The sequence below is a fragment of the Euprymna scolopes genome, chromosome 7 (genome assembly GCF_053919585.1).
Source record: "Euprymna scolopes isolate OS-2025 chromosome 7, ASM5391958v1, whole genome shotgun sequence".
NCBI lineage: Eukaryota > Metazoa > Mollusca > Cephalopoda > Sepiida > Sepiolidae > Euprymna > Euprymna scolopes.
Genome location: NC_136488.1, coordinates 141,932,678 through 142,004,766, shown reverse-complemented (window position 1 = coordinate 142,004,766; position 72,089 = coordinate 141,932,678). Strand labels below are relative to the sequence as shown.

General features: G+C 39.9%; 1 protein-coding gene across 1 annotated transcript; it reads left to right on the top strand.

Annotated features, from left to right (window-relative positions):
• Positions 1-31,339: 31,339 nt before the first annotated feature.
• Positions 31,340-51,825, top strand: LOC145280362 (uncharacterized). Its single transcript, XM_080132133.1, has 2 exons — positions 31,340-35,606; positions 49,680-51,825. The coding sequence occupies exons 1-2, from the start codon at positions 31,340-31,342 to the stop codon at positions 50,288-50,290; spliced, it is 4,878 nt and encodes a 1,625-aa protein (XP_079988259.1). The 3' UTR covers positions 50,291-51,825.
• Positions 51,826-72,089: the final 20,264 nt, after the last annotated feature.

Sequence of the window (72,089 nt, the reverse complement as noted above, 5' to 3'; positions counted from 1 at the left end):
TACATTGACCAATAACTGATTGCCACAAGGGCAATGGTCTTATATGTGGGGGAAACCCCACATATAGTCTTTGAGATTCATACCCAGCCCCGCAGGGACCGGGCGAAACTCCTCCTCGACAGATGCTGGCTGTGCTCAGTTCTAAGCAGTAAATCATCCCAGGTATTACTTTGTTTAGGAATGGGCTGGTGTATTGCTGGTCGCCTGGGGCGCCTGTACTGAAGAGTACCAACAAATCTCTTAATGAATACTCTTGTGAAACTGAAGTCATCGAGTGGGCTGGCGTTTTCTTTCTCCACCTTCCAACCTTATACCATACTTTTCTACGATGAAGCTTCATAACTACTCGCTACTCACTGTAGCATTAAACAAGAAATTCGATTTAGGGGTGTATTCCCTAAAAATGCAATGAACGAGAAAAATATTTACCGTGATTTAATCCTTCGACCCCCCCCTCCGATAGGGGCATCCAAGGTGACCAACTATAAATCAATACCCCATCCAGAAGAAAGTAATACCTGCGCGGATAATTTCATAAAAAAAACAGCACAATCATTCGGATCCATAGATTAAACACTCGGCAAATCTGAAACAGATACTACACTTTTATAATTAAAATGAGCACCGAGTAATTCGCATGCAAAGGTCGCTTGTAGTTTGTAAACTGCTTTTTTTTATGGAAATAGCTATAGACAACGCATGAATCTACTTGATGTAAGGAGCTGAAAAATACTACTTCAAGGTCAAAAACTTGCCAACGATAAGCGTTCTCACATGGAAAACAGCAATTATTCCCTCTTTGCCAGAAACATGTCTTATGAAATCTGGACTAAGGGGCAAAATAGTACATTTTAACCTTTGCCAAACTCGGAGTGCATTTCTTGAGTAACCTCGTAATTACAAAACTTTAATTGCAAAAAAAAAAAAGACACAAATTCCATTCGTTCTTAGTATTTATAGCAACAAACTAATTCGCTGCCTCTTTAAGAAAGCGTTATTATAATCCTATTAGCAGTAGTCAGAGCTTGACTGATTATTGCCTCCCCCCTTTCCACTCTGTTTATGGCCATAACGGAATTAATACTAAACATATTTGTATTTCTCCATTTTAATGCGTGAAAAAAAAAAATTCTATAAGTGTACCTTGATTCGAGTAACCTTTCGATTTGTTTAACAATATCACGTTCAATACCGTATGCCCCCCCCCCTCTGAAGAAATTTTTAAAACTTTATTCTTGATCATACCTACATGGCTTTCACCTGTTCATAATCTACCAATATACAGAAATGACACTTTAACTTCTCACGAAAGAAATGCAACCTAGATTCTTTCTGCATTTCTTTTTACAAAATTCTGGCATCAGAAAAAAATACCCTGACGCAATTGGTTTAAAGGACAAAATCAATACCATCTTCATGTTAAGAATGGGTTTCTAAATTATGTAACATGAGCAGGATATCTTAACTTTCTCCTCCATAAAACCAATCAACTTTAATGAGACTTTATTTTATTTTGCCAAAGGTAAAATTGTAACGTTTTCTCTAACGGACCCAAACGTATGTAAAGGGTCGCAATTGAAATTAGAACTTCAACACAATCTTCCAAAATACAAGAAAGTTCTTTTTAGTTAGGAGGGTGGACCTGTAAATTCACCCTTGTCCATTTGTCTGTACTTTTCTCAATAACTACGCCTTGGAATCTTGAAATTTTGCACAAACATTAAACATGATAGGAGTAAAAGTAACAGAACAGATTTTCCGGGAAAACTCCGGTTGCCCCCCCCCCTCCCCCGGTTGCCATTCGGGTTAAAATGGCTAAAATTGACACTTTTATGCTTATTAAAAAAAAAAAAAAAAAAAAAAAAAAAAATTGATGCCTTGGATTTTTATAAAACTTTCTAAAAAGTAACTGATTTCTATATAATTTTGTTTGTCTATACTTCGCGATAACTCTTGGGTGTGCCCCAGGGGCTCGTTTAGGGCAAATAAACTTTTTCTTTCTTTTTTAGACTATTTTACCATACTTGTCCAATTTTATGTCTATTTAGCAGTTTTACATGGTGCTGAACTCAATATGTTAAGGCCTTGGGGCGCTAAATAGAGGGGAGGGGGGTTAATGCTAAATTTAGTAATTTTTTTTATGCCTCGTTCACTGTGCACTCACAGGAGACCATGCATGCTTCACTTGTTCCCAAAGCAATTGCCGACACGTATTTGAACCTAGCATGTTCTTTCTGACCACCACATCGGCTAGCGGTCAATACACGGCACCATGCATAGCTGGTTCTCAATCGAGGAGGTAAAGGAAGAGCCGTCGCATGCTTGCGAACCTACCTTCCTATTCGCCACGCATCTTTTTCGTTTTCCTTCCGGTCTCTATACCTATATATGCATTCCGCTCCATGACGTCACGGCTTAAAATGTTGACTCGGAATGTGAGTCGTCACTTAATGGCGGAACCTGACTGTTACACAAATAACCTTGACGAATAAGCTAGTGGACAACCCGGTGCACATGAGAAAAAGACGGAACATTAATATCAGTCTCTCGCCGAATAGGCTCAGCGTTGTCTAAGTTTCAGCCCTTGTCTTCTCGCCGCAATATTGTATCCATGCGTTTGTTTTGCAAGTACTTCACAGAATGTGCTCTGAACTGGTTGCATTTGTACCTGACTCATCGTAAATACTATAGGCCAACGGCAAAATCATACTACTCATTGGAGAGGTCCCAGGCGTGAAAAAAAATGCTGCTCTAATAGCTTCTTTCAGCTTGCCTTTAGAATTCCCCCTTGCTCCCGGTTTCCCTCAACTGTACAAACATGCAAAATTATTAATGTAATGCGAACAAAGATCTTGCTACACAACTTCCTACTTAGAATGTCTCATAGTCCTATAAATTTGCCTATTAATCATAGTAGCGTCAAACGTCTCAGTAAAATTCTTTGTTAGAGGGGAATAAAGGTGAAATTTAACGAAGTGTGTAAAAAAAATAAATAAATAAATAAAATAAAATAAAAAAATAAAGTCGTTCGCTAAAATCTGATTGGCAGCTTTAGAATTATACTAGATGGCTGCCAAACGTTGCCCGGTCGTAAGATACGCTTAACTATATTTTAATGTATACAGATTTTATTTTATTACAACCAATTCCTTATTGGTTATATTGTACCCAATAAATAGTAGTCCCCTCCCCTTCCGACGTGATCGGGTCGTAAGATACATTTAAAATCATGCAGATTCCGTATTATAGAGCCAATACTTCATTGATTATAATATTGTACTCAATATACAGTAGTGATTTCAAGTTTAAAAAAAAAAAAAAAAAAAAACTCCTGTGCCATCAGCTAGAATCGAAACCAAAACATATAGCATGCCAGCCTTAGTCGTTAGTTTGAAAAGTTTGCTAGAAATTACGCCATGACGTTAAACTTTGAGACGACGATATTAATTCAGACTTTCAGTGTATAATAGAAGATAGCTACATAATTTTTAAAGCCCTTCTAAAACCAAAAAACATGAAGACCCCTCCAAAAATCAAATACTTCGCTTAGTTTTAGAATTCAAACATGACCCGAATTAGTTTCAAAGCAATCTGGTTCAATTAATAATTTAAAAACCATAATAGTTATTGCAGTAGATATTTAGTTTTCTCCCACTGCACTCCAACACCAGGGTCGGAAAGTGGGATTGAAAAGTCAGCTCCCCAGTGGAGGGGCACTCTGACTTACAAAAGTGCCTGGGCAACCCCGTCGACATTCTCTGGTGAGGGGGGGGGGCGCAGATCATAACAAGAATGATCTAATCTGTTGATTTTGGGGCCCGGGATAACTAATTCGATTAAGATGTTTTCATGGCAGCTAGTTTAAAGCTAAAATCTTCAATGTTATCAATCCTGCAATTTTAATGAAATGGTCAGCATTAAAGCGAATGCACACTTCGCATGGGTTATTTTTATTTATTTATTTTATTTATTTATTTATTTTTTTTTTTTTTGTAAGCTCCATACCCTCTTCAGGTGTGTAAACTATAACCGTTTCTCGTATTTTTATTTATACTTTTCTATAAGTCACGTGATCTTAAATACCCAATATATTGTATAACGAAAAAAAAATACAAAAGCCCGAAATTGTAAAAGATGAATAAAATTAAAGATTTAACATTAAAATTAAATATTGTTCATTCAGCAGTCACTTTTTTTTCTTTTTAACGTAAACACATTACATAGTTAATCTAACTTCAAAATATTGCAAATCTTTTTAAAATGGAAAATATTGCATTAATAAGAAAAAAAAATAAATAAAAAAAATAAAACGGATACTATCATTGGAAGACGAAACCTTGATCTTTAATCTGACGTCCTACGAACCGAGATATTTGGCTTAATACTAGCTGCATATACCCGGCGTTGCCCGGTCGAAACCTTGCGTGGCGAAGGGATAAGTCGCATACTATTTAAGACACTGAATATTTTAACTTGTTACGAAAAGCGACCATGTTGGATTTAGATTTAGAGAAGCATAAATGCGCATCCATCTTGATTTATGAAAATAAAACGCGAAGTAACTTTCATAGTTTAAACGAAATAACTATGCTTAAATGAGCTTAGTTCCGGTTTTAAACGCAATTATTGTCGACTATTAATAATTGGAACTAAATTAAATATTTTAACGATTTCCGTAAGTTAAAAAAAAAAAAAAAAAAATCGTAGCTGCAGTCCAAAATCCAATGCAAATCAACTAGATGACAAGCACCAATAATCATTACGGATTCTTGTGCCCCCCCCCCACACACACACACCTTCTCAACGCGAGCTGCTTTTATACAGCCCAGGTACCCCCTCATTTGCATGCGAGACCATGTTATAAAAACTACGGGCGCTATCTTTGATTCTTTTCATTTCTCAGTTCGAACACGCGCGGCGGCGCACACACACATGGGACACTTAAGCGGTAAGCCTTCTGTTTTTCCTCACAACCCCCTCTTACTTTAGACATTAAATTTTGAATATTTCTAAAACAATTTAAACAAGTCTAAACAAACAATAAAATAGAGCTAATTATTAAAATACTTTAATGTAATATGCAAATGAAGGTATTCAGTGTGTGTGTGTAACTTTAGTTTTAAACAAGATATCTGGAGTCATGTCGAGTTTGGAAACAAATAAAAAATCGGGGGGGGGGCAAATAGACGTTGATAAAAACGATTTAAGAATAAATTAACGATTAAAATAAAAACTAGAATATAAACTCAATCAGTCTTTCGACTGATACATTATCAAGAGAAAAGACATCGAATAGGATTAAAGAAAAAAAAAAAAGCTAAATATTACTATCGTTTAGAATTTTTACTTGCGATGGAAAAATAGAAAAATGTCGCCAATGTTAGGGTATTAAAGAAACAAACAGGCATAATATCGACAGATGTAGGCAGATAATTCACACACACACGCACATACATAAATACACAAAATCAATACAAGTATATTAAAAATGTATATTAGAGCTCTTTAAATAACTCCAATTTGTGGGAGAGCTCTTACTGCCTACAAAGCAAGGGTTTACGCATCGTAACAACTTAAGACCTCCAAGTAGACGTTTGAAGCGGGCCTTGTGTACGATACGAAAGCAACTGTCCGAATAGGCATCTTCGCACAATTTATTGCTCAGCAGATGCTGTCTGATTACCGACTCGTGGATCTGTGAGTGCTTGGAAGTGCTCAGTAAACGCCTGGGTGTATTCCTTAAACGCCCGGATGCGCTCGTCGATATATTCCAGTTGGAGATATGCGACTTTCGCATTCGTGCAGGTACAAGTTTAGCCAGTCTGACCCTCTGACACAGTCAGCCCCACACTGACATTTGAATTTATAAATAACAAAACTTATGTGGGTTAGAACATCTTTCTGAAATGCCGGGAAAGCCGTCCTGGTACCAAATAACACACGAGATTGCACCGCATAGTAACAGCGGGGCACTACAGATCTAATCCTATCAGATACCGATAGAACCAATAAAGGGAAGCTTTAAACAGACCGGACATTTAGGTAGACCAAAGAAAATGTCGGTATTCGATGTTGCAAGTTTTTTTTTATTAATGAATAAACTTAGAAATGATACCTTTTTTTTTTTAATTTTTTTAATTTTTTTTTTTTTATTTTAGTGATCACCACTTATCAAGGCCCGGAAGCCACTTAAGTATAACAGTCATCTTTAGTTCAGCTTCTAATTTGCTGACAGTCCAAATCATAAGGGCACGGTAAACTAAAATTTTAACCAAACTAATTTTCCTAATAATGGAGCAAAGGAATCCCAACTAATATACAGGCCCGTGAAAGTCGGTTTCTTGTATCATGTGGTAGAGAAATTGTCCCCGTCCTTTCTACCAAAACATCCAAGAAGGGAAGAATGTGCCCATTTCCAATGGGAAGTGCCTGGCGGATCATCAGAAATGCCTTCCTGATATCCGCCAGGACATACTTATTAGTCCTGAAACGTAATGTCAGATTTAACATTTTCCGTCAAATTAACTCCAGGGTAGGCCGCATCATTGAGCAAAACAAAATTCTTAGTTTTGAAGGAACAGTTGAACACAGGTCGGATTTTGGTTGTGTTGGTATCCTCGTTCTAAAACACTGGTCTATGAGGAACCCATACATAGTCCTTATACTTCTCAGATGGGCATTCTAGGGGCTCGATTATTCCCGCTTTCTCCTGGTCCTCGAACACTTTTACATATGCCTGGTAGAGGTTTTTCTTCTAAATTTTGGACCACCCTGTCGAGAACCTTAAGGGCTACATGATTATTCGAGTGGACACGCCACATTCTATCTTCATCACTAGGTAATGACCATCCTGGCATTCAATGCTTTTTGATGATCATAATCTGAGATAGTTTCTGCCTCCGGGAGGCCCAGAGACTCCAGGCTGAACATCCATTCTAGTCCCCTATCTACTGAACTCTTCAAATATATCAGCAAAAGGATCCGAATAGGAAGATGCAGGATACATAATGCTGTGTACAAGGGAATCTGGGCAAGAAGGACCCTTGACATCTAATCATAATTCTGAATGTTGGTAATAAGTCTCCTGTGTTATGAATAAGTTGCTGGAATCCATATTAAATAGAGAAGTAGTCAACCACCTCAGCAGAAAAAAAAACCTTAGTGACATGCAATATGGTTTCCGTTCTGCAAGATCTACAGCAGATGTGCTAACGGTTATATCTCATAGGATTAGTGAATCTCTTGACAAAGGCTTCCTCTCTAGGGCAATTGTTCTTGACATATCAAAGGCCTTCGATAAGATATGGCATAAAGGCCTACTTCACAAGATTTCCAGCTATGGTATAACTGGAAATGTTTTCTCAATCATTAAATCATTTCTGATAGTCTCATAAGAGTAGTGGTTGATGGACAAAAATCAGAGGCCCGCAGTATTATTGCTGGAGTCCCTCAGGGGTCTATACTGGTCTCAACTCTCTTCCTGATCTACACCAATGATCTCCCAAAACACATGCTTAAATCATTCGTTGGCATCTATGCTGATGACACAACGATCTACGGCAACCCATCAAAGCCTGTAAATGACAGTTTTCTCTAATTCTCTCTCCTCTGATCTCAAGTGCGTGGTACAGTGGGGTGAGAGGTGGCTGGTTAACTTTAATGCATCTAAAACCAAACTCCTATCTTTACATCATCAACGCTCTGATCCCCATCTGGTATCAATCGAAATGGATGGCTCTCGTCTAGGGAAGGCCCCATGTTTGACAAGCTTCTGGGCTTGACCTTTACTCCTGATCTGAAATGGAACATGTACATCAAGTCAGTTGCCAAGGTTGCTGGAAAAATGGTGGGATCCTTCTACCGCTCCAGAAGATATCTCACTACTGATGCAATTCTCTATCTATATAAAAGCCAAGTACGTCCAAGGATGGAATACTGCTGCCACATTTGGGCAGGAGCTGCTAAAAACAGCCTATCCTGCCTTGACAAGTACAAAATAGACTTCGTGGTTTAGTGAGGGATGCCCTTTTCTCTTCACTGCAACCTCTTTCCCACAGAAGACATTGCGAGCCTATGTTTGTTTTATCGTTATTTCCATGGCAGGTGCTCGTCTGAACTCCAATCTCTGGTCCCCCCCTCTCTAATCTTTCACGGTAAACACCCGTCTAGCTGAATCCACTGTCAAAAATATTCCCCACTCTTTATCTGTACCTAAATCAAAATGTAGATTCCATGGAACTCTCTACCGCTTACCTGTTTCCCTCCTGACTTCAACCTGGATGTTTTCAAGTCCAACATAAACAAATTCCTGATGAACTGCCCCCCCTAAGTAATGACACTTTATCAAATCTCCAATACTAATAAATACTGCAACACTATCCCATTGATTACTGTACACAAAATAACCCTTACCCCCGAGTGGCTTCTGGGCCTTGATAAGTGGTGACCTTCATGTAAAAAAAAAAAAAAAAAAAAAAAAAGTTTCTGAGATCTGCAAAACTTGCATGGATATCTAAATCCTTTGACACCTGGACAGTATTTAACATCATTGCCCGCAACTGTACAAAATTCACATATCCCAAGCTGTCCACAACACATCAAGCACTCCTCATAGGATGGATAAATCTTGCAGTTGAGAATGTCATGTCCATTCCTTGTGCAGAAATTGCAATAATGTACATTGTCTGCAATGTTAATATCTGCATGAAAACTTTCCAAGGCAGATCTCTTGGCTGTGTCTTTTGTCAAAGTCGGAACTTTACTTTTTACTCGTCAACTGGAGTCTGTTCGAGGAGTCAAAGTTGGTTGAACCCAGATTAGTGCTCTTATAACCTCCTTACTATTTTTACAGTATGCAATTCTGGACTGTTTGACCCCCTAATAAGTTCAGCCCTGATCTCCTCTGGGATCCTATCAAATAAAATGTGCTTCCAGAATTCTCGACCAGGAAATCATACCTGTAATCTGTATTTAATTCCCCCCCCCCCCGTTCATAATGAACCTGGGCAAGATATTTTATTTGCTGGTAAGACTTATCGATTTTTGGTGTGAAATTTAATATTTTCTTAAAGATTTCTTCTCGAATTACTTCTGTCCCAATACTTCTCCTTCAGTATGTTAACAGCCATGTGGTAGTTTCGGTCGTTTTCTGACAGATGATGGATCAAGTGGAAAGGCCGACCCACAACATAGACCTTGAGGCATATCAATCGTTCCTTGTCTGTGCTCATTCCAGCTGTACAAAATTCAAACTGCGTCAAAAAGTCACGGAAGGCAAATTTGTTGGCCTTATCAAGTCCATTAAAAGTGGAACATGTTATTTTCTGTTTAGCCAACTCAATCCCAGGCCATGGTGATGATGGTAAAGCAGGAGATGGAGTTGACGTCATCACAGGAGCGGGAATATCAAGACTAGGCAACGAGGTATCCAGTTCTGATAAAGCCTTATTTATATTGGTTTTATATGAAAAGCTGTCTAAGTGTTCTCACTTCTGGTTATAGCCTTATCCAGTTGCGAAAGCTCTTGTAACCACTGGAGAATGTCACATTTGTGGAGCTCAAACACATTTCTTTCAAGGGGGTGAAGAGAACTGAGATTCTCAAGTGTCAGATCTACCAGAGTTCTCGTTACTCTCTGTTCATCAAGTAGTGACGAACGTTGTGTGGACTCCATCTGGTAAAGTGAAGTTATTCACTAACCAAGAAGGTTTACAAATATATTGTAATTGATAATCTGTTGCAAAGTCTGCCAATTTCCAACAGGAAGCATCGGCACAAGAGGGAGGGGATAACCTTAGCAAGGAAAATTAAATGGAGTGATTTCACCTAACAACGGCAACCGACGGAGAAGAGAAAATAAGAGAAATACCTTACCTTAATTTTCTTGCAACAGGTTGCCAATGTTGCGACCTCGTGTAATAAACTCCTGTACCAAGATCCGGTAATTTTCAGGGAAATAATAGCTCCAAAAGGATCTTGATAGGGAAAACATCCTAGAAGGGAAGAAAGTCATTATGCTTCTCCTCCATGGTGAATTGTAGTGCTGGGTGGATATTATTCAAGTGCAAGAAAAATTTACTCTCTTCATAGCAGGATTTAAATGACGAGTGTTATCAACGTATCTCCAATAAAAAAAAGTCTAGTTATTAGAGTGAATAAAAGATTCCTGGAAACCTAGAAAGTATTCGTTAAGATATCACCTAGAGGACTGCTCATTGCAACCAACCCCATCAACTTGCTGATACATTTCATTGTTGAAGCTGAAACTTAGTAGCCAGTTCCATGAGTTCCAGAAAAATATTTTCTAAAAAAAGCAGGAGGGGGTAGCGTGCTACGATACAGCATATCAGCGCATATTTGTCTGGTTTCGTCGAGAGGAACGTTCGTAAATAGGCTAGTGATATCCAACAAACGTTAGTTTGCGGACTATATTCTAGGTCACGAATGGGGGCGTAAGTCCGTAATACAATTGCTTGATAATTTGTTCAGCACAGGGTCCAGGATCTCGGCCAGCCATGGATAAAATAGGCCTTAAGGGGGATACTATCCTTATGGATCTTTGGTAGCCCGTACATTCATGGTCGCTGCGAGCTCACGGGCTGGATCCTATCATAGATATCCTTGCTGATAAATTTATTTCTGTGTATCTGAAGGAAACGTTTTTGAAGTTTTTGCTTCAGTATTCAGTGTTGTCCTTTGCCATCTAGCTTTTTTTTTTTTTTTTAATTTTTTTATTACATAAGTATCACCACTTACCAAGGCCAAGAAGCCACTCGAGGATAAGAGTTAGAGTGTACAGTAGAAATTGGACAATATAGTAATCGTTAGTAATGGAAATTAAAGTAAATTTGTTAACTTATATGAAACGGCTCATCTATTAAAACTTGTTTACGTTAGACTTGAAGACAACTATATTGTAGTCAGCTGGAAAACGGAAGACAATTCCATAGGCGTGCAGTTCTAAGAAAGAAGCTTTGTTCATGGAATCTACGTTTTAGTTTAGGCACAGATAAAGAGTGGGGAGAATTCTTAAACTTAGTAAGATTGTTCAGATTATGTAGCATTTTACTATTAAGAATGACCACACCGGCACCCTTATCCGGTTTAGTAACATGAATATCATTTGTCTTTAAAAGTTTGGCAGCCTGATAGTAGTGGATCTTGTTCCATGCAAATTCTTGTGTGTTAATAGTTTAAAATGCTATTCTAGAAAAATAATTATAACTTTGGCGTGAAGTCTTAGATTTGATTGATGCCATATTTCAAAACATGAATTCAAATATAAGCTGTGGGGAAAAAAGAATGTAAATATCAAAAGCGTTGGAAAAAATTTGTCACATTATATGCGCCTGGGGGAGGGGGGATATGGAGATATTTACTGGTATCAAATAGAAAATCCACTGTTTAGTAAGCCCTGTTTATATTAGATTCAAAAGTTGACGGTGTAAAAAGACCGGACAAGTGGATTTTCTATATTTTGACAAACGCTTTACACTGTAAAACGTTGTGCTTTAACATCTGAAGACGTACCAAGCCTGATCATTACTATGACTGGTAAGAAAAATAAAAAACTGGATTTTCCTGACGAAAATTCTGTTATGAACCGAAAATTTGAACTTAATTTTAATACATTTATTTGTCAGCATGTTTTTGTTTGTTTTTCAAATACCTTTATACAAAAAAAAAAAAAAAAATGCACACTTTAGTAAGCATGCATTTAAATTAGACGTTTGATAGTTTAGATCTTATAAAATTTTAACGTTTTGCCAGATTTGAGAATCGTATGAAATATTCAGTTTTCTTTTAGTCGCCATTAGTAACTCAATAAGTCCCGGACCTGACATATAAATGGCACAATTAATAAAACAAAATATTCATGTATAGAGTACTAACCTTCAAATGTGTCAATTTTAGCCCACTTCGATTATTAGTTTTCAAATAAGTGAGACTACTATTGCAATTGTTCAAAACAATGGTAGAATCTGATTTCGTTTGTTACATTTTGTATTGCTTTCTGATGGAAAAACTACTGTTCAAGCAAAGTAATAATTTTTCGTTGTTCAGATTTTACTCCATCGCAAAAGCAGTCAATACTTTAAACACGGTCGTATAGACAAATGATTCAGAACACTGTTTCTCCAAATTCTGCAGTTGTCCTAGAAAAAATATAAGCATAAAATATGAATAAAATCCCTTCATTGAAAAAGGGCATTCTGGAGGTATTTTAACACCTAAAATAAATAGGGGTAGGACGTGACTCCTTCTCACAACTAATGGACTGCTCTTTTGGACTTTGCTTAAGGACCTATAGTCATGCGTGTCCTACTTAGGCAGAGAACACGTTACTTTGTTTTGAATAAATATGAATAAACTAGTGGTGTGAATCTGCCTACATTTGAAAACCGCAGGAGTCAACCTCCTATTACATCTAATTTTGATTTTAAGCTGATGTTAAAGATATAAAATCAGATCTTAATGAGAAAGCGGCAACCCCTCCCACACTCTCAATGCGTGCAACCCATACTATGAGTCTAGCTATGCTTGAACTCTCTAGGAATACCATTCATTCCTCCATGTTGTAGGCAACCGATTCCAAATTCGGAGATGATGCGAGCCGTTACCCCCCCCCACCGACATACGTCCAGAATTTACATAGCTTGGAACAGTTGAGGAAAGTGTGTTCAACTGTTTCTATTTAATCTTCCAAACACCGTGCGCAAAAAAGGTTGTCATCGAGACCAATCCTGAAGTGCATTCTATTGAGGCATTGCGAACTAATTGCCAAGTCCGAGAATACTATGATGGTTAAGATAATTCTAGCCTGACGCTCAATTCTGCTGAGAGCAGGTCTCCTCCTTTGAAAATGGCAGCTGCTCAGCAAGTAGATCTAAAGCAGTCTCCACCACTGAATCCTAACAAAGTGCCTTAGACTGAGCAAGGCCATAAAACCCTGGCTGTACTCAAAGCACAAGTAGACATTTATTAAAGAACTGTGGTTGATCCCTTCGTTTACATTGACATTTGGTCAAATGATCAGGGATGAGGTTGGGAAAGGCGTTCACAACCACAAGGGCCACACACAGACTCCCCCTATCAGTTCTACCCAGGCATGCTAATCTCTTGGTATGCCTAACTCCCATCAATAGATGTTGTTTGCAGACCAGTCTATGAAAAAGCAATTTCCTTTCGTTCCACAATGGTGAGAAAAGGGATGTGCTAATGCTGTTTTCAAGTAAGGAAATACAGCCAATCAGAAAAGTTAGAAAGATGTATGTAGCGCACACCTCTGCTATCCTTTTTTAAGAGATAGCTCCCTTCAAAGCCAAATCCTTACAGATATTTCAACCTTTGTCTGTACTTCTGACCAATTCTTGTCCAACTGGAGCCCTGATCTGACCCACACACCCTGGATCCAAACCAGGCCATCAGTCCAGTTGAAATGGCCTGGTAGTGCAGTCATACCCTTTCAGGCAGCCAATCTTAGACTGTTGTAACCTCTGTTGTTAGACTGTTGAGTGCTTTTTATGATAGTAAAAATGTCTTTAAGGTGCAAGAGGTACACTGTTACATCAGCATACATAGCAACTCTGGCACACGACCTACCAGGAAGAGCAATTCTGCACAGGGTTCGTCCAGTCATCCCAGTACACAATTTGTGCCAGAAGAATGGAAATGAATGTGTGACAGCCTGAGGTACAATTCGTGAGGCAGACCATCGAGTCTTGTTGTCGCAAACTTTCTATAGCACAGCAACTACCTCGCTCTACACACCGACCATCACAATTGGCTGCGAAGTCTGGGCAGCAAGGTGAAACGTTCAGCAAGATGCTTCCAAAACCCCTTGCAGATTTCCCGAACCAATACCAGATTGTGTCCGTCCAGGTTCTGAACTTTCAAAATGTAGTTATCCGACTGGTGCCGAAGTGAAGATCTATGCACTGAGGCGTCAACATTCACAACTTCATTAGACACTAGCTCACGTAGCCCTAACTACCTGACCCTTATACCACTCGTTAGCCATGCGTTTTATGTCCCTCTTGGCTAGTTCTATCTCTAGGGAGTTCCTCCAGCTACTGCGCAGACCAACTTCTAAACGTTTTTCTGCCTTAGCCTTATTGAAGGCAAGGTGCTGGCTGTATTGGACAGAAAAGTGCCTAATACTAGACTTTGTTAACTTTCCCATAAACTCCCTGTAACCGCCCCCACTAAGCCCTTTACAATATGTTCTAGCTTTTACTAGAAGTCTGATAACTCCAGTAATGAAGCATTTAATTTCCAGTCCCCAGCAAGGCTAGTGTTCCTCTCTAACTCTAATCTGGCCATGAGTAAAATGCCTTAGCCAGTGGAATGTTGAACATATGTAATCAACGTTGCCCCTTCATTTGGTCCAAGTAAGATCTTGTACTGAATACCATAGAGGTCCACGTCAATATCTCCTGCTCAGGATAATCAATGCAAAATCTGTTGAGCAGATCTCACAAGGCCATCAGTTCAGACAGACTGCTTTCACACCATTTCAACCCACTAGCACCGTCACCTATTTGAGTATCAAGGACGGCATTCCAGTCCCAAACTAAGATTAACCACTCCAAACCACCGAGAAACAACCTCCAACGGCCAAAAAAAAAAAAAGTGAACTCTGAAAAAAATTAGGCGCATGAATCACGACGATTCAAAACCGATTGTTTGCAGCAACATCAGCCATGATCAGCATCAGTACAACGTTCACAATTGCAAACAGGGTGCATCTTATTAACAGAAATAGAAACCGACTTGAAAAAAACATTCTATTAAAAAATTTTTCTTCAAACTTGGCACTACTGGACGTAATACTCACGACTAAACTTTAAGTACTACTCGGTGTAGTACCTCTTTCCCACCATCGAAACTACCAAGCAGGGAAGGCTATGAAGCGTGGCGTTTCCAGTTGCATCTTTCAGGGCGAATGCCACTTGGGAATGGAGGAAATACTGAATTGACCAAACATAAAGCCCACACTGACCCACTGATTCGGAAACCGAGGAGACTTTCACTGTTTTATGGATACGTCGGTCTCCCAGGCACCTACCAGCTGTTTAAGTCAGGTGGGTTTCTTGAATGTTGAAACAATAGTTAGCAGCCTCAACAGGAGACGAAAAATATTAACAAAATGAGAAAATAGAAAAGATCTGATCAGCAAAAGAGAAAAGGAAGAAAATTTCCCCGAAGGGTTGGGCTATTCTCAAATAAGGTTTTGACCTAGCGCAAGAGACTAGCTAGTCTTTGGTGTTTTTTGGGCCAAGGAAAAAAAAAAAATTTAGACTGAAAACTATCTTTTCGATTTATTTTTTTTTATTTATTGCTAGATCAATACATTTTAAAATTTTGTATAAAGAATCAAGGGAGCCCACATAAAACAATGTGGAAAGAAGCCAAAAGGGAATGGGAGGGGAAAATGGGTTTCGGCGGCCATCCACTTTCTCTTCCCTAAGCTAGTTTTTCACTCGCCATAATACCTTATTTACTGTGGGCCTAAGCTATTTAAAATATCCCAATATGATTGTCTTTCAAAATTTTATTTACAGATCGGAACAAAACATTTTTATTTACAAACAAAAAATATAGTTTCTTTGGTTTTTATTAAACCTGGTACAAAAAAAAATCTCTAAAATACTCCAAAATAACAAGAAAAACTAACTATATTATGTTGGTGAGGGCCCTCCTAAAGTTTTCCGGCTGTTGTCAAAAACAAGGCAGTTCCTAAGAGGGGAAAGGACAATTTAGAGCAGAAAGGTGGGAGAGGTCCTTGGGGCATGCGGTGACCTCCAGAGTATGTACTATCGGGGTTGACTAAGGAATGAAAATTTCTTTATCAGGGAAGAGCATTCTAACACCTAAAATAAATTTGAAGATGTGACTCCTTCTCACAAATAAGAGGCTGCTGTTTGAGTTTGCTTTAGGACCTAATGTCGGTGTGTGCCATGCTTAGGCAGAGGGACATATACTGAACCTCATATCACATCTGATTTTGATTTAAGCTGATTTAAAATACAGAATCAAATTGTAATGAAAAAAAGTGGCGACCTTCCACGCCTTATCTACTAGTCTAGCTATGCCTAAAATTGCATTCGTTCTTCCCAAATCCATGTTATAAACCACTAACACCAAACTCAAGCATGTTACCGGCTCGGATGATGCGAGCCATTACTCCATTGACATGTCCAGAATTCACATAGCCTAGAGCCGTAGAAGAAAGCAACCCCCCCCTCGTCGAAGTGAAATCCTTACACACACTTCAACCTTAGCTTGTAGTTCTGACCAATCCTTGTTCAACTGGAGACCCAGTCCGAACCACACACCAAGGATCTGAAATGGGCTGTCAGACCAGTTGAAACAGCCTGGTAGTACAATTGTGCCCCTCCAGGCAACTAACCATAAGCCGTTGGATTTACCAGGGTCGACTATAACCCTTGTAACCTCTTGTACTGTTTGAATGCTTTTATGATGGTGCAAATGTCTCTAAGACTCGAGATGCACATCACATCATTGGCATAAGCGGAAGCCTTGGCACATGCACAACCAGGAAGAGCAATTCTGCAGAAGGTCTATCCAGTTGAGAATAGAAAGCAGAGGGAACAGCAGACAGTTGATGTACCGACTGAGATAGTGAAAACATTTTGAACACATCCCGTTTACAACTGCAGTCGGCCAAGTTATACAAAATGGAGATCCATCTGTGGAAGCTCAGGTCAAAACAAGCAGAATCTAGAACAGATCTTACGAGGCCATGATCGACCCTATTGAAATCTTTGGACTGATCTAAATTGATCAGCACGGCTTTGGTGTAATCTTTTATTCCTCAATAACCATGTGAACCAGATGCAAATTGTTTGGAATTGATCTCTTCAAAGCATGATTCTGATTGGGTTTGACCAAGTCGGTGATAACAACCTGCAACCGGTTTGCAAGAACGCATGCCAAAATCTATAACGCTGTGCTTAGCAGAGTTATGGGCCTAAAATAGTCTAGTTCCCCAACATATAATCCTCCTTCAGAAGTGGTCCTGGATATGACCTTAAATTATATCTGATGGTGAGGCCCCAGCTTGCGGGCTCTGGGGAGTGTGGAGCCACCCTTTAATTGCCATTGCTCCCAGGTCCACTCTGACCCGGAGTGGTAGTACCTATTAGGGTCCCAACTATGGGTTAAATAGAAACTGACTTGCAAAAAACAAATATATTCTATTAAAAATTTTTACTTCAAAATCTTTGGATTTGGCATTAAATAACCTGAAAAGGGTAGATATGCCGTAAAACAACCAACCAACCAACCAACCAATCCTCCAGAAGTGTGACCACTTCTGTAACCTGACCTGGGATGGAACCAGGGTCAAACCAGTGGAACAAATATGTGCAACAGCCTAGAGTACAATTTGTAAGGCACACGATAGTCCTGGAGACTTGTTGTAGCTGACCTGCTTTAGCACAGCAACTACCTCATACTCTGTAATCCAGTCCCGTTTCTGGCTGAGTTTTCATAGGGCTGCTAATGTTACACCTTGTAATTTTCCAGAAGCTTTTGTTGTAGCCCCTGAAGCTGTGGCAGCAGGGAACTTTTGAGGATTCCTCTTAGCACAATCCTTCACCATGTCACCTTGTTGCTAGCAGTGACAAGTGAGGTTTACAGCCCTCAACAATGATGCTCATCATTCTTATATTCGAAATCTGCCAACTAGATTGAATGAGGTCATCAGGTCACAAACTGCTTTCATACCCTCCCGATCCACTAGCCTCACCATCCCTATCTATTTGGGGGTAAAGGACAGCATTCCAGTCCCTAACTAAGAGTACCTGCTCCAAACAACCAAGAAACACTTCCAACTGCTGAAAATAAAAAAAAAAGGATCCTCTTCTGAGTTAAATTGGGTGCATAAACCACAATTCAAAGCTCCCTATTGTTCAAGGCAACATCGGCCACAACCAATCTGCCATCCGCATCGGTGTGCACAATGTTCACCATTGCAGGCAGGGTGCATCTTACTAACAGAAAACCCCTAGCATGCCGATCACCAAATGCTGAGAAATGTCCCGAGAGTAATCAATAGTGAGCTTCGTGTAATGCAGCCACATTTATGACTAAGGACATAACGTCTCTTAGCATGCAAGCAGCCTTGTTTTGGAACCTCATGCCCACCGTATTTAAACAACACGAGTTCAAGTTTGTGACCATTACATCTAATCAATGTCAACCACCGACTGAAATCCCTAGAGGTCAGGATGGCACAGAATTGGCTGAGACTGCCAGTAAGCAGTTTGGACCAAACTCATGCGTTTCTCCACCTTCAACATCTAGAAGAAATGTTAGTTTTAGGGATCTATAAAATGAAAGGTAGATGTATGAGACCCTTCCCTTGCAATAGGGATGTAGCTAAGTCAGGAAATTGTCTCTCTTCCAATCTCAGGCCTGGGATCGCCACCCTGGAAGCCTCTATCCTTTTCCATAAGGCCTTTGTATGACCCTCCTTTTATGTACTTAATTAAGGTAATTAAACAGACGTTGGCAAAGTTCTTAGGGTGAGTAATATCCAAACCTCGGGCCTGAGTAAGGAGCTGCAACGACTTGATGATTCCTCTTTGTCTGGCCATAATGTCTGCTGTGGATCCACTTCAGATTCTGCCCCCTGGTAGGAAGAGGAGCTTATGAGTTTTCACTGTCCTTATTTCTTCAGGGGACGGAGAAGCAGGTTTGGAGCTTTCTTGCTCCTCAGTTCCAATGAAGGTGTTCTGCTCATGAGTAGGAGTAAAGGGTTCAGGTTTGGGGATGGTCTTGTACTGACCGAATAGGAAGTGTCACGTCTCATGGCTTTTTCTCAGTGACATCGTTTGGGGTGGATGTCGCTAGGGAAGGAGGCATCCCCCCTAAACTGACCAAGCGGTGGTTCCTCCCCAGAGCATCTTTCTGGACAGATGCTTTCCGGGACATCTGTAGTCTTCACAGCCAATACTGACCTGCTGATTCAGAGATCAAGGAGACTTCACTGTTTTATGGGTGTGCTGGTCTTTAAGGTACTTACCAGCTGCTAAAGTCGGATAGGTTCCTTGAGCACTGAAAAAAGGAAGGTGTGAGTACAATTAGTGGCCTCAACAGGAGGCAATGGGACAACAATAGCAAAAATGGAAGAAAAATGAGCAGATCGAGAAAAAAGGGAAGGGAGAATTGTTCCCAGATAAGGCTTTAACCCAGCACAAAATGCTGGGTAACCGGTCTTTGTCATAAAGGAACCAAAGCTTGAAATAGAAAAAAAATATCGGAAACTATCTTTTCGGTTTAAAAATTATGAAAATGAACTTTTTAATATACTCAGTCATGGACATGTGAACAACTACATGAAAATTAATTTGCATATTCCTTTGAAAAACGAGCATTAATTACTTATTCATTTTTTTTTTCTTATTAGATGATTGGTTTCATTTCACTATTACTATGAATTCTATTTATGCATAGTTTCTACATTCTGCATAATCGTGTAGAATTTAAAAACACATTGGAATGTAACCCTCTTCATAACCTTCGATAACTTGCTAGTGCGTGCGAAAAGTCTTTACCAAACTTCTCTTTGAATATTTGATCTGCAGTGTTGAAACTTAATATATAGGACATTTGAACTTGTAGCACACTTTTTATTTGATTCTTAGCCAGCAAAATTGCTAAGAGGTCAAAATTGACAAAAACAGTTGATCTTGGCAGAAGAAATCAAAAACATCTGTTTCTTTTGTGCATGCTCAAAATTAAACATTCATGGCTCAAAGTTGCTTAATTTTTAACCTTTCATATCTTTCTGTTTGTAGCTCAGATGCTAATGACACTGGGGAGATAAATGATTAAGTTTGGAGTACTAAACGCTCTGGTTTTCATTCTAGCAGATGGTACCCAAGTAATTTTTTTTATAGCTTTTGAAATCATTACAGTTAAATCTCACTATTATGCCACGCATTGGGACAAAACAAAAAGTGGCATAGTAAGGAAGGTTTTTTTTTAAAAAACGACTATTTTCCAAAGTTATCCATCAGTTCAGTCTATAGCTCTCAAATTGTCAGTTACATCTCGTCTAACTATTCTGTTACTCTGCATGAACTTCTGGATAGTTCTCCATGTGTGCTGGGCTTCCTTGAACGAAATGATTTTCTCCTTAAGTTATCTCATCGTGTTTGTTTTCCATGGGCCCCTTTTGACTCAGCATCTCCTTTGCTATCTCCTCCAGCATAAGACTCTCCAGTCGCAAGGTGCTCATCAGCTTTGAGAAAATCTGAAAACTATCTTATTCTTGTGAATCTTTTCCTTGGCAGGCCGAGCTTCCCAGATCAAATAGCTTAGAATTCTCTGGCTCCGTCTTGATCTCTTTGACAATCTTGGCCTTCGTTAACTCGCCAATCTATTCCCAAGCCTGCCAGGCAATGTAAACTCTTTTCCCTCGTCCATAGCCTCAAGCCAGCAACACAGCGGTAGCTTCTTGTCATGGAACTTAAGGTTCTTTGATTCCCTAATTCATTAATTATGAATTGGTCAGTGTTGGGTCCAGTTGTTGTCCAGCTGAAGTTCAGGAAAGTGGGCAGAGAAGTTGAGAGAAAACTCTTCATCCCTGCTGGCTGAGTCCTCCATCCCATACACATTCCCTCAAAGCTCCGTGTGCTCAGGATTTCCTTGTTCATGAAGTCTCTTGGAAAAGCTGATAACCAGAAGAGAGAACTGACCAGAAGAATGATCCTTTGTTTACTTTTTGTTTGGAAGTAGCTGCCAGGAGAGTTTAGTCTTGTCCAGATTGAAGACGTCATCTCTTCAGAGAATTGGTCAAGCAAGGGCTGGAGAACCTGTTGTGCGACTTAAGGATTGTGAATTCACTCCAGCTTATTAGTTTGACTAATGTCCAGGTAACATACATCTAAAATTTCACGTGTTTAGACCCAAAATTGGCGGAGGAGTTTGGTAGAGTCTGCAAAGGTCAACTTTCAATTTTGATCTCTTGACAGCAAAACTTTCACGCAAAAACTGATTAAATAATAATAATGTAAAATTTCAAATGTTTAAACCCAAAATTGGCAGAAGAGTTTGGTAGTTTTCAAAGGTCAAATCGTTGAACTTTGACCCCTTGACATCCAAATTTTTGGCCGAAAACCGATTAAAGATTTTCCCAAATCTCAATACCCCTTATGTGAAAACTCTAGTCTGTAGACTGAAAATTGAGTTTTGGTAGGTAAATGTACACACAGACAATTTCACTTTTATATATTGGGTCCAATATATAAAGTAATGATTTAAAGTAAAAACAAAAACTCATGCCCCATCGAAGATTGAAACCAAAACATTTAGCTTACGATTTCCTTTATGCATATTTGTAATGCTGTCTTCATTTCTTTAATTTTCACTTTTGCACCGATTTTCCCGGCTAAAACCCGAACATAAAGTTTCACACGAGTTTGAATACCCTATATATTAAGTTTCATGTCTGTAGACCAAAAACTGTCAGGAGTTTGGTAAGCAAAATTTTTGTGTGTGTGTGTATATATATATATATATATATATATATATGTGTGTGTGGTTTGTGTTTACTATAAACTTTTTACACAAATATTATGCAAGCATAAACCGAATAATTACACGTAATAGTTAACTAAAGATGATCTCATAAAAAAAACGAAGCAAATAAGGAATTAATTAAAAAGAATATGCAAATTAGCTAGATCTTTTGCAGATGAATACAATTCCACGACGCATATATAACAAAGTTGTATTTTCTTAAATAAAAAAAGGAGGGGGGTTAATATGAATATCAAAAGAACAAATTTATAGGAGTATAGATTTAGCAATTTTAATTTTCATTTTCGTTATGAAAAAAAAGTGTGGAATTAAGTCCACAAGTTTGAAGAGTTCACACATGTGAAACGTACACTGTTGTTAAGGTCTGGATCCGGTGGTAACCATGGATTATATCTCCCTGTCGAACTCTGCTTGGAAGTTGTCGGTACTGGCTTAATCCTTTTTATCAACTGCTTATGCTCAACTCGGTTTATTTTTGCTGAGGTGGTTGACACCTGTTTATCACAGATTCTAGCAACTTATGATGCACGGGACTGATTCGTCTGTACTGAGAGGGAGATTGGTCATCTCCCTTTCAGGTGACATCATGCGTCCTTGAAGTTACTATTATCCGTCGAGGTGATATAACTCCTCTCTCTCATATATATATATATATTGCTTTGAAAAGTATGAATGGAGTCATTATGGGTGGGGGAAAAAAAGAGAGAAACGTGAAATTGTATAGAGACAGATCGACTAAAAAGAATTATAGGTAAAAAAAAACATCGAATAAAAAAAGATCCATGCGAAATTTCGTGTAAAAAAAAAAAAAAAAAAAAAAAAAAAAAAAAAAAAGGGATCTAGAAGTTAACCTTTCGACCGACCCTTTTCAATAGATCTCGTCGGTAAGTTGCATTAAATTAACAAATGAGAATGGAAAAAATGGGAGATGAAGTCGAGAAAAAAAAAAAATATATATATATATATAATTAAGAAAATCCGTTGTCTACAAGTAAGTATAGACAAAACAGAAAAACCAGCGTACATGTAGACTTTTTGAGTTCTTTAAATAACTCTAATTTATGTGAAAGTTCTTTTTGTCTACATAAAGCTGGTTTGCGCATCAGCACACTGACGGCCTCCAAGATGTTGAGGTGCTGTTTGTTCCGGGCTTTATGTAAAATGCGGAAGCATTCATCAGAATATGCTTGGCCACAAGTTTTATTTTCGTACAAATGAACACCAATTGACGATTCGAGAATTAGTGGTCGTCCGGATATATTCCGTAAAGGCCCGGATGTATTCCTTAAAGACCCAGATGATATAAAAAGCTTGCGTAAATACCCAGGAATGTGTTGTGCCATTCTGACCCCTAAACGTTGAAAAGTTCGACCCACGTAGTCAGCATCGCACCGACATCTAAACTCATATATTATTAAACTATTTTGTAGCGTGGGAAGTACATCTTTTTTAAACGCTGGGAAGGCAGTTTTGGTACACAGCACTATTCGGGGTTGCACCGCGTAAAAACAGTGGGAAACAACCGAAGTGATCTTGCTAACAAAACCCCTACTAATTGAACCTATGTAGGGGAGCTTCAAATAAACTGGACATTTAGCCGGACCGAAAAGAGGCTTAGTGTTAAAACTAGTAAGTTTTTGGCGAATATGCTTAGAAATTATACCACCAGGGAAACCGTTTTTAATAAGCATGTCCGTTATTTTCTTAAGTTCCTCCTCAAGTTTGCTTGGCGAGCATATCATGAGTGCACGGTGGACCAAGGTCTTAATTAAACTTATTTTCCTGTTCATAGGGGCAAAGGAATCCCAACTAATATACAACCCTGTGAAGGTAGGTTTCCTGTATATAGTTGTACTAAACCGATTCCCTATCCTTTCTACAAGGACGTCCAAAAAGGGTAAAGAGTAATTCTGCTCTTCCTCCATAGTAAACTTAAGTGCCGGGTGGAGACTGTTTAATTTCAGAAAAATATATGATTATTAAATACCTGCAGACACTAGTGTTTCAGCCTTTCGGGAATCTTCAGTGCAGAGTCATGATTAACACCAGTCGACGGATTCGAACCCGGTGACTGAAGCCATCTCTGGTTTCATTATCAAGGACCATATCCATTCGGCCACTGTTAACCGCAAGAAATGCTGTTGAATTTTATACATTTATTTCGTTAAATGTTTTTAACGTCAGTCAGTGATCTAATCAATATATGATATATAATATATATACGTTGGGACCTTGACACTTTTTCATATCTATCGACAAAGAACTCTGCAGGCCGGTTAGATCCATGCACATACTTCGTGTATGAAGATAGAAACGGAGAGGGGAGGGTGATCTTCTGCTTCCTCAAAGATAGTTTCATAATTTGCTGTCTAAGTCAGGTGTTCATGTTGGACCTTTTGTACAGGTTCTTCTTGGGACTTCATCAGCCACCTTTTCATTTGATGGTAAGAAAGCTATATATCTACTATGTGACATGGGACGTCATTAAATGCTACCTTATTCTTAGTACCTCAGTTACTGTTCCTCTTCCTCAGTGAGTTGTACAGCAAACATTGAGCGATTTCACCCACACCTTCTCGCTTGTAGTGATTGTCTGCTCCTCTTCAACTTCTTCCGTTAGAGCCAGTGAATGTCACCATTTATACTTGAAAAGATGTTCCCTCACTTCAGCGCCATGTTATATTAAGTCTGCTTCTTAGGGCTTCTTTTTGCTTCCATGACTTTTATATAGTGCCTCTCTGATTCCATTTAGACAATATTTTAGATCTTCATACTGCCTAACACCCCTATTTCTCACATCTTTCTAAAAACTACTGATCCCCTCTCCATAAATTCCTCCACAACTCTCTTTACCTCTTTTGTTCTAATTTTTTACAATCTGTCACCGTTTAAATATGTTTAATGGTGGTAATGTGTTTTCATTAGCCTCCAATTTTCTGTTACATGCAGCTTTTTTTTTCCATGCTTGGACGTTGGATCTCCTGAATATCTTCCATTGATGTTTAAATTTACTTTCCTCGCCAGATACAAGGTCATTTTTCGTCTTCATGCTGCATAAATCCAGGTACACTTCTTGCATTTCCTTTCCTTCCATATTTGAGTGGCAGAAAGATCACACCCTAGGTTTCTTTACAGTAAGGCTATTTGTGACATTACTACTACACTATCGTGCAACAGAACTGCTTTATTCTTCCCTGAAGTGAAAGGCAATTCTTACTAATCTGCTCAACTTAGCCGTACTGAAACAGATAATGTTCAGCCTTAGTTCTCCCACATCAGATGGCCCTGTCGGTGGGGCATTAGAATACACCGACTGCCCCCCCCCCCTGCAGAGGGTAAAAGTCCCTCAATGGAGGTCCTGGATATGACCTTAAACTATATCCAGTGGTGAGGCCCCAGCTTGTGGGCTTTGGGGAGTGTGGAGCCACCCTTTAATTACCATTGCTCCCAGGTCCATTCTGACCCAGAGTGGTAGTACCTGTTAGGGTCCCAACTATGGGTTAAATAGAAACCGACTTGAAAACAACAAATATATTCTATTAAAAAAATTTTTGTTCAAAATCTTTGGATTCGGCATTAAATAACCCGAAAAGGGTTGATATGCCGTAAAACAACCAACCAACCCACATCAGATGGAGCTCCCAACATCTGAAGCATTTTCTAATTTTCCGGCTTTGTCTCCTCACTGTCTAGTTTGTTGGGATGTTTCACCTCTATCTCCATGGTTTGAATCTCCGTTAATTGTTGCAGTGCCATAAAGTACTCATGAGAAGTGATTGAAGTCTCCTGAAAAAACTTTGCCAGTTGTCTTATTTCTGCTACATAACACATCTGATTCTTCTGAACTTATCTTCTTGCAATACTCTCGGCATTGATCTGGTCCGCCTCTCTCTTTTCCAGATAGATTGCAAGTGCTCCAAATATATCGGATCAATGTTTCTATATCCTTAGTCTTTTGCAGCTTCACAACCAGCTTCAGCTTAGTCACATGACCACCTCGCATTCTGCATTGATTCGCCCATTTCCTCTGTTTCTCCGAAAGAACGTGGTTTTGGTTTTTTGAGCTTACAATCGTCATAACTTTGTATTATACTTACACAAACCCTAGACTCCCAAGTATCTTCTCTTAAAATAGAATTTTATCCAAGACGGCATCATCTAATTTGCATATGAGTAATGAGATTTTTTCTGCTGCTATTTTGCTCTTCATTTTTACCTGTAACACGATATCATATGCTATACAAACTTAATCAGAAATTTAAGGTGTCCTTTCAGCACACTTGTTACTTGCTACAAGTGGCGACAAGGCAAGGCATTTCCTCGCATATTAGAATTTGTAAGAAATTTAACTTAATTTTCATAATGTAGAGTGTTTCTAAAATCCAGTTACTTTGGCAGTATACATAAAGTAAGACTGTTTAAGTCTTTAACCAAACATTTCATTTTTTAAGTTTGGCTACAACAAACTATAGTCAAATGAAATGAGACAAAAAATTATAGAAAATACGGACCATATAAATACAAATTATTCTAGTAAAATATAATGTGAAGATCTGACACCTTTTCTGTTAGGATGTTGTCAAAGGTGTCCGAGTACCAAATAAGGGAAATTGTTTTTTGTTTTTCATCTTACCTACCCCATACGAGGCATATTGCCATTTGGACATGTGGAGCCATGCATATAGGTATACTATGTAAAGTGCTGAGCAGATGTCTCTTTACATTACATTTAAATTTCCGCACATTAGTATAATTAGGGAAGCAGAAACGGTGGGGAAAAATTCGAAAGTCTGGCCACTTGAAAGAAGAAACTATTAGATGCCAGAAAGCTTTCTACTCTAAGGACCTACAGTGGAGGGGTAAGATTTTGCTTGTAAGGCTAGTTGAGGGTATTTACGTCAGGGAGGTACAAGTGCTAAGAGTTTGTCAGAGCAAATTCCATTATAAAATGTTAATCCATCATTATCGGATACCATAAACATCACTGATGTTGTGACTTGCATATGAATGTTTTTTATATAGCAGGAGTTGCGCAATCTCCAATCAAACTTCTGGAGTTGGTGCTGTTTTTATTAGTGGCAAGTAGAAATCCAGGACAATTGGAAACAATGTTAAGTGAAAAGCACATACAACACCTGCTATTCCCAGATCCATCTGCTCCTCTTTGCTTAACTTTGGTGATCTGACGAGAACAGGTGTGTCAACATGATTATGCCGTGTATAAAGTACTTGTAAAATGTGGCTGCATCAATGGAACAAGAGTTGGAGTTTGGTTAATGAACCTATTAGACTTAATCCGAGATTTGTGTCTATTTTATTAAGAAGCATAACTCTGTCATAGAAAAATTCTCCCAAAGGGAGATAACTCAATACTTTGTACTTGGACAGACTCTCAAACTTGAAACAAATTCTTAAACTTTCAAATATCATAATTAGCTTTCTTAATTTCATTACATTCATCTCGAGTGGTGTTTATGCCAAAGTTGGCTTAATTCTCCCTGATAGTTTGAGAACCTTTTTGAGTGTTTATAAGTATTCACATTTTAATTTTATTCTTAATCTATGATACACAAAAGGCTCCTGGTCCTACCAGATCAGGCTGTCTAAAGACATTGGCTTTCTGAGATGAAATGCAACCAACATTGATGCTTTTTTTTTTCTACTTTCTTTTACAAAACTTATGTTCTGCAAAATCAAAGGCATAAACAGCAATCCACCGTTTTCCTTTTTTTCCTTCTTCCCATTTCCCTTTTCTCTTTCTATCTCTCACTTCTTGACTGGTTTCCTAATTTAAAAGTTACCAAACATTATTACTGTAACCATTTTCCCTCTCATGTTCTGCAGGGCAGGAAACAAAAACGATAAAATCCACTATAAAACAACCAAACCAAACACTACAATTGAATAGCGATTGAAGATACAAAGAACTTGAAGAATAAAAACCTAATTGAATGCAATATGAATACTGTTTCCAAAATAACTGGATTCGGCATTAAATAACCCGAAAAAGGTTGATTATGCTATAAAACAAAACAGCCAAACTAAAAGTTCCATGAAATTTTGGTAGGGACAAAAAATTGGGTAAATATCTACTAGTTGGCCAGTTGTGTACAAATCCCAAGAGCGATAGGAGCCTTCTATCATGTCTTAAAGTAACACCATGTTCAACGAGCGAGATCAGAAATGCAATGCTGTACAACTCCTACTCTCTTCTGATCCAAGTTATGACAACGGGACCATTGCCAGCACCCTCAAAATGCAAATCCGGATAATACATGCCTAGGGTGATGAAAACAAGGTTTCCGGCCACAAATATGGTACTTTGGGTGTGGTTCCAAGTGAGGGCCACATCATGCCATCTCACATTTTCGGAGTCGGTTTGAAACTCAACATCAAAGTGTACCTGGATGTGCTGAAGAGTGTGGTGATCTCCTGGTACAATCAGATGGCCGCTGGCAGACCTGGAGTATGGATGCGGCACAGGCCCACAAGTCAAAGAGACCCAGGCTTGGTTTCAGGAGTGCTATGACTTTGTATCCTTCTCTCGCTGCCCCCCCCCTCTGATCTGAACCCGCTGAACTACTTTGTTTGTTCATATGTTGAACATCACCAACATGACCTCCAACAACACAAAAGCCAGTCTGATTGCTGCCATTCACCGAGTATTTGCTGAGCTCTCGCTAGTGCTTGTGGAAAAGGCTTGCTCCCAGTTCCAAACCCATACTGATGTGATTGAGGCTGAAAGCAACTACATTGAATAGATGTCAGCTCTACTAGATAGTCAAGTTACCTGAATTGATTTTTTTTTTTTTCCGATAAGTTTTAAAATAAAGCTGTAGTGGTATTTTAGATGCACAATTTTATCATTCCGCCATATTTGACAACTTTATTCGGCATTAAATAACTCGCAAATGGTTGATATGCCGTCATTTTTTTATCAGTAATCTTGGAGATGCCAAGTGTTTACTAGCAACAGTAACAGTATGCATGGTGGATGCTCCGAACTACAAGGCCTTGTGCCCCCTTGATGTAAATACCCCCAACAAACCTGACAAGCAACAAAATCCCACCCCTACACAGGATGTAAGCTTTGGAATTCCCTTCCAAGTTCCTACTTGCCTTACTGTACTGACATGCAAAAGTTCAAGTATAATGTGAAGACCTCTTGCTGCTCAACTCCCTGCATAGTACCCCTACAAATTATGTCGGCATTATTTTTGCACCAACCTAATACATTGTTAAAATTCAAATCTTTCATTCCAAATTTTAATTTAGTTTTCAAGAGATGTACCATAATTTTTATTTCTATGTATAAAATTCAATCCTAAATAAATTAACCGATCATTAGGAATTTTGGAACCAAGCTGTTTGACGTAAGAATGCGTAATGTGGGTTATATTTAATTTTATGCAGGGAGGGGGAGCCCTTCATAAAAATTCAGATACCTTTTGAAATTTTAATGAATTATTAGACATGAATTAATAAATATTCCAAATTTTAATTTCTTTAGAATATTATAGTTTTTGGGTCGTATACGGACATAATCATGTTGACACACTGGTTTCCGTTAGATCATTGAAGTTTTTTTTCTTTTTTTTTTTTTTTCAAATTGTAACTCTTCCAAGACAGGAGATTATAGAGAGGTACAGTCTGCTCAAATGATTGCATCTTTTGTAGACCCTTTTTTTATGGGCCTTTTTAACCGGTTAAAATAGTTGCTAAGGGGTCAAAATTAAAATAAATTAGAACTTGTCAAATGTAAGTCGACTTAAACTACTCCTATGTATGTGCAAATATATATTGCTTCCCAACACCCTGGAAAATCTCACTGGTATGCCCTGTATTTAAGAATTCAAGTGATCGGTCATTTCGCTCTCAATACAGACCTATAAGTCTCCTGTGCGTCATGAGTAAGTTAAATCTGTTAAATAGAGAAGTAATCAACCACCTCAGCAAAAATAAACTTAGTGACATGTAATATGGTTTCCGTTCTGCTAGATCTACAGAGGATATACTTACAATTATTTCTCATAGGATTAGCGGAAATCTCGAAGGCTTCCTTTCTAGGCAATTGCTCTTGACATATCAAAGGCCTTTGATATGATATGGCATAAAGGTCTACTTCATAAGATCTCCAGCTATGGTATAGCTGGAAATGTCTTTTCAATTATTAAATCAGTTCTCTGATATGTTCATAAGAGCAGTGGTTGATGGGCAGAAATCAGCTGATAGTATTAATGCTGGAGCCCCTCAAGGGTCTATCCTGGGTCCAACTCTCTTCCCGATCTATATTAATGATCTTCTAATCACATCCTTAGATAATTCGTAGATTTTTGCTGACGACACTACCATCTATGGCAGTACATCAAAGGCTGTAAACGACCAAGTTTTCTCTGATTCTCTCTCCTGATCTTGAGCATGTGGTTCAATGAGGGGGGAAAAAGGGGGCTGGTTACTTTTAATGCATCTAAAACCAAGCTTCTATCTTTGCATCATCAACGTTCTAATCCCCATCTGGCATCAATTGAAATGAATGGCTCTGGTCTTGAGGAGGTTCCATGTTTTGACAAACTTCTGGGCTTGACCTTTACTCCTGATCTAAAAAGGAATACGTACATCAAATCCGTTGCCAAGGTCGCTGGAAAAATGATGAGATCCTGCTATCGATCCAATAGATATCTACCTACTGATGCAATTCTCTACCTCTATAAGAGCCAGGTACGTCCAAGGATGGAGTATTGCTGTCACATTTGGGCAGGAGCTGATGGGAAGATCTTACCCTACCTTGACAGTTTTCAGAATAAACTTCGTAATCTAGTGGAAGATGCCGTTTTCTCTTCCCTGCAACCTCTTTCTCACAGAAGAAACGTTGCGAGTCTGTCTGTTTTTATTATTTTCATGACAAGTGCTAGTCTGAGCTCCAATCTATGCCCCCTCTTGCCAAACATTCACGAAAAACACTTGTTTGGCTGTAAACACTATCAATTTCCACAACTCTTTATCTGTGCCTAAATGTAAACGTAGATTCCATGAACAAAGTTTTTTTTTGTTTTTTTTTCTAAGACCTGCACACCTGTGGAACTCTTCCGTTTCTCTGCTTTCCAGCTGACTACAATATGGCCGTCTTCAAGTCCAATGTGAACAAGTTCTTGATGAGCCGTTCCCCTTAAATATTCCAATTTACCAAATTTACACTTCTAACGATTACTATGTCATTTCGACCACTGTACACTCTTTAATTCTTATCCTCGAGTGGCCTCTGGGCCTTGATAAGTGGTGATTCCTTTGTAAAAAAAAAAAAAAAAAAAAAAAAAAAAATATATATATATATATTTGTACGTTAATTTTAGTTTATTTTTAGTTATTTATAAGTTATATATTTTTACTTTTAAAATCATGTGTATGTATTGGGTACAATGTATGAAATAATCCATCGAACATTGACTATAATAATCATATATAATTGTCTTTAATTTTTTTTTTTTTTTTTTTTTTTTTTTTTTTTTTTTTTGCAGGTAGATAATGAATTTGAGAGTCGGTACAAAGCAGAATATTGATTTCTAGTTTCCATGACACCAGTTGGAATTAACATATCTTTTCGACAAGAAATAATCTCTACGTTATCTCTTCTGGTTGAATATGAATTCGCTATTAAATAACTCTGAAAGTGAATTGATATTTGGTTAAACAAAGTAAAAGAGAAAGGAATTAAGTTCGGATCCTTGAATTCTTAATCAGTTATTTGCAGTGGAGAAGTCAGAAAATAATGTCTGAATCTTCGAACCTTTCTTTTGAACCGGAATCCATATCTAGTTCTTGTGTAACTTCACTTGACCATTTTCATTCTTTTCAACCGTCGGCATCGATTTCCTTGAATGATACAGTTTTCCAGAACACGGTTAATAACTATTATACTGGACTAGAAATGTGCCATGACCGACAAAACCCTGCGTCCGATTGTTTTAATAATGAAAACCATTTTAACTTCACACCGAGATTTGACGCAGAGAACTGTTTATATAAAGATGGCCTCTTTAATGAATGTAGTTTACCATATGAACATGACTCCCATAATTCCATTGTGAATTCTGGACCAGAATTCAACCAATCTTGTGACGCAAACAATTTTAGTACTTCCTGTAAGAATCCTGTGAGAACACCGCATAATATCAGACCAACTTTGATCGTTGAAGACTCAAATTTACTTGGAATAAACGAATTAAAATTTAATACTTGCCCATCAGTAAACACTGATCAAGACAAAAACCTGCCTTTTAGTTATTCTGGTTTAGGAATGGGTAAAATGAAAATAGAATACTGGGATATAATGGTGTTCAGTCGGAACCATTCGGTTTACGTAAATCCTGAACTGATGGCCAGAAGTATTGGTCTTACAAAACCTTTGGTCAGAAAGCTGATAGAAACGAAGCCAGTATTACAAAAGATGACTCAACTTGAAGTATCTATCCTCAAGTACATTGGATACTTATCGACTACAACCCATAATACTAGCCTCATTCCCCTCACCTATTTTCTCGACACCTTACATACTAAGCTAGACAAAAACAAGCCATACCAAGCCTATGTTAAAAATACAATAAAAACTTTTACCGACAAACTAAACAATGGATTTGTTCCCAACATTTCCAATTTACCTTATGATTTGTCTCCCTTTTTTAATGCCAATCAGTCTTACGAACACTCTAATGAGGATGAATCAAAAAAATCTTTGCAACGTTTCGAAATTGTGTCTCACTTGAGTTTAGAAAACAAGTCTTTCTCTTTGATTGAACACAATGGAGATTTCTATATGCATCTTGGGGAGCTGGTATCTAATGGCTTGTTTCCGAGTGTCAATTTGGTTCGGAGAAAAATTCGTAAAATGCATATTTCAACAAAATGGTTGGATCCAATTGACAGCCAATATCTTAACTTATCTGCAGATCAAGAACTCGTCAAGTTCAGTGATCTGAGAATTTTATGTGGCTTGATCTTCTATTTGAACCCAAATGAGCGCACGGATCTTCTCCAAATGTTTAGTGCTATGGATTTATCTGATTTTATTTCTACTGTGAATCCAGTTAACCCACATTATCATTCAAATGATGTCCCAGTGGAAGATGATGCCAAAAATGAATTCCAAAATCAAACTGCACAATCACGCAATCGCCCATTATTGGCGAAAAAAAAGGAATTGCTTTTGACTGAGTCTTCAATAATTTCTTCAAAGATTCTGGTGAATCCACAAAGGAAAGTGCTTTCTGCTCATGACACTGAAAATCAATTTGATTTTAATGTCCAAATAGAAAAGCCGAACAAGAATTGTTATCTCGAAAGTGGAAATATAAATAATGACAGTCTTTGTGTAATGCAGGAAAGCAGTGTACCTTCATCTTCAGAAAAAGGAAACCCCACTTTACCAGAAGTAAGAGTTAAGCAATGTAAAAATGTGGCATCGCAGGGACAAAATTTTATGTATCCTGCTACAAATGGTGAAGTAGAAGCTGATGTCCTTAGTCTTTCTTTTGAAGAACTATTAGATGGAAATCTTAATATCTACCGGCCACCATCTGATGAACCAACTAATGATAACATTTGCACGACTTGTGATAAGAATCAAGGTATGTGCTGTTTTGAGAATCTAAACAAAAGCACTGACTGTTGTCTTCCATCTGCACCAGAATTCCCAGCAAACCTTCAATTAACAGAAGGAAGTGATAGATTTAATTATGAAAACCCAAACTACAGTACCAAGCAACCTTTAAAAAATAAGGCTGCTTTTCAAATTTCAGACGTATTTCAAGCATCGGCTCCGAATAATGATACATTCAATAAAGAACATCAGATTCTGCCACGTCAATTCATCGATTTGACTGCAACTAATCTGATGAAAAATTGTTTTTCAACATCAAACAATAATTTCGGCATCTATCCTCTGGCAAATTTATCTGAAGATGAAAGCTTTGCAGGATCTGTTAGTTCCACTAACACAAGCCTTGAGAAAAGATTAATAGATCCTCAGAAATTTTTTAAGCCTGACAATTACGTAACTTTAAATGAATCAAACACCGACCAATCTGCTACGATTAAGTCTTGCACTTTTGACGACAAAAATCAATCGAATCTACTTCAGTTCAATCGCAATGTAAATCTTCATTCCGGTCTTCTTCCTCCCTTGGCAAATGAAGATGCATCTGAAATACCTGTACTTCCAATGATCTCTTCCGGTGAAGTATGTAATAAAATCAGGATTTCTTCATTGAAAACACCTACATTTGCTAATGAAGAACAGCTGCTATCGATATCGCCACAAATAGCTTTGCCAACAATAAATAATATACAAAAGAACAGATCGTTTCAAGAGAGGAAAAAGGATTCAATTTTAACTCGAAATGAATATTCCTTATCCAAACCAAACAAAATGCAACACTTTTCTTCCAACTCTACACAAAGCAAAAACCAAGGAAACGATGCTTTCCAAGTTGATGACAATTTGCCTTCAATAAGACCTTATACTATTGACAATATGCTTCCACAAAACGGAGACTCTGCAAATGGTAACTTGCTGCCAGTTGATGCTGGCCAAATTTTAACAAGTAATACTACGTTTCAAAGACATGAAATAGATTCTTCTCCAATGCAGGAATCGTTTGACAACCACCAGAATGTTTCTTATAAGTCTTGTATTCTTTCTGATAATACTTCCCTCCTTGACAATACGCCTATACCATCCAGTTGTGTTTCTTTTCAAAATGAAACCTCTTGCTGCGATGACAATGAGGTAACTCCTTCTCCTGCTAAATCTAAATTAACGCTCCAAAATTCCGTAAAAGTTGGAAAGATTCCAATAGGGAAAAATGCAGTGCTTAAAAAGACGTCATTTTCTGCTGAACCTTTACTTCCGGTGAAAAATAAAAAAAATAATTTCACCATTTTGTCTCCAGTCGTTGCATTAAATCGATTTGATCGAATCGACATTTTTCAGAAAAACGAATCAAATACAAGTCTAACAAAAAATTTGAACCAATCTTTGCCAAATGGAAACTTGACAGAAATTGAAAAGGTTACGAATTGTAAAATTCTGAGACCGGAGATATCACTTCAAAATTGTGAGATGCATAAAAATGAAACCATTTCTCAAGAACATGTGGGCACAAAATCTTGTATAAAGGAATTGCAAGAAAAACCATTGAATATGAAACCACAAACAGAATCTGATTCGACTGCTCCAAAAGTACATGAATTAGAAATTGCCAGCATGGAAGCTATCGACACTCTTGCTATCGAAATAAATCAGAATAAATTATCTAATTGTGCATTGCAACATGTGAAAGCTAAAAACTGCAGCTTAATATTACCCCATTTTGAAACGACAGACATGCGCAGCAAATCAAACAACCCTCTTATTAAAGATACTTCTGAAGTTGAAATGAAAGACTCCGAAGATACGTCCACTAGTTCATCTGTAATAATCGATGCAGAGAAGAAAGAAGTGATTAAAGAGTTGAGCAATTTCAATCAATTGCTAACAAATAACCAATTTCCTAAAGAGACCTCGCACACAATGGATTTGAATAGCCTGAATTCTATTACCAACGACAAAAAGAAAAATCTATTTGAGGTAACCTCATCTTGCACCGAGAGCATGGAAAACGATAGCCAATCGGTTAAATGTAATTTGATAAGGAATAATAAACTTCAATGTCAGAAAATCATTATTCAAAACGAAAGCCATTATCCAGTTTCATCGTATTCCAAGTCAATGGGAGAAACTCATAAGAACGAGTTCAACATGAAATCTATTGTAATAAAAGATACAAAACAATTGAATTCTCACTCAAGTATGATGTCTGTCGGCGCAGGTTCAAGTGAATGGATCAAGACTACAACCATTGAACCCGAGTCGGTTCCTCAAACAAGATCAAAGCAGATATCTATTACTGATATGGTTGATATAGTCAAGTTATATACGACCAAAAACAGACTTCATCTGGATGTGGCCATTACAGAGCAAGCAAGAATGATATTTGAAGGTAAGTTTAATAACATTTGGCAAAAGTTCAAGTATCTTTAAACAAAATATTTCAACTCCTCATATTTTATCTTGATTTTTATTAATTTCATATAGTAAAATACTCTTCAAAAAGTGTTTCAAAAATAATTTTTTAGCGTTCTTTTTATCGTACTTACAAATGTCCTGGCCTTCTTTAAACGGTGTAAAGTATTTTTGGAAAATCTTTAGTTTTAACTGAAATTACTTCAACCTCACTATTCATATTCTTTCCATTCCAAAACTTAGTCCAATGGGATGCGTTTGCAAGTCGGGTATGTGCAGTGTGTGTATATATGCACACGTCGTATGTAGGCTGGATTTGATTTTTAGATTAAACAGCCAAATCAAAATTGTTTATGAAATTGAAAATTTATAATTTTTAAATGAGTTTGGTAGATTAGGTTAGTGCAAAAAAGTTTTTTTACATTCAACTAATATATATATATATATATATATATATATATATATATATATATATATATATATTCAGGCAAACATTATTAAAAACAGACCTTGCTTAATGATTCTTTTTTTCATTTTTTCGATCTTTCGTAAGATGTTTTTAACTTCAAGATGGAAGGTAGTAATTGTCTGTATTTTTGAGATGAGGTGTTTTCATTGATTGAGATTGTCGGACTGACTTCCTCATCTTGGTTGTTATCGTCACGTTTCGGCCGTTTTGCCCTCTGTTTTGTATCGAACTGGGGAACCGTTTGTTAGGAGTCTCGAACCAACCCTTTATTATTATTACGGGGCTTTGGGACATAGCTGCTGATTCTGTTTTCAATGTTACTTTTTCACTGCTTTCGTTCAGGATTGAACTCAGCACCTTTGGGTAACTGTAAACTTTGATACAACGTCTAGGACCGCTCGGCCACATGTCACTAGGACAATTCTTAGTTGGTTTTTGTTAATGTTAAACCTATGTTCAAGGTTTTCTCTCTCTATCCGAGGTGTCCAAATTGCATTTGCTTACATATGCTTGGTTTGCTCAGTAGATTATGTCCGAGCATGTGAGCTGTTTAAGTTTTCTCACTTTCCAGTGGGTCTCTCTGCTTATTATTTTTACTTGATCCCATAGGGGGCGATGGTCCCCCCTCTCCATCCAGACATGGTTGGCTATACCCGATTTTTCCGTCTCCCTTTTAGTTACCACTTTTCGGTGTTCTTCCACCCTTACTTTAAGGGGGCGGCATGTTTCACTCTTGTAAACCTTTCTGCAACTGCATGGGATGGAGTATATGTAGTTTTGGGTCATGTTCTCATCCATGCGTACCAGGTGTCGTCTGAGTGTTGACTCGCTCTTGAATACCGTCCTGATGTTGTAGGGGGCACATATTCTCTGAATCTTTTCGGAGATGCCTCGTATGTATGGTAGGCAGACCGTTGGAAGGCCGAAGGGCAAAACGGCCGAAACGTTGTGACAATAATAACCAAGATGGAAGGTATTTACAAATGTTCCATGGTTCACACGAGCGCTTTCGATTCTTTCTTGAATCATCATCAGGTGGAGATAAAATATTAAAAATAGTGAAATATATAGTTACGAATGAAAAAGAGTCAATGAAAAGTCGATTAAAATATACATTTACGAGTGATAAAAAACTCGATTAAAAATTAGGATGATAAAAGGCAATGTTAGTAAAACCAGTCGTATACTGGTTATGCTAAACATTTCAGCACATTATTGCTACTTTCAAAATTAATGCTATTTATAGATGGGTGCTGGGTTTTTATATATAGTGCTTCAAGTATTTTTAATTTTTTTTACAATTACTTTCTCGTTGTAAAATCCTTGTTGTCTACGAGGACCTTTCTAAGATTAGAGGGGGACAGCTATGTTTTGTTAAATGCTGGTATATTGAGCTAGTACTGTTCAAATGCATCGTTAATCGACGGGACAATGTTGTTTTTGTATGTCCAATACATGCGTTTTTATTTTAGGAGTTACTCTCCTAAGGGGCATTGAAATTTGTACACAATATTGGTTTGCTCCAACATTTTTGTCGCCGGCGAGGAATTATTTTTAATGATGAGGTTCTGGGTTCGATACTTATAGTATATAAAAAATCTAATCTTAGAATTGTTCTCTAGAGGTGTTGTATATCTATGTATGATGCTTTTAATTATTTTTTCTTCCACTCTAAAATTTGGTGTCATTTGGTTTTTATAAAATATGTCTATAGGGTTAGTGTTAAAAGATTGACTAGTGTTGCTGTTAAGGTTTTTAGGGGACTGTAACAATAGTTTAATTTGTTGATCAAAAATATAATTCGGAAAGTAATTATTTATAAGAACCTGTTTGATATTTTTAATTTCTATTAGTAGTGCTTTTTTGGTAGAAGAAATCATCTTAGCACGGTTTAAAAGATTTTTGATTATGGCAATTTTATAACGCTGATGGCACTCGCTCTTAAAGTTCAAGAGGCTGGATTTTGTACTAGTTGTTTTTTTGTATACAGCTGTGTCGAAAGTATTGTTAGATGAGTCTATAAGGACGTCCAGAAAGTGAATTTATTATTTAATTCTATTGTAAACTTAAGGACAGAGTTTTTTTGAAAAAGATCTTGAAGTTTATATATCTGTTCGTCATTATCAGCTAAGAGGAGTATGTCGTCAACATAACGTACATACATAGGGGGCTTTGTTATTTTTAAATATTTTATTTTCTAAGTCTGCCATATAAAATTCACTCAGGGTAAGTCCGAGGACTGATCCCATTGCGACGCCATCTATTTGATTATATATGTTGCCATTAGGATCATAAAAAGGTATTTCCGTGGTGCAGAATAATATTTTTGTTAATATATTTTTTATTAATTTTAAGTGGGGGGAGTGACGGATGATTGTAGATGTTGTTTATAATTATATCTATGGTTTTCGCTACAGGGACATTTGTAAAAAGACTTTCTACGTCAAGGGAAGCGATATTTCTATTTTCGGGTTGCATTGTTTTAAGTATTTGCATGAGCTCATGTGTGGATCTAACGCTGTACTTGCTAGGAATGTATAGGCTGATAAGTTCGTTTAAAGTTTGGGTAAGTGAATAAATGGGAGTGGGGATTTGCGAAATGATTATATATATATATATATATATATATATATATATATATATATATATATATATATATAATCATTTTATTAAAGAATGTTATTTTCAAATAGAAAATATTACTCCAAACGATAGATATCTCCATGGGATTGGATCCTACATCATTTTCGGTAAATCTGTAGTGTGTGTGTACATATATATATATATATATATATATATATATATATATGTGTGTGTGTGTGTCATCACAAATAAAAAAAAAAAAATATATATATCTAAATCATAAGATCTATAAATCTCCTACAACTATGAAAGTTATATGTATAAACGAAAATGATGAATTCGAAAAAAATAAGCATCTTATATATCTAAAGGAGTTAGAATTGAATTGTGAACATAAAGGACAACAGGCTACATTTCTGGATTTAGATATAAAAATCGATGGCATTTTTCTTCATAAAATATTTGATAAAGAAACTCTTTCCCCTTTCAAATAGTTCGTACGCCACATAAAGATAGTACCTCTTCTGTTTTTGTTTTATGGAACCATTATGTCAGTTTTTGAGAATAGCTCGTGTTACTTTAAAATTAATAGATTTTATACCACCAGTTTCTAGCTTAGTAATATGGATGATAAAACAAGGTGGGGATAAAACTAAAATACTTAAACAGTTAAAAAAAAAAGCATTTGTTCGTTATCCTGATGCTTTTGAAACGTATAAAATTAACCAGAATATATTAAAGGAAATCCAAAACTATAGTAATGTATAAAATGTATTATATACAAAAAAAAGTGTAAATATTAAAGAATTACTATTTATAAAGTAATCTCAACCAGATGTAAAAGCTCGATAAAACCAAATAGGAGATAGAGCTTATAATAAGAACAAGTAGTTAATAAAACATGTTAAACACTTTGAAAAAGAGTTAAAAACATTTAATTTTAAAAAGGAAACACTAAATAAATGGATAGTCCTTGATCCACGGAGTTTTGAAGAAATACTTTCCTTCTCATCAGAGGGTAAGATGTAGCAAAATGCGGGATCGGATTTTGCTTTCAAAAGTATTAAATGAAACTACAAGTAATAGATCTTACTTGATAACAAAAAGTGAAGCAGAGGGAATAGGGTGAATAGAAAAAGTGATTTCATGTGAATGGATAGTCTGAAGGGTAAAATATCCAATGACGGTAAAATCCAAAGATGCATCTTTTGGATTTTACCATTATAAATACAACACTGGAAAATGAAAAAATATATCCGTTTTGAATTTGGAAACAGACGAATCTCACAGGTAAGGAAGACATTTTTTTTATAACCTGAATAGGTTTTACAAATTAAGAGTAGGAAACTAGATCTGATATCTGTAACTTTTTTTTTTTTTTTTTTAGATTAAGGGAGGTGGTGTTTGATCAACACTGCTGGGAGCCATGATTTAATATACTGTTTTCTTAGTTTTTTTTAGTTTTTTTTTTTATTTTTTAATCCCTAAAGCAGTGTTACATAGTAAACAACTGACGATCCCTTAAATTAACATTAGTACTATAGTGAATTTGAGAGAGCAAGTTGATATGCCATAAAACAAAACTAACCTCACCATTCATTTCAAGAGTGAAATACTTTATATCCATAGTCTAAATCAGGGTTTCCCAACCTTTTTCAGCAAACGCCCCTTTAGGACACTTCGATACATACTACCGCCCCTTCCCTACATTAGCGGGTAGTACATAATTAAAGATAAATAATTAAATATTTGTAGTTAATTCAACAAAATTCTACACTGTCGATCGAACGGGGATAGTAACAACTACAAATCAAGTGGTTCAATTAATAAATCATACCATTGCTAATACAATAATCAATAAAATAAAAATCAGAATAATAATCACAGGAATCAACCAATCAATTTGCAGATTGTTGTTGATCAGCAATAAGTTTTGAAATATTTGGTTCCATATTTGATGGGAAAAGTCTTCAATTACCACGTTTCGCTACATCCATTCGGTTTCTATTCTCAGGGGACCCATTCGATAGGTGAGAAAGACTTGTTGAAAATATGAATCAGATCGATTTCTGAATCACAAGAAGCTTTGTCAACATTAGAGTGATTCTTGATTTTTTTTTTTTTTTTTTTAATTAAAACAATTAAGTGTGATGCAATAAATTTCCACATAGATTGTGAATCCCAAAGACAATGGGTTCAGAAACACCTAGTAATATTACTAGAAGCTGTTTTGTCACCACCCTTTAAATAGTCTCAGGGACCACCTGAAGTCTCCCAACGCCCCCCCCCATTGGGAAATCCTGGTCTAAATTAAGTGAGCATCTTAAGATTATCGTGTTAGTGTTGGATATTAGATCCAGAGATCTTGCTAAAAAAAAAAAATAGTGGCTATTAAGAAATATAGTTTGGAGAAATAAAATTGGTCACTGGAATGTAAAAATAAGTTTTTAGCTAAAATGTTTAGAAAATTACTTTAGCTAAATAAAAACAAAATATAAGCTAGATTGACCTTAGCGTATGTGAACCATAGGTCACGCATTAATAAGATGTCGTTGGATACTTACGTCACCGGAACTCATGAATGAAACATGTCCTTTTGTGGATGACATATGGGAACTGACAGGTCAAAGATGAGAATTAAACAGTCTAGGAGTTGTCAGCATTCATATTAGCTCCGAAGCGGGATTGGACGAAAAATAAGCATGTAGAAACAAATTTGCAGACTCCTGGGGGAACACTGAGACGATCTCTATCCATAGCTTTGGGCCTCTGGAGGGGCATAGGCCATCCACAACTATGTAGATGTTTTTTTAGTGAGGAGGTATTGTTTCGGGGTGAGGGTACTGGCCCCACGCCCAACATTCCTAGAAGGTACATACAGCGCCTAACCTTCCCAAATGGTCACCATCTGGTACTGGCCAGGCTCAACGTTGCTTAACTTGGGTGATCTGGCGAGATCCGGTGTGCCAAGATGATTGTGCCATACACTGAAACAATCTGGAATAAATTTATATAAATTATAAATGGTCGTCTCAGAATCATTCATTAAAAGGTTCAAGTATGTTTCATTGATGACGTCATGATGAGGTCATCTGTCTTCAATTGCTGGGTGTTGTGATGTAATACATACATTCGTATGTATTACATCATCACAACACCCAGCAATTGAAGACAGATGACCTCTGAACGAATAAAGGTATGAAACTTCCATGTTCCTACCCCGCTATGTCATATAAACACTTTTGATACCCCGCTATCCAACATATACATTTTTTTTGGTACTGTGACTATATAACATACGTTTTTGATGCTTGTTGGACCAGCTGCATTGGTGATGCGATGTCTAACCAGAGTTACACAGAAACAATGGAGAAAATGGGGTCCCGGGGGGTGGGGAGAAAAAAAAGAACCTGAAGAATTAAAATCAAAGGTACTTTTGAACCTTGCACACCAGATTTCTATAAATGTTGACTTGGGCTCGACAAGCAGCTAACGTAAACCGTGAGAATCAGCTAATTAAAAAACGATAACAAATGCAGTTAGTCAATAAAAATCGAAACGGACGATTTTTAATAAATTGTAAGAAACAAAATTTAGTTTTTAATTTTAATCAGTCATAAGAAATGGAAGCCACGAAATTGAAGTTAACGAGCTTCAATAATTTTTTTGCAGACGCCTAAGCAAGTTATAAACTTTTGCTAATAAAATTAATACCATCCTAATTGAGGTGCAGCACATGTCGCAGAAACCACATGCTAGCCTAAGCCTAAAAATGACAAATTTTTCTAAAAGGTTTTACAACTTTTCTTGAAAAAAGCAAACAAAATGAAATTTAAGTTTTTCTCAGGATATACGTTAAAAACTTACAAAAAAAAATATATATATATATTTTCCTTAAAACAAAAACAATACTTATATAAACAAAACAAAAATTCATTGATTCATAAAACATATGGTTGGTTGTTATATCGCCCCCACCCCTCCCCATTGTAATTAATATCCGATAAATGTTGCTATTTTTTGGTTTCCTGGCGTTTTTTAAATTTGATCGGCGATTGGCATACTCCGGCAGTTTGTCGCCTGCCAGACGAGTCAACATCACAGAAATCCAGTGCAAAGTGTAAAAGCACCTAATAATAAAATTCTGAAGACATGCAGTGTTACAGAAATTTAGTTACATTGGACTAGGTGTGTAATCTTTCTCACACTCCAGACCAATTTGGCACCTCCGCCAATTCACTGCTCCTTTCACCCTCCCTTTCCGGATATCACGTTTCAGCCACTCATACTGGGTCCGATCTGCCTCAAACTTGCCCACACCTCCCCACAAGGTTCTTCTCCACTCTCCACGATCCAAAGCAAGACTCTCCCAGGTTCTTTCATCTATCTCATATATTTTTTTAGGGTGGACCTCAAACAATCTTTGAATCTCATTTTAGGCTTTTGAGCCAGACGTCTTCCCTCGGCAAGCTTGCTATAAAAGAGTTGTTTGGGAAGTCGAATGTCTAACATCCTCACCACATGTTCACTCCATCTCGGTCTGTTTGATAATGTGAACTTCAATGCTTAGACATTGGGTCTGTTTAAGCACGTCCACATCACACATACATTTGCCAACCCACACCTAAGATTCGCCATAGGCACATCTGGCGAAACTGCTCTAGACGTCTCAAATGCTTCAAAGTTTGACAGGCATAGAGAAAAACAGAACGCATACGGCACAAACCTTAATCTCTGTTGGCAGCAAGATCCCATGACAAACACACAAACACCTGTCCAACTTTCCAAAGGCATCACTTGCCCTGCTGATCCGTAACGATTAAGATAGTTTTTTTCAGATTGATAGTCAGGCCCAATGCACTGCAGACAACTGCAAAGGCGTCCACAAGATGCTGCATATCAGCCACCGTATGAGCCACCAGATCAGTCATCCGCTTAGAGCAAGTCACAAATTGTATTGGTGAGTACCTTTTGTACTTGCATTGAAGTGCCTAATGTTGAACCCCCCCCCCCAGTAGTTCAGTAACGAATATAGACCCCGTCAGAGCAACCCCCAAATGCCATCCGAAAGACCATGGTGAAATACAATGCAAAGAGTGTAGGTGCTGGAATGTCTCCCTGCTTAACACCATTTTCTAATGAGATAGGATCAGCCAGCTTTCCCCCAACGTTGATCACAGCCTTCATATCATCGTTGAAGAGCTTCAAGATGGTTACAAACTTGTCAGGACAGCCAAGCTTTTTCAGAATCTCCCACAAAGCATCCCTATTGACTGTATCAAAGGCCTTGGTTAAATCGATGAACACCTGATACAGACCCTTTTGCTGTTCTATACATTTCTTCTGTAGTTGGCTGGATGTAAAAATCATATCCACTGTCCCTCGACATCTTCTGAAACCACACTGCGACTCAGGCAAAACATCGTCAGCAATGCGCTCAAGCATTCTGTCTAGCATGATCCTACAGAGCAGCTTACTGACTACTGACAGCAAACATCCATCTCTAGTACCCTTCCCCTTGTATAGCACCACCATCAATGCATCCCGCCAATCCTGCGGAACACACTCATCCCGCCAAGCAGTCTGCAATAAGTATTGCATCATCTTGGGTCCAGAACATTTAAAGATCTCTGCATGCAAACAACTCCGGTCAGGAGACTTTCCATTGTTCAGCTTATGGACAGCTGCTTCAACCTCCTGCAGAGAAGGAACCTCTGCCAAGATATCCTTGACCGGATTGCTAGGAATCGACCTAACAAACTCCTGATCAACATAAGGCCTGTTCAGGTCATCGAAATTCTCCCTTTATCTATGAAGAATGTTGGTAGGGTCTCTAAGAAGATCCCCACCATCACTCGAGCGCAAAGGAGTGATAGGCAGTAGACTATATAAGACCTTGGTGTTGTTCGAATATGAGGCTGCAACTTTCTGCCTCCAACATTCATCCTGCATGATTTGCAACCTCCTTGATTGCGTTAAAATTGTCCCTCAATTGATCTTGCTCACCATCTTTCAAACCACACCTGAGATAAGCATACAATGTTCTGGTCTTTGAATCAAGCAGAGCCTGAATTTCAGTATCATTCTCATTGAACCAATCCTGATGTTTACACTCACAATCACCTAATACTCTCTCACATACCTCATAGACAGATTTCTTAAAAGCAGGCCGAGTGTTTTCAGTCAATCTCCATCTCCTTAACTAGTTTCTCCCTCACAATATTGTCCCTTAGATGGGCAACATTAAGTAGCTTGGGATAGCTACACCAGGCCCCCTCATCTTGGGCTTAACAACACACTTAACCTTTGCATGGACCAACCGATGGCCGATCCAGCACTCTGCGCCATGCATGACATAAACACTGCAGATATGCCTCATCTCACGTTTTCTGACTAACAGTTTATCAAGTGCCATTGTTTGGAACAATGATGCATCCAGGTCGTCTTGTATTTATCCTTCTGCTGAAACCTGGTGTTACCAATTTTAAAACCGATCTCTGAACAAAACTGCAACAACATCAGACCATTGCTATTACACTTACCCACTCCGTCTTTACCCAGCACATCCCAGGTTTCAAAACCTCTTCCCACCCTAGCATTAAAATCTCCAAGAATGAAGATCTTGTCAGCAGAGGGAATACATCTAACTACACTGCACAAAGCAACGTAGAAAGCAACCTTTTCATCTTCTGTTGCATCCATAGTGGGTGCATAGACACTCAAAAGTTGTATAACGACCATTTACCAGAGGTAACCTCATAGTCATGATCCGGTCACTCACACCACAGGTAAATTCTTCCAGTCTAGAAAGAATTGATGCCTTTATAGCAAAAGCCACGTCTCATTCCCTCTTACATCAATCTGTTTTACCACTCCAGAAAATGGTGTAGGCCTCAGCCAACTCAAAAAACTGTCCCTTATCAGCCAGCCTGGTTTCAGACGGAGGAACTATGTCCATGTCATAACGTTGAAGTTCCTTAGATACAAGAGCAGATCTACGCTCTGAATGCATTATTGCTGACGTTAAGTCAAGCAGCATCCGCACATCCCAACAGCTGATGGTCATTGTCCTATATTTCCTCGCAGTAGCATGATGACCCGGTCCAGGCTGTGGAGCCCTGAGACACCTGTGGGGCCAGGCCCTGGAAGTTCCAGTTCCCTTATTGCCATTTACGTTCATAGCTATATTTGCCAACTTCATTGACTGTTTTGCCGTTTTAGGCTACAGTCAGCCTTTTCTGCTATTGAGATATATGAGATGGTAAAAAATGTATCTAATTTATATCAAGCAATGCCTAGTGAGGAAAGACTTTGCACCGAGACAATTCAACTCTCTAAATAACTGCCACATTGAACCAAAAAGAGCAAGTTTAGGCATACATACATACATACATACACTTAAACAGACAGGTGAGATTTATATTATAGACTAGCAAACAAAAAAGAAAAGTGGTAGTAGGCATGCAGGCTCGAACCCATACCGTGGAGGAGGAAAAAGAATGTGAAGGAGTTTGTAATTAACTTTTGCCCGGGTGGAGGATATTGGTACAAAGATGAAATAAAAAATCTCTGTAAAAGATAGAGACGTGGGATCAAACTCGAAAATATATGGTAATTAGTCATCCTCGTTAACCGTTATGCCAAAGAAGACAGTGAATTGAGTTGGAAATTAAGTTAAGAATCATAAGAGTCAGCACAGAAATGAAAATGGCTTTTAAACCTGGCCTGGGGCCAGTTAAGCTTTCCGCTTTCTGTCGTGGTATTTGTTTCCCCACAAGGTCGTTTTTAATGTGGAGGGGAAGACCAGCTCTCCCGAAAAAGTGGGAGCTCTGGCAATGTCCAAATGAATAGCAATTGTCTGATATGAAGGGGTTTCTCCACACTGATCAAAGTGAATTGCTTTCTAGACGTCCCATCCACAAAGGCTGAGAATTTTAGTGCTTTGGCCTCGGCTCTGGCATTACCTACTACTAGAGCCTCATTTGGGGTCCAGAAACACTTAGGCACAATGCCAAGTAGGGGGAAGTGAGGGTCGGGAGAGGGTGATCTTTCTAACTACTTTTTCTAAGTATTTTTTAGCAGACTTTGTTGGCCATACACTATCACCATAATACCACATTCTCTCCATGGTGTTTAACTACTTAAAATATCCCCAGCTTGCATGGTGGACTTTATTTGCACTTTTTGGAAAAAATAAAGTTAAACATGTACATTTGGAAACAAAATATTTTTATGTACAAACTTAGGAAAAAAGATCAAAAACTAAAATCTATAAAATGGGATGAGATGATGGGAAGAGGGGCAAGCTAAAATACACCCCAAAAAGAAAGAAAAAGTAAAACAACTAAATAAAATGCCTATGGGGGCGGGTAGGTCGAAAACAAGCAGGTCGTTCCCTAGTGGGGAGCGGGACCTAAGGGACAGTATTTCAAAAACAAATTTGATAGTGATGGGTAACATAGGGAATGGATGGCGTCTTCCAAGATATATATATATATATATATATGAGGAAACAAAGGGTGGACTGAGTATTTTTGGAAGCTCTCTCCGTGCCAATGAAAAAATAAAGACAGGACAGGAAACGACTTTCATACTAAACTTAGTCTAGAACCTAACAAAAAATCTGCACTCGAAGTGGTTACCACCTAATAATCCTAACCTAAATCCCAAAACACTTTCATGGCTAGATTAAAAAAAAAAAAACCATACTGCTAGGGCAAGAAAGTAAACTCAAACCTAGCGTCTTGTCGGACGTACAAGCCAGTGTTGTGCACCATCTATCAAAGTCCATGCGATGTAATCTTTTCCAATGGCATTTGATCTTTACTTTAAGCAGATCCAACCCCAAAAACAATATTAAGAGGTGAAACACACGTCTCTAATATAGCTACTGCTAGGACCGCGGGAAACACCAACCGTTTTTTCCCTAGTAAACGGCGGGTCCATATTAAAGAGAATTCTGAATTATTTAAATAGCTTCTGGCTGGCGCCCAATTCCACTGCTAGCGAACCCCCTGCCTTGACATGCATAGCTGCTCAACCAGCGGATCTTTTGCAGTACTCACCACTAAATCCTGATATAGCCTCCCCCCTAGGCTGTGCAAGGTCACTGGACCCTGGCAATGCCCTAAGGTCGGTCTGGCATTCGGTGAAGAGCAGTGTCTCCCCACTTGGTCTTCGACCTTCAGTGGTGTGGTCGGATATGAGCTGAGGAAAAGAGCACTCGACTGCAGGGACCTACAGAGAATCTTAAAGTAATGTCCAACTCAGAAAAGCCAACCTTTCAGTGTGTCGATGATAGTCCAGATCGGGCATTTTCAGCCTCCCTCATTAAGCTTTTGTGTACAGATCTATCTATGGACAAACGGCTTCCATCTGTCCAAAGAAGCTTGAAAAGGAGTTGGTCAAAAGCCTTAAGGTGATCCGCAGGCAGAGGAAGTACAGACATCCGGTAAAGGATCAATAGAAAGACATAAGTGGCACACGCCTCCACATGACCCTTCAAGGACAATTTCCTACGAATCAGTCCCAACAGACGGTTCGACCTTAGCCTGTACCTCCGACCAATTCTTATCCAGCTGGAGGCCCAATCCAAACCATAATCTGAGAATCCAAACTGGACTGTCGATCCAGACGAAATTGCTGTGAAGGATGTTTGCTTCTGATCAGGCTCCCAACTGCAGGCCAACAGACTTGCTGCTATTGACAACAACCCATTTGTCTTAACTTGCAAAGGAAGGGCTCCAACACCTGGACATAAAGCAGAGGAAACAGTGGAAAATCCTAAAACACTGACTCGGAAATCCCAAAGAACTCTGACAGCCTACCATTTACTTGTACTGCTACCGCAGGATTATGATACAGAACAGAAGCGGAAGTCCAGACCAACGCTGGCGGTCTCTATAATAGATTCCTAGAAACCATGATCGACCCTCTCGAATGCTTTGGACTGATCTAAATTGAACAGCGTGGCTCCTTTGTCATCCTCTAACCCCTTTATGATCATGCGCATCAAGTGCAAGTTGTTATGAATCAATCTCCCCTTCACAGCACAGGTCTGATCCGGTCTGATCAAGTCGCAGATAACAACCTGCAGTCAGTTGCAAGAATGCGGAAAATCTTCAACTCTGTTTAGCAGATTGATGGGCCTATAATCATCTAAGTCCTCCCCACCATGCTGCTCTTTTATCTTCGTTAGTGTTATCACTTCTTTGGTAACCTGCCCAGGGATGGATCCCTGAGCAAACCAGTGGTTAAACACACCCGTCAGAAGAGGAACAAACATAAGTGACAGCCTCAAATACAGTTTGTAAGGCAGACCATCAAGCTCTGGAGATTTGTTATAGCCAACTTGCTTTAAAGCAGTAATGATTTCACGCTCCGTAACCATCCCATTACTGCTAGCTGCTCGGGCGGGCAGAATGCAGCATTTAAATCTGGGATGCAGGAACTAATTCCTCAGAAATTTTTTTTTTTTGTATCAGTTTTTTAAATTAAATTTAACTAATATCTTCCGACTTGATTTTATATGCCTTGCATTACTGGTTGTATGGTGATAATAGTTTTCATTTCAGTTTAAAATGAAAAAGACATGTACCATTGCGAAATTGTGCTTTAAACAAAAGCATTCATTTCGAACACGCCCCTGTCATATCAAAGAACCTAATGTTGATTTTATGTTGGACCTCAAATGCGTTTGTGATCTTAGGCTATGTAAGATGTTAATTTTGGTCAAAATCGGCTGTTCGTTCTTTCATCAGATTATTTTGATTATCGATACTTATCAAAGACATTCTGATGCGAAACCTATCTAAGAACACTGCCAGATACATAAAGTACCTTTTTGTGAAATTTTATAAAAATCGACCCAGCCGTTTCCGAGTCCATAGGAAACTAAATCAGAGATACAAAGTTCGTTTTATAAAATAGATATTTTTGATTTTCCTTCTGTAATTTACAAAAAAAAATTAATGTATTTTTGTTTTAATCTACCTTCAGATGAAAGCAAAGATAATCCAGTTGAACCTAAGAAAATATTTCTTCAACAATTTACTGACTTGGTTTGCCAGTTTGCCAAACGTTGGTTTGATCTTCGTGCTGCGAAATCCTTGGATCATGATGGAAATCAAAACTCAGTTAAACCTATACCGGCTGGTAAAACAACTTTCCAGAAAGACGTGTTTACAAGATATGGATATCCGCCTGATGCGGCTAAGAAAGACCTTCAAATGCCAACCATTTTCCATCCAAGCATCACATCCTGCAGATGCTCTACAAGACTTTGTGGTGTGATGAAAATGTCGCCTGAAAATGAAGCTTCAAAGATACATGAAACGAATTCTAAAGGAAAACATTCAAATACAAGTGATGTGTATTGGAATTCTAATGGAAAACCTCTTCATAAATCTGACCAATCAAATTTAGCTTTGCTTGAGAAAACGGAACTTAATCACGATTCATCTAAGGTTTATGAAATTGAATGTCGCCGATTTATAGCCAAGGATGATCCTAGCTGTAATGAATTTGTATCCAAAATTGATCTAACAAAGAGGAATCTTCCTAGTCTTGAAAATGTAAAAGCGAAGAAGAAAAAATTAAATAAACAATAGAATGGAATTAAAACAGCAACAAACGCAAATGCAAAGTGTTTTATTTCATAAGATTTGCTAATTTATTCCCAAGTATTGTAATATTGTTTAGGAAAAACTTTCTAACATTCAAACCTGTTATAAGCGGTTTATTAATATACTTGTAAAATATCAGTTTTTATTTTCAATATATATTGAAAAAGCAAATCTAGTTTAATAAAATCGTTAACATTTCTATCGTGACTAGAAAACAATGACATGTTGAGTCATCCACTGAGTTTTGGTTAGATTGTCTGAACTGGAGAAGTGAGTTTAAAGAGTTTTTTTTTTTTTTTTTTTTTTTTTTTTTTTTTTTTTTTAGATAAAAGCAAAAACCCAAGTTAGTCTCCTTTTGTTCGCTATATACTACTTCCCTCTTTTACTCGCCATCTACGAATTAAATAGGATTACTACTTGTGATATTTTTATAATGGACTATTACATTGCTTATTAACAGTTGAAAGAAATAAAAGTAGTGTGGTATAAGTGTACAGGAGCAGGGAGATGTCAAACAGTGATAGAACCATAGTGAAAGATATCACTTGGTGAGTTAATTGCAAATTACGACTAATGTTAAATAAAAACCATTTTAATTGTTCTATTTTTTTTTAAACATTTTAGTTTTATGATTAAAATATATATATATATATATAAACATTAACTCGACTTTAATCTAAAAGATTATAACAGTCGATATTTCATTTGTGTTTAGAAGTTTTATCAAGTTGACTATTTACTGCATTATGTAGTACGTTTTGTTTTAAGTGCTAATAAATTGCTACTTAGCAATACAATGGATACTGGAAAGCTATAGCCGAGGGTCAATCATATTGAAAAGTAAGAAATTTAACATCTCACTAAAAAATTTCTTTCTAAGGGAAATGTTTTAAGAATCTATACAATATTCCATTCTTCGTCTATACGTTACGCTTTGAAAAAGGCCAAATACAATTTTTGAAGGTCAAACGCTTTTAAAAAGGCCAAATTTGGCAAAATTTGGCTTTAAAATGGCCAATATGGCAACAGTGAACAAGAATGAGTGATATTTCTTTGATGTAGCCTCGTTTTCTAACATAATTAATAGTCTGGGTGCCCTGCGTTGCCCGGGTGTTTGGAGGTGTGTAGTGATAAAAAAAAAAAATGTTCCTAGGCAGGCAGGCTCGAACCCGTACTGCAAAGGAGGAAAAGAACGCGAAAAAAAATGTTTTTTGCTGCCGCGTCATTGCCGAACAGGAAGTGACAAAGTTTAAATTAAGGCTAGTCAATTGAAAAGAGGGGATGACTTTTGAAAATATCGGCCAAAAAAAGCGACCTCTCCATGCAGAAAAGTGCCCAGTTATGAGTGAAGAAATTAATGTTTTTAGCCAATTTTTCGATATTTGTCATCCGAAGGGTCGTGCTTCAAAACGATACCAATCTCGTGAAAATCTGTCGCCTCTGTCGAAAGTTTTAGGCAGACATACATACATTTAAACAGACGGGCAAGATTTATAATATAATAAATGATCATTGTTGTAATGGTGTAAAAAAAAAATAAAAAAATAAAAAAATAAATAAAAAAAATAAATTAAAAAAATAAAATAAATAAAAAAAAAAATAAATAAAAAAAAAAATAAAAAATAAATAAATAAATAAAAAACTTAAAAACTCGCATACAACTTCCATCACCTTGTGCACATCTACCTACACACTAAAAGGTTAAGGTAAACCAAAACACAGTGCTACGCTGCTAAATACTCACATACATAATTCACACTACCAAATATATAACTATACACAGCCCAACCCCTTAACTAATATTCCGTAAACTTTTTCATACCAAAAGCAGGAGTTGTATAAACTTTCCTAAATTAACATTTCTGACTAAAACTGATCTATAGTTTTATTTAATCCGGTTTTCCTTAATTTTTCATATACAAAACTTTATTTGTGTGTTAAGTTAGCACTTGCGAGCTGTTGACCCTAATATTCCTCAATGTTTCATTTATTTCCATTCTACTATGCATGCGCATTTAATATGCTTTATTTTCTCCCTTCACTACAAAATAACGTTTATAAATAATTATATTGTCGACAATACTCAAGATTCTATATAAGTTTCGGTTTCAATTCAAGCTAATGCACTCAAGTCATATGAATATATATTTTTTTTATTTTTGAAATCACAACTTTATAATATAAGAATCGCTAGAAAATTGACAATATAAAATATACGAAATCTTCATGAATTAAAATATCATAATTAAACTATTTTACAACCAGGCTATGCCAGGCGTTCCTGTTAGCTTAGATAAGTATTTTTGTAGTTTTAACAAAAGAGCTACAATAATATCAGGGTGTCTCTATTTATGCTGAACATCCACAGAATGCCAACATCAATATATTACATATGAAAGAGTCTGTTGTGGAATTTCCACAGGTCCCGCTAGTATCTAGAAGTTCATCCTCAATCTCAGATCATTCAATCTGATTGTTCTTCAAATGAAAACCTTATTTCTCCGTTTTATTTTCTTCCCAAATAGATACTAAAAGGCGGTGACTTAAACTGGATCATGTCTAGAACAAAAAAGATTATCAATGATGAAGCATGTTTTCTCAGGCTAGATGGGAGATCGTAGAGGCTGGATCCAATCAATTGGCTGATTACATCATGCCTTAGTTTCTGTAAGTTCATCTCCAATCGTATTATTGAATCTGATTCTATTGCATAAGGGCTGTCCCCTTCTCATATAAGTAAGTAGGCAGACTAGATAAGGAAAAGGCTAGAATCGAACCCTGTTGGCAAGTGGATAATTGAAATCCTAGGAATGCAGTCCCTTATTAATTCTTTTAGAAATAGCTAAAAATTATTTGTCGGGGGGGGGGGGGAAGAAAGCGATTGTCCATTCTTTTAGAATAACTGGATATTAAATGTCAGTTAAAAGAATGGACAATGCGAGTTAAAAAAAAATATTGTTTTAAAATAGGTTAGCTATTAAACAATTAGAATTGGGAATACTTTATTTGCCAAAAGCGTGTGTGGACAGACATATGTAAATTCATGTGAAAGTTGGGAACCGCACTTCTGACGTCATAAACAAAGATTTATCAATATATGAATCGAGGGTTCGAAGTTAGAGAGGATGAGATAATCAGAGCAGATCACACAGTGATAGTTAATTAGAGACTGAAAGCCCCTTAGAGGCGAAGAGAAGAGTAGACCGTGTAGTTGAAAAGGCTTGAATTCCTGACATCATCAATCGGCTGGTTGAGGAATAAAGAAATCAATATTTTGTAACTGTTGTCTTCGTATCATCTTTACAACCAAAAAGGTAAATATGTTTTGTATATTCATCTATAAACGAACTCTTGTATAACCCCCCCCTCAAGTAATGTGCCTCCTTCATCATAATAATGAATCTTCTCTCCTCTATATTTAAGAACTGTTGCATATCTCCCAATCCGTATTAATAATATGAAGTCCGTGATATAATATGTCTTTTACAGCGGAATTATCATCGTTATCTGTTATCACCCCCCATGCAACAATTCTTCCAAAAATTCAAATCTTATTTCTCCTTATTTTTCTCTTGAAATTGTGACTAGAAAGTGATGGCTGAGGGTCAATCATGTTGAGAACAAAGATTACCAATTCCAAGGAGTAATGTTATAAAATTTTCTCTGAGATGGATATATCTGCTGATGACACTATACTCTATAATAGACTCGAGGGGAAAACGAATGAATACATGTCTAAGGAAATGGTTAAAACTATAGAGGAAGACCTCCAGTCTGTGGTGAATGGGTGGTAACATTCAATGTCACTAAGACCAAGCTTATTTCCTTTAATAATTGCAAGAAACTTTCTCTACCACTGATTGCCATGGCTAATGATACACTAATTGAAAATACTTCCCTCAAGCTCATGGGGTTAATATTCACAAACAACATAAATTGGAATAAATACATCGAGGTAATTGCCAATGTTGCTGCAAGGAAAGTGGGCTCTCTACGTGCTAGAAGGCTACTCACACCTGAGGGTAGCGTGCATCTCTCCAAGGCTATTATTCACTGTGTGTGTGTGTGTATATATATATATATATATATATTACTAGGAGGGACACCCGACGTTGCCTGGGATTGAATGATCAACGAATATTTCATACTGCTATATTTTTTGGTCCTGGATATGACCTTAAACTATATCCAGTGGTGAGGCCCCAGTTTGCGGGCTTTGGGGAGTGTGGAGCCACCCTTTAATTGCCATTGCTCCCAGGTCCACTCTGACCCGGAGTGGTAGTACCTGTTAGGGTCCTAACTATGGGTTAAATAGAAACAGACTTGAAAACAACAAATATATCATATTAAAATATTTTTCTTCAAAATATTTGGATTCAGCACTAAATAACCTGAAAAAGGTTGATATGCCGTAAAATAAAACCAACCAACCTATATTTTTGTCATCGAAATCTGTGAAATCGCCCGGGAGGAAGCTTCACATGAGTCCATGCAGTAACTTAGTCCAAGATATGTTATTCTACATAGCACTCGAGAGAGCCTACTGTTTTTTATTAAATTATTGTATATAAAACTTCTTTCCAGTTAAAAAAAACAAAACAAAACAAAACAAAAAAAAACGCTATCAACTTATCCACAGTAGAATTTTCACGGCCCGTTGTTCTATCATTGTTACTAAGTGACGACATGGAAAAAATGACTTTACCAATGATAGATAAATTAGAATAATGGTTTTGATTATTGGTAATTATCAGATATTCTGAGACAAAACTTAAGATCACTCCCAAACTTATACACTAAAGTTCTGTAAATTTTAAAGAAAATCTGTCTCGCCGTTTCAGAGTCTATAAGGAACGAACGAACACACAGTTACATTTACATATATACTAGCCTGGGTGCCCGGTGTTTCCGGGGTGTTTGTAGGTGTATGTTGAGCAAAAAAAAAGAAGTTGTAGTAGGCAAGCAAGCTGGAACTCGTGGCGTGAAGGCAGAAAGGAAAGTGGAGATGTGTGTAAGCGTGTTGGTTGAGCAAAAAAAAAAAAAAGTGGTGGTAGGTAGGCAGGCTCGAACCTGTACCGCGAAGAAGGCAAAGAATGTGAAGAAAAAAAAACTGACGTCTTCGCTGTTGCGCCCATCGTCACACCGCAAGTGACATAGCTAGACAATCGAAAAGAGGAGATGACTTTCGAAAATATCGGCGAAAAAAGCGACTCATCCCTGTAGAAAAGTGCCGAGTTGAGGGTGAAGGAATTTACGTTTTTGGCCAATTTTTTGATATTTGTTGTCCGAAGAGTCACTCTTCAAAATGATATGGATCTTGTAAAAATCCGTTGTCTCTGTTGAAAGTCCTAGGCAGACATACAAACATACATACTTTTAAAATTTACAGCATGTATATGAAATAATTTTACCTTTGCAAGGACGGGTAATATACAATACATATTTAAAATAATTTTACCTACACTACTAGCTAATGTAAATACATATACGAAACAATTTCACATACTTTTTGACCCCAAAACGGACATTATTCTCTCCAATCCAACCCCCATGCTTCCACTACAACCATAACATCATGATGATAACATAAAAATCTCAAAAAAGAATATTGATCATCCCCTACAGAAAGTAGCCTAGTAAACTTTCGTAGTAAACCAACAATAAATATGTATTAATCTAATGTTGAGATCGTAAACTGTTTCAGCGATATCTGGAATCGACTTCACAAATAAATTTTGAGACAAAATTATTTAAGCATTTCTCGTACAAACTTTATATTCTACCACCCTCATTTAATCCAGGGTGATGCTGGTAATTCTTTACTTTAAGCAAATGTTTAAAGTAAACGATCAGATCCCGATCCGGAACAGATGTCCCTTCGTGGACCAACTTGAGGCGCGTGATCCAAATCACCATGCGCGCTACTGCCAGGATCGCCAGGAAAACCATTCTTTCCTCCCTGGGGAACGGCGGCTCCATGTTGTACACAAAATAACCATCGAGATCGAGCAGACATTCAGCATTGATGCGAGCCGCTACCCCCTCGACGTACTCCAATAAGGGCTGGATCTGGCTGCAACTAAAAAACGCGTGCCCGATCGTTTCAGGCTCGCGTTCGTCACAGCGCGGACAGAAGCCCCTTGTATGTTCTTTATACCGGCAGAGTTCGTCGAAGGGGCAGCGCGTTTTGGACCAGTCGCCAGGTGAGGGAAAATTCAGAGTTGTTCAGAATGTCCTATCCCGGCGCCCAAATCCAATGAGAACGGACAACCTCCATCGACCATCCCATCCGCCTACAAAGTGGATCCTTCGCGGTCCCCTCCACTAGCTCCCGATATAGTTTCTTTCTTGGCTGATCGAGGACACTGGTCCTCGGCAAAGCTCTAAGAGCGGTCCGGCATTCGGAGAAGAACTTAGACTCCCCCCTCGATCTACGACGACCTTCTACCGAGGGGTTGGGTTTGAGATTGGGAAACAAGTTCTCAACCACAGGGACCCAAGGAGCGTCTTCTTCAAGCGAACGACTCGGGAAAGCCAATCTCTCGATATTTCTATGACACAAGAGACTGGGCTGACCCAGGCCTCCCTCGCTCGGACTCTGGACACAGACCTCTCTGCAGACATAATGCTTACCATCGTTCCACAATAGTGAATCGAGGCGCCCTTGCAAGCGGGTTAGTCTTTCTGCAGGGAGAGGAAGTACAGACAATCGGTAAAGGATGAGCAGAAAGACGTATGTAGCACACGCCTCCGCCCGACCCTTCAAAGACAATTTCCTTCTAATCCAAGTCTTCACCGACGATTTGACCTTGCCATATACTCCCAACCAATTCTTTTCCAGGTGAAGTCCCGGTCCAAACCAGACACCAAGAATACGGACCGGTCCATCGGTCCAGCTGAAAATACCTGGAAGCGAGTTTACCCCGGTCCAGGCCCCCAACCACAGGCCGACAGACTTGCTGCGGTTGAAGATGGCCCCTGTGACTTCTTCGTATCAAGCGAGCACATCGACCACCGCTTGAATGTCCGTGTGGCAGACACGAACACGGTGACGTCATCAGCGAACGCGGAAACCCTGGCTCATGTGCCTCCAGGGAGAACTATTCCACGCAGGACTGGTGTAGCTGCCTTGTCCCTTAACTTGCGAAGGAGGGGTTCCAACGCCAGGACGTACAACAGAGGCAACAGCGGACAACCCTGACGCACTGACCGAGAGTAGCAAATGACTCGGACAGCTTACTGTTGATCTGCACCGCTACCATTGGCCTATCATACAGGACAAAAATCCACTTGCAGAAGTCTGGATTAAACTCGGCGGCCTCTAGCACAGCTCCCAGGATCGAATGCCTTGGACTGATCTAAACTGATCAGCGCGGCTTCGGCGTCGTCTTCTGTCCCCTCTATGATCGAGCGTATCAAATGCAAATTTTCTTGAATCGATCTCCCTATCACAGCATAAGTCTGGTCCGGTTCGATCAAGTCAGTGATGACAACCTGCAAACGATTTGCAAGAATCTTTGCCAAAATCTTTAACTCTGTGTTTAGCAGAGTCAAGGGCCTAAAATCGTCGAAATTTTCCACCTCACCATGCCGTTGACCTTTCTTCAGCAATGTGATCACTCCCTTGGTCACCTGTCCAGGGATGGAACCCTGAGCAAACCAATGGTTGAACATATCCTTCAGAATAGGGACCAACATGGGCGAGAGCCTCAAGTAGAACTCGTGGGGTAAACCATCAAGCCCCGGGGATTTGTTGTAGCTGACCTGCTTCAACGCAGTAATGACCTTATGTTCAGTAACAAGACCATCACAGCTAGCCGCCCGAGCCGCCGTGAGGCGGGGCGAGTCGAGTCGAGTCAGCCAAATAGCTGCTAAACTCCTCGACCCTGAGTCCGGGTAGTTGGGTGAAGCACTCTGATAGATGCTCCCGAAACCCCTCGCAGATCTCCCGAGTCGAAACTAGGGCGTGTCCTTCCAGGTTATGTACTTTACGAATGTACCCGTCCGAACCGCGCCTTAAAGCAGCCTTACGCTCAACAGCGTCAACATTCACAGCCTCGTTGGAAACTTTCATTAATCTAGCCCTAACTACTTGACCTTCATACCGCTCGCTAGCCAAGCGGCTGAGGTCTTGTTTAGCTAGTGCTACCTCTAGGGCCCCCCCTCCACTGCCCGGGTCAGCTTATCCTCTAAGCGCTTCTTTGCCTTAGCCTTATCTAACACGAGGCGTTGACTGTATTGGACAGAGAATTTGGCCTTAAGATTAACCCACCACTTACTCCCTGTAACCGCCCCCACTAAAGCCCGCTGAATTAATTCGGTAACCTTCAACCAGTAGTCCTCCAACTCCAACAAGGTGCTGTTGAACTTCCAGTATCCGGCTAGTTTAGGCCTAGCACTTAAGTTCAAACGGGCCATAATGAGTTTATGGTCGGAGTGTCCTAACAAGTGGAACGTGGGGCACGATAGAAAGTCTACGTCGCCTCTTCTAACTAACATCCGATCCAAGTAAGTACTCGGATGGGAAGGTACTACAGGATGCCACGTCCACATCTCCCACCCCGGATGATCCAGCTGGTATCTGTCGACGAGATCGCACGAGGCCATCAGGTCAGAGTGCTGTCACACCGCACCGACCCACTAGCCCCCCCCCCGACCTTATCTATATTGGGATCAAGGATTGCATTCCAATCACCCATTAAAACTAACCGTTCCGGATCCACTAAGAAGCCCTCCAACCGTCGAAAAAAGGATGCCCTCTCTACAGCAGAATTGGGAGCATAAACAGCAACAATCCGAAAAACACTACTATTAACGGCAACATCAACAACAACTAGCCGCCCGTCCTCGCCTGCGTGAACAACATTCACCGACGCTGACAGGGTGCGACTCACTAGCAAGGAGATTCCACGACTATAAGTATTGCCATATGCTGAGTAAACATCGTAGTCATTCACCAGCACCTGACAATCCTCGTCCCAAATAAAGTGGGTCTCCTGGATAGTGGCAATATCTACCTTAAGGGACACCAAATCTCTCACAATGCGTGAGGCCTTGCTTCGACACCTGATACCCCTCACATTAAAAGTGGCCAAGTTCAAAGACATGTTCACTTACCTCAAGCAGTGTCACAGACGGGTCTGAAATCCTCGGCCGTGAGGACGTAGAAGGCCTGGCCAAGGCTGCCGGTACATAAATCCGTAGAAGGCTGTCCATCCTTAGCCACGCCTCCCACGTCCAGGGGAAAGGTTAATTTTAATGCCCTGTAGAATGAAGGATGACAGTAGATGGGGATTCTGCCTTCACACTAAAAGTTTATTTTTCTGAGCGAGGGGTGCTCCATGTCCACCAGCTGCTGGCCCTTTATGGCATCCCTCGCTGCCTCTAGCATATTCCAGAGGGCTTGAGTTCTGGAGTCTTTGTTCTCTCGAACAAAGGTTGTCAGCATTGGCGCGTCTTTAAAGTTACTGGGGTTGGTAATGTTTTCCGCCCCAATGAACACAAAGTTCCGAAGCTTCTCGTATTGTGCTTTCTGCCTCCCTTTCAACTCAGGAATTTGTAGCAGAGCCCGTTTCGCATATCCTGTCTCCTGGCAGGAAGGGAAACTTCTTAGTCTGTTCTGTGACCTGGTCTTCTTTGGTGGTAGGAGGGGGGGGAGAAGAAAAGGGGTGGGAGTAGTGACTGGACTTGGAGGAGTGTCCTGAGTAGGGGGTTTGGGGGATTTTCAGTCCCTTTAACAGTGTCTCCAGAGGGGTGCCGGGATGACTTCTTGGGGGATTTTGGAGGGGAGGGGGTTTTGGCTCTGGCTGAATGGGGGTAAGGGGGTTTCACTGGTAAGCGAATTGTCCTTCTCACTTTCCATAGTGAACTTTAGAGCTCCATGCATAGAATTCAACCTATCAAAAAATATCGACTCTTCACTTTGCGATGGAAAAACAGCAAAAGTGTTGTCAACCTATCTGAAATATGTAGTGGGTTCTGTTATAGTTAAACAGAACGGATTTATTGTACCCGATGAAAATATCCGCTAAAGTTGGGGCCAACAGACTCCCCATTGAAACCCCGTCGACCTGACAGTACATAATATCACAACTAAAATCCACAGATTTTGTGCACATTAAAATGAGTTCAATAAGAATCTCTTTAGAAAAACGTGGAGCAGTCAGGCGACCATCATAAAGCGCGTCGGTACATATATGTATAGTCTCATCCAACGGTATGTTGGTAAAGAGACTAGAGACATCAAATGAGCACATAAAAGATGTCTCTGCATTAGAATCCAACCCACGTACATAATCAACAAACTGAAAAGAATCAGGGATACAGTGCGTGGTATATAACTCGCGCACAGGTTGCAGAATTTCCACAAGCCACTGAGCCAAAGAATGTTGTGCCGAACCAACCATTGATAAAATAGGTCTCAGTGGAACACCTTGCTTGTGGATTTTGGGGAGAACATATATTCTAGGACGTTGTGAACCAGAGGGTCTAATCCTGTCATAGACCTCTTTGCAAAAAACTTTCTTTTTAAATAATGCAAGTAGACGTCTTTACATTTTTTTGCTTCGTTCTTGCAAATATTATCCGTCAACTCGACAGGACCGAGTTTACGGAATTTCGAAACATTGAGAATAACTGCCATTTTCTCAACGTAGTCCAATTTGTCCAAAATCACCACTCCTTCACCTTTTGTCTTGTTTGCACATATAAATATTGCCATTGGATTTTAACGCTTTCATAGTTTTAAATTGCGTTATGTTCCAGACAAAGTCGCTATAATCAACAGGTGTGTTACTGTATCGGTGAGCTAAGGAAACTAAAATCCCAGAAATTCTTTCCGGGGAAATAGGAACATTATGTCTCAGTTGGGAGAACAAAACTTCAAAGGCAGAACGTGTTCTCTCTTTATTTATACAGTTCGGGGGAATACAAAAATCCAATCCCTTAGACAGAACTCTATTTTCAATTTCTGTAAGTTCAGTTTTTGAAAGATTGAAAATGTTTGCTTCCATTAATGGGTTCACACCCATATCTTCTACGAACCAGAAGAGCAAGATGTTTATTATTGTCTTTGGAAACACGTTGCTTAGCAAATTGATCACCGATGGATAAATACTTGCAAAAGCGGAAAAAGTAAAAAAAAGGGCAGGAAACCCTTAACTACAGACCAGAGGTAATGACGAGCTCTCTCACTGCGGACTGACAATTTCGAGCCAGACCCCCTACGTCCAAGGGAGGTTAATTTCACTGCTCTGTATAGAGGGGTGAACATATATAGGGACCCTCCCTTCACATTTGGCACGGATTTGCTTCAATGAGGGATGTTCTTCCTTGATTAGCTTGAGGTCCCGTACTGCTTGTTTGGCCTCCTGGAGCATTTGCCAAAGCGGCTTTACTCTTGCACTTTTGTCTTTTCTTTCTGGGGTCCTGGATCCTCTTCCCATCCACATATAGCAGATTTGCCAACTGTTTCAGCTGCATTCTTTGTCTGCTGTTCAGCTCTGCCTGAGCATCCACCCCACTTGTCTCATAAATTCTCGCTCTGGGCAGAAAGGACAGCTTTCTGATCTTTTTGGTCCTCTCTGTCCTGGCTTGTTTAGGTACGGATACGGCTTCCTCTACTGTAACTTTGCCCTCTGGGACTTCTATCTCTTCTTTTTCCTCCTGAGATCTCTCCCTCTCTACCACTTCTACTTCTGGGGGGGGGGGTTAAAAAGAGGCGGGATGTTCTGCTCCATCAGGGTCTGGGATTGGAGGGGTATTCTCAGGAGCAGGGTTGCTGTCATCTTTGGCCTTTTTCTTGGTCTGTCCTTCTCTACCTCTTCATCTGATTCGGGGGAAGGTGCCGACAGTTTTCTCTTTAGGCCCCCTTTCTTCTCTTCTTTGCGACAGGTGGCCTTTCTACTCTTCTTCCCCACAGTTGTCCAATTGGACGGGGCTTTCTCCTTCTCTTCTACCTTTGCCGCCGACGTTGTTGTTACCAATGTTGTCGCAGCTTCTGGTGGGATCGTCGTGCCTGTCTGTTACTTTCTGTAGGCACACCTTCGCTATATGTCAAGGTTTCTGCCAGCAATATGGACGTCTCCATTCCACAATGAGGGACATTGTCCAATGTTCACATTTAAGCTGGGCTGGGATGGCATTGAACCCTTTTCTATCCACCTTCATTTTTATTTGGTAATCACGGGTCTGTATGTTTCTCAGTCCATGGACCAGAGTGACTGCTTCTACATCTCCATACTGAGACAGTACTGCACCGAGGAACTTTGAACTGATGCAGCATAGGAATCCGAGCACGGATACTAGAGCTCTTTTCTCCAGGTACTGTCTTAAACTTGATTCCTTTCCAGACCAGGTCCGTTCTCACCATTTACTCCGCCTCCTCTTTAGTAGTCACCAACACGTCCGACATGGTGAAGCTACGTCTGATGAAATATGTGGCCAGGATATTTTGTTCAACTAGCATCTTCATGAAATTTTCCTTTGGAGCCCCTACGAGCCCTTTTTTAAATCTAGGGTCACAAAGGAGACTATCCTAGCCCTTAAGACTTCCACTGTTCCGGGCTCTGGTTTTATTGTGTTTCCTTCTGTCAGAGCTTTATACTTCACACAGAACAGCTCTCTATACTGCTCCGGAGTTTTATCGATTTCGGGCCACATGGAGTTTTGTTTGGACTCTTCTCTTGCCCCGGGCTCAAATGCATCTCTTCCTCCTGGTACCCGTTTTGTTGTATTTTCCCGTCATCCCCCTCTGCTGCTGTTATCTCTACTTCTACTCTGTGACGGTGTAGAAAAATCTAACGACAGTGTGGGTAAGTTTAAGGATTGCCACCTCCTTAAATCTCTCCTTTTGTGGGCTAAAACCCTGCTGACTGCGTCCCTAACTTCCATCTCCTCCTTTAGGCTAATGGATGCGAGATGCTGCTTCTACGGCTGTCTGGCAACGTCCATATTCCTCCAGGGGATTCCTCTAGCCAGCTCTGCAGGCTTTCTTTTTTCATTGCTACCCTTCCCGATATGGGAAGGTCACTGGACGATCCAAATAGGTCATCATTCGCCTCTCTCTGCCACTCTTAATTCGGACTCTGGTGTGGCTTTTGGAAATAAGGTACCACAATGTTACAAGCAAAAAAAAAAAAAAAAAAAAAAAAAAAAATTATGTAAAAACTAGAAGAGTTTTCTTTTTAATTATATATATATATATATATATGGGAATGAGATGATGGAGAAAGGGGCAAGCTACAAATGTGAAGATGTGTAGCCCACGTCACTAACCTAGCTACAGCTAGGATCGCGAGGAACACCAACTGTTTCTCCCCAGTAAACGGCATGTCCATATTGTCGACGACGTATGCCAAATCAAGTAGCACCAACCACTCGGGATTAATGCGAGCCGTTACCTCTCCGACGTACTCCCAGAGCCTCTAAACTCTGCTGCAAAGAAAAAAGGAGTGATAGCTTGTCTCATCATCACCCTTTTTGCAGCGGAGGCAAAAGGGAACATATTTATCCCTCTTGCAGTCTGTGGCAAGCATGCCAAAAAGTAGCAGCGCATTCCGGACAAGCCTCCATGTCAATGAAAATTCAGAATTATTTAGGTAGCTTCCGGCTGGTGCCCAATTCCTCTGAATTAGTGATGTCAGCTGCTACCGAAAGTCATTCGACTCCAACAAGGAGACGTTCAACTTCCAGTAGCCAGCCAACCTAGACCTATTACCTAATTTCAAACGGGCCAACACAAGTTTGTGGTCTGAATGACCTCGCCACTGGAACGGGGAACAAGATAGGAAATCTGTCGCCCCTTCTAATTAACATTCTGTCCAAGTATGTGTTCGAACAGACAGCCGAACTAGACTGCCATGTCCACATCTCCCTTCCGAATCTGTCTACCAGATTGCACGAGGTCATCAGGTCAGACAGGCTGTTTTCACCCACCCCCCCCGACCTTATCTATATTGGGGTCCAGGACGGCATTCCAGTCCCCCATTAACACTACCCGCGCCGGACCCGAAGAGAGAGACACCTCCACTCGCCGAAAAAAGGAAACCCTCTCACTTTGGATGTTAGGCACATAAACTGCAATGATCCGGAATGCGCCGCTTTTAACGGCAACATCGATCACGACCAGCCTCCCATGAGTGTCCATGTGGACAACGGTAACCGCCGCAGACAGAGTGCGGCTCACTAGTACAGAAACCCCCTGGCTATGGAGGCTGCGATATGCTGAGTAAACATCAAAATCGTTTACCAGCACATCGCAGTCCCCAGCCCCTACAACCGCCTACATGCTTATCAGGACCTACTTAAAATAACAGCTCCCCAGCTTACGGGATGGCGGGCGACATTCACGCTGTTTTTGAAAAGAGAAAAAATAACATTTACAAAACAAAAAAGCAAAAGCATATATACAAACTAAAAGTTTTTTATTATATATGGGGGTGAGATGATGGGGAGGGGGGCAAACTAGAAAACACCCAAAAAGAAAGAAAAAGAAAACAAATAAACAAAATGCCTATGGGGGCAGGTTAGTAAGGGGACCCTACCTACCTTACAGTTGGTCTGTCGTGTGAAACGCCCAATGTCTTCCGGTCCTCTTACCCGGGGGGAAGAGGTGAAAGCAAGCAGGTCGTTCCCTAGAGGGGAGTGGAGGACCTAAGGGATTGTATGAAAAATAACTTGGGGTCGGGGTCAACAGGGATGGATGGCGTCTTCCAAGATAAAGTACGTAATGGGCAAAAAACAGGCCAGGGACAAAATAAAAGTGGACTGGGCATCTTTGGAAGCTCTCCTAGTGCCAATCTATCAAAAAATAAGACTACGGGAACAGGATCAACACGTATACTACCCTAGTCTAGGCCCTAACAAGGCACAAGCTATCCAATCTTGGTGGTTACTGTCCTATCTAGCCTACTCCTATCCAACTTATAAGGTGAACTCACTATCCTGAAAATCCCTGGCTAGTCTGCCAAAGAGTGGCAGCACGACCCGGCTAGCCTCCACGTAATTTAGAACTCGGAGTTGTTTATGTAGCTACTGGCAGTCACCCAATTCCACAGCGAGAGAACTTCCCCCCCCCTCAGCAGATGTAGCCACTCCACCACCAACGGGTCTTCAGCAGTCCCCACCACTAACTCCTCATATAGTCTCTTCTAGGCCGTGCAAGGTCACTGGACCCCCGCAATGCCCTAAGGGTGGCTCGGCATTCGGTCAGGAAACGCCATTCCCCCACCGGTCTTCCACGGCAGGGTCAGATATGAGCCGTGGAAAAGCTTGTTCCACGACTGGTACCCAGTGCGTTTCCTCCATCAGTGTCCGACTCGGGAACACCAATCTTTCTGCGTGCATGTGGCTTTGCAGATCAGGCATCCCCAAACCTCTCTCGCTAAGCTTCTGCGGACATACAGCTTTCCTCCCATCCATAGAAGTTTGAAAAGGAGGTGCTCTAAAGCCTTACAGCATTCCGCAGGCAGGGGAAGAACAGATACATGGTAAAGGATCAAAGGAAACACGTACGTAGCACATATCTCCGCGTGACTCTTTAAGGACAATCTCCTCTGAATCCAAGTCCCAACCGGCGACTCGACCTTAGTCTGTACTTCTGACCAATTCTTGTCAAACTGGAGGTCCGGCCCAAACCACACACCGAGGATCTTTACCAGGCCATCAGTCCAGCCGAACACACCTGGAAGCAAGTTTACCCTGGTCCAGGCGCCCAACTGTAGGCCAACGGACTTGCTGCGATTGATCATGGCACCTGTGACAACTTCATACTCAGCGATCGCCTCTATCACTGCTTTGATATCGATACATCATGCAACGAACACGGTGACGTCATCAGCGTACGCGGACACCCTGGCAAATTTGCCACCAAGCAGAGCTATGCAGTGCAGGACTGGTCTCGCCGCCTCGTACCTTAATTTGCAAAGGAAGGGTTCCAACGCCAGGACATACAAAAGAGGTGACAGCGGGCAACCCTGCCGCACCGACCGGGAGACCCCAAAGGACTCCGACAACCTACCATTTACTTGCACCACCACCGCGGGATAACGATACAGGGCGGAGATCCACTTGTGGAAGTCTGGACCAAAGCCAGCGGTTTCCACAACAGCCCTCAGGAACCCATGGTCCACCCTGTCGAATGCCTTGGACTGAGCTAAATTGATCAGCGCGGCTTCAGTGTCGTCTTCTAACCCCTCTAAGATTGTGCGAACCAAGTGCAGATTGTTCTGAATTGATTGACCCTTCACAGCGTAGTTCTGATCTGGTTCGATCAAGTCGTCGATAACAACCTGCAGTCGGTTCGCAAGAACGCGGGACAAAATCTTGAAATCTGCATTAAGCAGAGTAATGGGCCTATAGTCGTCTAGATTCCCCCTTCTTCAGAAGCGTGACCACTCCTTTGGTTACCTGCCTCGGGATCGAGCCCTGGGCAAATCAGTGGTTAAACACGCCCATCAGAAGGGGCACAAACACGGGCGACAGCCTCAAGAACAATTCGTAGGGCAAACCATCGAGCCCCGGAGATTTGTTTCAGCCAACCTGCTTCAACGCAGTAATGACCTCATGCTCCGTAACCATCCCCTAGTCGCTCGGGCCGCAGTAAGGCAGGGCAAACCAGCTAAATAGCTGCCGAACTCCTGGCCGCGGAGTCTAGGTAGTTGGATGAAGCCCTCCTCCAAATGTTTCCGAAACCCATTGCAGATCTCCCGTGCCGACACGAGAGAGTGCCCTTCCAGGTTTTTCACCTCCCGAATGTACCCATCAGAGTCGCATCTTAGGGTGGCCCCATGCTCAGTAGTGTTAACATTCAAGGTTTCGTTGGACCCTTTTTAACCTAGTCCTAACTGACCTTCGTATCGCTCGCTAGCCGAGCAATTAAGGTCCCTCATAACAAGAGCTTGTTCTAGGGAATACCCCCTCCCCTCCTGCCACCGCCCGGGTCAGTCTATCATCTAAGTGCCTTTTGGTCCGAGCCCTAGTTAGCACGAGGCGTTGGCTGTATTGGACACAAAAGTGTCTAATGGTGGCCTTAAGTTTAACCCACCAGCTACTCCCGGTAACCGCCCCCACTAACTCCCTCTGAATTAGTGTCGTCAGCTGCTCCCGAAAGTCGTCCGACTCCAACAAGAAGACATTCAACTTCCAGTAGCCAGCCAACCTAGGCCTATTACCTAATCTCAAATGGGCTAACACGAGTTTGTGGTCCGAATGACCGAGCCAGTGGAACGTGGGACAAGATAGGAAATCTATATCGCCCCTTCTAATTAACATCCTGTCCATGTTCTCTGACCGGCGGCTGAACTAGATTGCCACGTCCACATCTCTCTCACTGGGTGATCAAGACGGAACCTGTCAACCAGATCGCACGAGTCCATCAGGTCAGACAGGCTTTAGTCACACCGCCCTGACCTTATCTATCGTGGGGTCCAGGATGGCATTCCAGTCCCCCATTAGCACTACCCACTCCGGACCCGAAGAGAAAAACACCCAACAAAAAAAGGAAACCCTCTTGCATTGGATGTTGGGCCACAATCCGGAACGCACCACTTTTGACGGCAACATCAACCACGACCAGCCTCCCATGAGTGTCCGCGTGGACAAGTGTAACCGTCGCAGCCAGGGTATTACTCACTAGCACAGAAACACCCCGGCTCTGGAGGCTGCGATATACTGGGTAAACATCAAAATCGTTTACCAGCACATCGCAGTCCCCAGCCCCAACAAAGTGGTTCTCTTGTATGGTTGCTACATCTACCTCAAGGGCCACGAGATCCCTCAGCACGCGAGCAGCCTTGCTTCGAGATCTCATGCCCTTTGCATTCAAACTAGCTAGGTTCAAGGCCATGTTTCCCTAACTAGTAGTATTCGTCTACTAAGGGTCTGAAGTCCTCGGGAGAGAGGACGTCAAAGGTCTGGCCCAGACTGCCCGTGAGCAGGTCGGGTGTAAGCCACCCGTCTCTGGCCAGACCCACCACGTCCAAGGGGAACGTCATCTTAATCGCCCTATAGAAGGAGGGGTGAACATAAATCGGGACCCGTCCCTCACAACACTTGGCAATCTGTACTAATGATGTGTGCTCCCCGTCTACTAGCCTGAAGCCCGGAAAAGTGGTCTTTCCAGCGCATCCTCCATAGAGCCTTTGCTCTTCCTCCCCTATAACGTTATCAGGTTCGGGGCGTCAGCAAAATTTCGCGGGTTGGTCACCTCCTTTCCGTCAACCGTTTTTAGAAAGGAAATTTTCTGGTCTTTTCCACTCTTTTCTCTTATTTGCTTTTCGCCGACACCACTTGAGATTTGGCCGGAGCTTCCTCCTTTTGCACTGGAGTGTTGAATAGGGGAGGGGTAGGCTGAGCGTCTTCCTGGTGGGGTGATGTTGGAGACTCAGTAGGCTGGTCTTGTCATAGACTCGGGGGAGTCTCATGAGGAATCTCCTGGGGGGGGGTCTCTTTGGAAGACTCTTTCCGCTCCCTTTTTTCTTTCTTCTTGGTCTTCTGCTCCTTTTCTTCTCCCTCTGACTCAGAGGAGCTTGTTTGGAGTTACCTTTTGGTCGACGCCACTGCTGCTCTCATTGTTGCTGGTGCTGCAGGGGTCTCTTGTTCTATTTTTCTCCCCTTCTTAGCGACTACTTTGCTCCATCCTTCTCCGACAGCTTTTTCCCCCCTTAGTGTTTTCCAGTATCTGCCCTCCTTCCGCTGGCTTTTCCTTCTCCTCCGGCTTCTCAGAGGGCAGAAGCGGGACATGTGCCCGGGCTTCAGGCATTGCCAGCAAAGCGGCCTCCTGCCTTCTACAATAATGGCCATCTGCCAGCCCTCACATATTAGTTGGGCGGGAATCTGATGAAAGCTCTTTCTGTCCACCCGCATGTATATTTTAAACGTTCCCGTCAAAATGTTCTGGGGACCCTTCACCGGGTGCACCCCATTCACTTCATCATACTGAGATAGGGTGGCTCCCAGCTGATCCTCCCCGATAAAGCATGGGACCCCCATTATGGTCACTGTAGTTCTTTGTGACTAGTATTCCGGTCTTAGCCTTATATTTTTCCATGTGAGGTCTCCCTTTGCCCAGCCCACCGCCACTTCCTTTGATGGCAAAAGGAGATTCCACGTGGAATGATACCGTTTCGCCAGATACTGGGCCGGGATCTTCAGGTCGCCCAGTATCTCCATCATTCTCTCCAGGGGAACCCCGGTGAGCCCCTTTCCATTGGCCTCGAATGTTATGAAGGACAGTGTTCTTTCCTTGATATCTTCAAGAGTTCCTGGTAATGGTTTTATTAAATTTCTCTTCACGTGCTCCCGGTACTTGACTCTCAAAGCGGTTATTGTAATACTCGGGAGTCTTCGTCATGCCATCCTTCTGGCCCCAGGCTCCAGACTTCTCGGGTTCCCCTGGCATGCTGGTCCCAGCTGGCTGTTGCGTCTCTTGTCTTGGTCTTTGTGGTGGTGTTATCGGAGTTGTCACTTTGTGTGAGGGCTGGCCATTCTGCCATGTTGGGTGGCGTCGTGACTGGCATCGTGATCTTAGATCCCCCCCACCCCCGAGGAGCACCCATCAACCACGATTACGTCCAGCGATTTAACTTTTCGCAATCCTCCTGCTTCTGATGTTTGGCTTCCGATTGGGACTGCGGTCGTGTAGCTGCTTCGTCGTCCAGAACCCACCATCTTTTCACTGGCCTCCTCCTGCTTGCGGCCTTCCAGGCTACTTCGCCGCCTGGTGTGCCCTGGACGAACTTTCTCCATGCAGCCAACTCTTCCTCTCCTGTAGTGGCGACCAAAGTTTCAGGTTTCAGGCGTTATCCATGGCCTATCCACGTCCCTTTTTGAGGGCCCTGCTACTACGCCCAGATCCACTTCTATGCTAGGGTTGCCTTTTGCAGTAGCAGCCCCCGGACACGTACTCGAACTCATCTCGACCTCACTAGGAGTGGCGACCCCTGGAACCGAACACGAACCGGCATTCAACCCTTCCAAACTGGGGGCGGCGACCCCCAATACCCTTCTCGACCTGGGGGTGCCTTTCGAGTCGGCACCCCCCCCCCCCGAACCCTTCACGGACACTTCTACACTAGGGGCGTCCCCCATGGTGAAGAGGCAGAGGCCTGCCCCCCTAGGTGTTGGCCCAGTGCCCTTTCCCAACCTGCCGATTCGGAAACTAAGGGGACCTTCGCCTAAAAAGGCATGTCGGTTTAGACCTGCCGGCTGCGTAAGTTGAGTCCAGTGTCTGGACCCATCTGAAAAAGATGGAAACTTAACAAGTTAGTAAAAACAACAATAATAAAAACAATGCCTTAAGGACCACTCGCCCAAAGAATGGGGTCGGTCCTTTGAGGCCAAACAAATAAACCCTTGAACTTGACCAAAAAAGCTGGTCAAGTGGGTATCGCTCGGGTCTTTTTGAGTCATGTGAGAACAGATACTACACTTTGAGATATTAAATTTTTTATTCACAGGAAAAAAAAATACAATTGGGAAAATGAACAAAAAACTTAGGCACAAGGCCAACTCAAAAAGAAAGAGGGATAGTGAGGTTGGTTGATCCATCTCGTCTCTGTTGTAAATTTTAAATGATTTTTCTCTCGGCCAGCCTCTTTTATCATGGTTATCCTTTTAAATTTGTATTTATGTGTGTGTGGTGGGAGGGGGGTGCCTACTTAAGCCCAATTTTAAAACATTTTTTATTTATATCAAAAAATACAAAAAAGATAACAATCTTAATAACACTTTGATCTGGCAAAAAGATGCCGAGAAACCTTGGCATTATCTACTTAGCTTTGAATTAGTTTCGCTTTTTTATACGAAAAAGCCGAATCAACACGTGAGAAGCCAAAATAGCAATTTTGTAAAAGTCGATGTAAATAAATCGGTAAATTTATACAAATACCGTGACAGCGAATTAGTAGAAAAAAATGTACCCTAACCCTAACCCAGTTTTCAGATTCGTGTTCAGCACACCGAAACGTAACAGAATACTACGTAAAAGATTTTACTAATTCGCTGTCACGGTGTTTGTATAATAATACCAATAAATCTAGATGCGAAAAATTTAAGTTGTATTTTTGTGACAAAAGATAGCATGAGGCATGATCTCTGGTTATTTTGGCCGACGATAGCATCTTATTGTATTACCAAGAAACACAGACATCTATATATATAAAAGCAAAAATGTATGTGTGTTTGTGTGTCTGCTAAAAACTTTCGACACACAACAAATATTCACAAACTTGGTATCATATCGAAGCCCCATCCTTCGCTCAAAAACGTTCATTTTTTTTCACCCCGAAATCGACAATTTTCGACAACAAAAACGGCCCTCTCGACCGGTTCTACGCATGCGTCAGATGACGTCATGACCTGATTTACTTTAAATAATTGAAAAACTGACTTAATTTCATGTACGTCGCGTTAGGTAAGTTGATTGGCGCTTTGGTTCATTACCTAAACGTTTTGGGTTCTAATCGTGGTGTGAGATGTCTTTCTTTTTTTTTTCTTTTTTTATTTTTTTTTTTTTTTCGATTTTTAAATTTAAATATTGAACCAGTGTTATTTAAGCCATATTTCACGTAACGTTCATTTTTCTGTTTTTTTTTTTGTTTTACTTCGCTTATCCCCCCCCCCCCGACCAATAAAAAAAACACCCGGGGGCCGGGTACCCACCGATTTTTTAAATTTTAATATCGAAACAGGCTTATTTAAGCCATTTTTCACGTGTTCGTTTTTCTGTTACCATCGTTCGTTTGTCTTACATTGGTCATTTTTGTGTTTTTTCCCCCGCTTAAAT

Bases quoted from the DNA above. Each gene is read 5' to 3' on its own strand.
- LOC145280362 (XM_080132133.1), top strand. From the start codon at position 31,340: ATGTCTGAATCTTCGAACCTTTCTTTTGAACCGGAATCCATATCTAGT. The intron at 35,607-49,679 runs GTAAGTTTAATA...ATCTACCTTCAG, and splicing joins AGCAAGAATGATATTTGAAG to ATGAAAGCAAAGATAATCCA.